General features: G+C 48.5%; 4 protein-coding genes, 4 non-coding genes and 1 pseudogene across 8 annotated transcripts; 7 read left to right on the forward strand and 2 right to left on the reverse strand.

The window, feature by feature from the left end:
* Positions 1 to 27,463: 27,463 nt before the first annotated feature.
* LOC123131374 (protein DETOXIFICATION 35-like) lies at positions 27,464 to 29,734 on the forward strand. The gene is made up of 4 exons (XM_044551064.1): positions 27,464 to 28,012; positions 28,124 to 29,164; positions 29,278 to 29,364; positions 29,445 to 29,734. The coding sequence occupies exons 1-4, from the start codon at positions 27,545 to 27,547 to the stop codon at positions 29,526 to 29,528; spliced, it is 1,680 nt and encodes a 559-aa protein (XP_044406999.1). The 5' UTR covers positions 27,464 to 27,544; the 3' UTR covers positions 29,529 to 29,734.
* Positions 29,735 to 34,397: 4,663 nt separating this feature from the next.
* On the reverse strand, positions 34,398 to 34,481 carry TRNAL-CAA (transfer RNA leucine (anticodon CAA)). The gene has a single exon. It is a non-coding gene; the product is annotated as a tRNA-Leu (tRNA).
* Positions 34,482 to 34,646: 165 nt separating this feature from the next.
* On the forward strand, positions 34,647 to 37,903 carry LOC123129055 (rRNA 2'-O-methyltransferase fibrillarin 1). The gene is made up of 6 exons (XM_044549199.1): positions 34,647 to 35,072; positions 35,547 to 35,642; positions 35,762 to 35,839; positions 35,927 to 36,103; positions 37,423 to 37,491; positions 37,571 to 37,903. Exons 1-6 carry the CDS (start codon positions 34,734 to 34,736, stop codon positions 37,736 to 37,738), a joined length of 927 nt encoding a protein of 308 aa, XP_044405134.1. The 5' UTR covers positions 34,647 to 34,733; the 3' UTR covers positions 37,739 to 37,903.
* On the forward strand, positions 36,229 to 36,303 carry LOC123132836 (small nucleolar RNA snoR60). Its single transcript, XR_006465066.1, has one exon. It is a non-coding gene; the product is annotated as a small nucleolar RNA snoR60 (small nucleolar RNA).
* On the forward strand, positions 36,455 to 36,529 carry LOC123132835 (small nucleolar RNA snoR60). Its single transcript, XR_006465065.1, has one exon. It is a non-coding gene; the product is annotated as a small nucleolar RNA snoR60 (small nucleolar RNA).
* On the forward strand, positions 36,836 to 36,931 carry LOC123132718 (uncharacterized; annotated as a pseudogene).
* LOC123132888 (small nucleolar RNA snoR136) lies at positions 37,002 to 37,147 on the forward strand. The gene has a single exon (XR_006465110.1). It is a non-coding gene; the product is annotated as a small nucleolar RNA snoR136 (small nucleolar RNA).
* Positions 37,904 to 40,369: 2,466 nt separating the features above from the next.
* Positions 40,370 to 42,598, reverse strand: LOC123131375 (uncharacterized). The gene is made up of 4 exons (XM_044551065.1): positions 42,484 to 42,598; positions 41,283 to 42,176; positions 41,049 to 41,204; positions 40,370 to 40,909 (listed from the first exon to the last, which is right to left on the reverse strand). The coding sequence occupies exons 1-4, from the start codon at positions 42,487 to 42,489 to the stop codon at positions 40,484 to 40,486; spliced, it is 1,482 nt and encodes a 493-aa protein (XP_044407000.1). The 5' UTR covers positions 42,490 to 42,598; the 3' UTR covers positions 40,370 to 40,483.
* Positions 42,599 to 48,874: 6,276 nt separating this feature from the next.
* LOC123129056 (receptor-like protein EIX1) lies at positions 48,875 to 54,142 on the forward strand. Its single transcript, XM_044549200.1, has one exon. It carries the CDS (start codon positions 48,943 to 48,945, stop codon positions 53,887 to 53,889), a length of 4,947 nt encoding a protein of 1,648 aa, XP_044405135.1. The 5' UTR covers positions 48,875 to 48,942; the 3' UTR covers positions 53,890 to 54,142.
* The last annotated feature ends 7,204 nt before the right edge of the window (positions 54,143 to 61,346 follow it).

The following is a 61,346-nucleotide window of genomic DNA, read 5'->3' on the forward strand; positions in this document are numbered from 1 at the left end:
TCTCCCGTCCCATACGTGTGTTGAACACGGAGGTGCCGTCCGTTCGGCACTCGGTCATCGGTGATTTGGATCACGTCGTGTTCGACTACATCATCCCCGTTCTTTGAACGCTTCCGCACGCGATCTACAAAGGTATGTAGATGCATCTGATGACTCGTTGCTAGATGAACTCCTAGATGGATCTTGCTGAAACGAGTAGGAAATTTTTTGTTTTCTGCAACGTTCCCCAACAGTGGCATCATGAGCTAGGTCTATGCGTAGTTCTTCTTGCGCGAGTAGAACACAATTTGTTGTGGGCGTGGATTTGTCAACTTTCTTGCCGCTACTAGTCTTTTCTTGCTTCAGCGGTATTGTGGGATGAAGCGGCCCGGACCAACCTTACACGTACGCTTACGTAAGACCGGTTCCACGGACTAACATGCACTAGTTGCATAAGGTGGCTGGCGGGTGCCTATCTCTCCTACTTTAGTTGGAGCGGATTCGATGAACAGGGTCCTTATGAAGGGTAAATAGAAGTTGACAAATCACGTTGTGGCTTTCACGTAGGTAAGAAAACGTTCTTGCTAGAACCCTAATTCAGCCACGTAAAACTTGCAACAACAATTAGAGGACGTCTAACTTGTTTTTGCAGCAAGTGGTTTGTGATATGATATGGCCAAAGTTGTGATGAATGATGAATGATCTATATGTGATGTATGAGATGTTCATGCTATTGTAATAGGAATCACGACTTGCATGTCGATGAGTATGACAACCGGCAGGAGCCATAGGAGTTGTCTTTATTTTTTGTATGACCTGCGTGTCATTGAGAAACGCCATGTAAATTACTTTACTTTATTGCTAAACGTGTTAGCCATAGTAGTAGAAGTAATAGTTGGCGAGCAACTTCATGGAGACACGATGATGGAGATCATGGTGTCAAGCCGGTGACAAGATGATCATGGAGCCCCAAGATGGAGATCAAAGGAGCTATGTGATATTGGCCATATCATGTCACGTTTATTATTTGATTGCATGTGATGTTTATCATGTTTTGCATCTTGTTTACTTAGAACGACGGTAGTAAATAAGATGATCCCTCATAACAATTTCAAGAAGTGTTCTCCCCTAACTGTGCACCGTTGCTAAAGTTCGTCGTTTCAAAGCACCACGTGATGATCGGGTGTGATAGATTCTTACGTTCACATACAACGGGTGTAAGACAGTTTTACACATGCAAAACACTTAGGGTTAACTTGACGAGCCTAGCATGTGTATAGACATGGCCTCGGAACACAGAAGACCGAAAGGTCGAGCATGAGTCGTATAGAAGATACGATCAACATGAAGATGTTCACCGACGTTGACCAGTCCGTCTCACGTGATGATCGGACACGGCCTAGTTAACTCGGATCATGTAATACTTAGATGACTAGAGGGATGTCTAATCTAAGTGGGAGTTCATTATATAATTTGATTACATGAACTTTATTATCATGAACTTAGTCTAAAATATTTTACAATATGTCTTGTAGATCAAATGGCCCACGTAGTCCTCAACTTCAACGCGTTCCTAGAGAAAACCAAGCTGAAAGACGATGGCAACAACTATACGGACTGGGTCCGGAACCTGAGGATCATCCTCATAGCTGCCAAGAAAGATTACGTCCTACAAGCACCGCTAGGTGAAGCTCCCGTCCCACAGAACCAAGACGTTATGAACGCTTGGCAGACACGTGTTGACGACTACTCCCTCGTTCAGTGCGGCATGCTTTACAGTTTAGAGCCGGGGCTCCAAAAGCGTTTTGAGAGACATGGAGCATATGAGATGTTCGAAGAGCTGAAAATGGTTTTCCAAGCTCATGCCCGGGTCGAGAGATATGAGGTCTCCGACAAGTTCTTCAGCTGTAAGATGGAGGAAAATAGTTCTGTCAGTGAGCACATACTCACTATGTCTGGGTTACATAACCGCTTGACTCAGCTGGGAGTTAATCTCCCGGATGATGCGGTCATTGACAGAATCCTCCAGTCGCTTCCACCAAGCTACAAGAGCTTTGTGATGAACTTCAACATGCAGGGGATGCAAAAGACCATTCCTGAGTTGTTTTCAATGCTGAAATCAGCGGAAGTAGAAGTCAAGAAGGAACATCAAGTGTTGATGGTCAATAAAACCACTAAGTTCAAGAAAGGCAAGGGTAAAAAGAACTTCAAGAAGGACGGCAAGGAAGTTGCCGCGCCCGGCAAGCAAGCTGCCGGGAAGAAGCCAAAGAATGGACCCAAGCCCGAGACTGAGTGCTTTTATTGCAAGGGAAGCGGTCACTGGAAGCGGAACTGCCCCAAATACTTAGCAGACAAGAAGGCCGGCAAAACAAAAGGTATATGTGATATACATGTAATTGATGTGTACCTTACCAGTGATCGTAGTAGCTCTTGGGTATTTGATACCGATGTAGTTGCTCACATTTGTAACTCACAGCAGGAACTACGGAATAAGCGGAGACTGGCAAAGGACGAGGTGACGATGCGCGTCGGGAATGGTTCCAAAGTCGATGTGATCGCCGTCGGCACGCTACCTCTTCATTTACCTACGGGATTAGTTTTAAACATCAATAATTGTTATTTAGTACCAGCTTTGAGCATGAACATTGTATCGGGATCTCGTTTAATTCGAGATGGCTACTCATTTATATCCGAGAATAATGGTTGTTCTATTTATATGAGAGATATGTTTTATGGTCATGCTCCTATGGTGAATGGTTTATTCTTTATGAATCTCAAACGTAATGCTACACATGTTCATAGTGTGAGTACCAAAAGATGTAAGGTTGATAATGATAGTCCCACATACTTGTGGCACTGCCGCCTTGGTCACATAGGTGTCAAACGCATGAAGAAGCTCCATGCAGATGGACTTTTAGAGTCTCTTGATTATGAATCATTTGACACGTGCGAACCATGCCTTATGGGTAAAATGACCAAGACTCCGTTCTCAGGAACAATGGAGCGAGCAACCAACTTATTGGAAATCATAAATATTGATGTGTGCGGTCCAATGAGTGTTGAGGCTCGTGGTGGCTATCGTTATGTTCTCACCCTCACTGATGACTTGAGTAGATATGGGTATGTCTACTTGATGAAACACAAGTCTGAAACCTTTGAAAAGTTCAAGGAATTTCAGAATGAGGTTGAGAATCAACGTGACAAGAAAATCAAGTTTCTACGATCAGATCATGGAGGAGAATACTTGACTCATGAATTTGGCACACACTTAAGAAAATGTGGAATAGTTTCACAACTCACGCCGCCTGGAACACCTCAGCGTAATGGTGTGTCCGAACGTCGTAATCGCACTCTATTAGATATGGTGCGGTCTATGATGTCTCTTACCGATCTACCGCTATCTTTTTGGGGCTATGCTTTAGAGACTGCTGCATTCACTTTAAATAGGGCTCCGTCAAAATCCGTTGAGACGACACCGTTTGAATTGTGGTTTGGGAAGAAACCTAAGTTGTCGTTTCTGAAAGTTTGGGGATGCGATGCTTATGTCAAGAAACTTCAACCTGAAAAGCTCGAACCCAAGTCGGAAAAATGCGTCTTCATAGGATACCCAAAAGAAACTATTGGGTATACCTTCTACCTCAGATCCGAAGGCAAGATCTTTGTTGCCAGGAATGGATCCTTTCTAGAGAAGGAGTTTCTCTCGAAAGAAGTAAGTGGGAGGAAAGTAGAACTTGATGAAGTGTTACCTCTTGAACCGGAAAATGGCGCAACTCAAGAAAATGTTCCTGAGGTGCCTGCACCGACTAGAGAGGAAGTTAATGATGATGATCATGAAACTTCTAATCAAGTTGCTACTGAACTTCGAAGGTCCACAAGGACACGTTCCGCACCAGAGTGGTACGGCAACCCTGTCTTGGAAATCATGTTATTAGACAACGGTGAACCTTCGAACTATGAAGAAGCGATGGCGGGCCCGGATTCCGACAAATGGCTAGAAGCCATGAAATCCGAGATAGGATCCATGTATGAAAACGAAGTATGGACTTTGACTGACTTGCCCGTTGAACGGCGAGCCATAGAGAATAAATGGATCTTTAAGAAGAAGACAGACGCGGATGGTAATGTGACCATCTATAAAGCTCGGCTTGTCGCTAAGGGTTATCGACAAGTTCAAGGGGTTGACTACGATGAGAGTTTCTCACCGGTAGCGAAGCTAAAGTCCGTCCGAATCATGTTAGCAATTGCCGCATTTTACGATTATGAAATATGGCAAATGGACGTCAAAACGGCATTCCTTAATGGTTTCCTTAAGGAAGAATTGTATATGATGCAGCCGGAAGGTTTTGTCGATCCTAAGAATGCTAACAAGGTGTGCAAGCTCCAACGCTCAATTTATGGGCTGGTGCAAGCATCTCATAGTTGGAACATTCGCTTTGATGAGATGATCAAAGCGTTTGGGTTTACGCAGACTTATGGAGAAGCCTGCGTTTACAAGAAAGTGAGTGGGAGCTCTGTAGCATTTCTCATATTATATGTAGATGACATACTTTTGATGGGAAATGATATAGAACTCTTGGACAGCATCAAGGCCTACTTGAATAAGAGTTTTTCAATGAAGGACCTTGGAGAAGCTGCTTATATATTAGGCATCAAAATCTATAGAGATAGATCGAGACGCCTCATAGGTCTTTCACAAAGCACATACCTTGATAAGATATTGAAGAAGTTCAATATGGATCAATCTAATAAGGGGTTCTTGCCTGTGTTACAAGGTATGAAATTGAGCTCAGCTCAAAGTCCGACCACGGCAGAAGAAATAGAAGAGATGAGTGTCATCCCCTATGCCTCAGCCATAGGTTCTATTATGTATGCCATGCTGTGTACCAGACCTGATGTAAACCTTGCCGTAAGTTTGGTAGGAAGGTACCAAAGTAATCCCGACAAGGAACACTGGACAGCGGTCAAGAATATCCTGAAGTACCTGAAAAGGACTAAGGAAATGTTTCTCGTTTATGGAGGTGACGAAGAGCTCGTCGTAAAGGGTTACGTCGATGCTAGCTTCGACACAGATCTGGATGACTCAAAGTCACAAACCGGATACGTGTATATTTTGAATGGTGGGGCAGTAAGCTGGTGCAGTTGCAAGCAGAGCGTCGTGGCGGGATCTACATGTGAAGCGGAGTACATCGCAGCCTCGGAGGCAGCACATGAAGCAATATGGGTGAAGGAGTTCATCACCGACCTCGGAGTCATACCCAATGCGTCGGGGCCGATCAAGCTCTTCTGTGACAACACTGGAGCTATTGCACTTGCCAAGGAGCCCAGGTTTCACAAGAAGACAAGGCACATCAAGCGTCGCTTCAACTCCATTCGTGAAAATGTTCAAGATGGAGACATAGATATTTGTAAAGTACATACGGACCTGAATGTAGCAGATCCGTTGACTAAACCTCTCCCTAGGGTAAAACATGATCAACACCAGAATTCCATGGGTGTTCGATTCATCACAATGTAACTAGATTATTGACTCTAGTGCAAGTGGGAGACTGTTGGAAATATTCCCTAGAGGCAATAATAAAAGCATTATTATTATATTTCCTTGTTCATGATAATTGTCTTTATTCATGCTATAATTGTGTTATGCGGAAATCGTAATACATGTGTGAATAACAGACACCAACATGTCCCTAGTAAGCCTCTAGTTGACTAGCTCGTTAATCAACAGATAGTCATGGTTTCCTGGCTATGGACATAGGATGTCATTGATAACGAGATCACATTATTAGGAGAATTATGTGGTGGACAAGACCCAATCCTAAACATAGCATAGAGATCGTGTAGTTCGTTTGCTAGAGTTTTGCAATGTCAAGTATCTTTTCCTTAGACCATGAGATCGTGTAACTCCCAGATACCGTAGGAGTGCTTTGGGTATACCAAACGTCACAACGTAACTGGGTGACTATAAAGGTAGACTACGGGTATCTCCGAAAGTGTCTGTTGGGTTGACACGGATCAAGACTGGGATTTGTCACTCCGTATGACGGAGAGGTATCACTGGGCCCACTCGGTAATGCATCATCATAATGAGCTCAAAGTGACCAAGTGTCTGGTCACGGGATCATGCATTACGGTACGAGTAAAGTGACTTGCCGGTAACGAGATTGAACGAGGTATTGGGATACCGACGATCGAATCTCGGGCAAGTAATATATCAATTGACAAAGGGAATTGCATACGGGGTTGATTGAATCCTCGACATCGTGGTTCATCCGATGATATCATCGTGGAGCATGTGGGAGCTGATGTAGTCATATACCTACGGTAGGGACACGGACCCGTCCTAAAGAGCCCTATCGTAGGACGTCCTTAAAGGAAGTCACCTTTCAGACAACTTGAAGATATCCCACTCGACGGGGCCAACGCACTCGACTAAGAAGCTGTCACTCGACCAACAAGCCAACCACTCGACCGCCAGGGGATCTCAAATCGCTCCCAGGCAAACGGTCAGCTATTAAGTAGTCTTTATGATCATCATGACGCTTTATTAGGGACGTTATCAGTAACGCCCACCTTAAATATACCTTAAACCCTGCATTACTGAGGGCAAGAGAGGGCTGGCGAACTCTATATAAGCCACCCCCTCCTCAGTATGAAGGGTTCGCACCCCTGTAATCTTACTCACGCATAATCCAATCGACCGCCTCCGGGCACCAAGACGTAGGGCTGTTACTTCCTCAGAGAAGGGCCCGAACTCGTAAACCTTGCGTGCTTACAACTTCCCAATAGCTAAGGCCTAGCCTCTTCATACATACCCCCCTACCTCACTGTCAGACTTAGAACCACGACAGTTGGCGCCCACCGTGGGGCAGTAGTCTTAGCGCCTAATTTGGAGAAGTTGCGATTTTCGTCGATCCACTCAATCATGTTTTCCTGCGGAGCCTTGGCGGCGGGCCGCGAGATCCGTCTCGGCCGACTTACTTTCATCGCCGACGACTCCGCTTGGCTCCAGGAGGCGCCGCTCGACGTCGACGCACTCCCCGTCCGCGGTGCGACGCACTTCCGCGCGTGCATCCGTGGCGTCCTCCTGAGGCAGCCCTCGACCCCTTATCGGTCGACTCCCGTGCCATCTCCCCCTCCTGTCTCCCGCCAGCGCAAGCGCTCGGGTCGGTCGAGGCTCCAGCGGTGGATGAAGCGCGCCCTGGCCCGCCAGTCGGCGACCCAGCAGGTCGCTACAATCGAGCCTAACGAATCCCTCTGCGGCCTGTTCGATCTGTCGACTGGCTCCATGGAGTCCGCTTCCGAGTGCGACAGCAGCGACCCTCTGGCAGAGGTCCTGGCGGTCGAAGGGACGCGCAGTCCCCCCGGATTCCCTCGTACTGACGATGGTGCCGACAGGGGCGATCCGTCGCGCCCTCACGACGAATATCTCCCCGAACCTCTGACGTCGCTGCAGCGGGAGGAGCTTCGTCGCCGGAACATGGACGCACTCTACACACCTATTGTTGGAGAAACCCCCGAGGCCCGGGCCTTGGAGGATGCGCGCTTGGCTAATCTAGCCGAGCGCACTCGACTAGAGAACCTACAGCGAGCTCTCGACGAGCAGGCGCGTCAGCGGGCTCCCGAGTCCAGTCGACGTCAGCGGGCTCCCGAGTCTAGTCGACGCCAACCGGCACTCGAACCCAGTCGACGGCAGCTCTTCCCGTCACCACAGGTGTACCGAACTCCGGTTTAGAACCTGGCTGCCGCGGCCCGCATAGCGGAGTCGATCCAGCCCTCCCAGTCGGAGGCCGGAAGAGGATTGCTGCAGATCAGAGCTTTGCTCCGAGCAGCGGGGAATCAGAATTCCGCCGTCTCTCAGTCGCGGGACAGGATCCACAGTCGATCCGTCGCAACGGAGACCGTCTAGTCGGCTCACAGCCCGAGATCGCCCCCGAGGCGTGAGGGGCGTGGAGACCGGCACGATCGGCATAGGGGGAACGAGCAATACGATCACCGACTCAACCGTGATGATGGGCGTCGGGTGCCTTCCCCTCCTCTACGGAGTGGATCGTATGCACCTCGACATCAAGACGACAGGCGCCCTCATCACACTGGGCAGAGGGTCCTAGTCGACCCCAGAGACCCAGGCTTTGACGCGAGATCCATCCTCGTTCAAGGTCTGGTGGACAGGAACAGGGCTCATCGTGAGGGCCACAACAGAGATACGCCTACCGACAGTAGGGCACATGCCTCGGGGCCTGAGTGTTTCAGTCGAGCCATCAGAGCCGCGGTGATCCCACCCAACTTCCGGATGGCGACTGGAATCAGCAAGTTCACCGGCGAGTCCAAGCCTGACACGTGGCTCGAAGATTACCGAGTGGCTGTGCAGATCGGTGGCGGCAACGACGAGGTGGCCATGAAGCATTTACCCCTCATGTTGGAAGGCTCAGCTAGGGCGTGGCTAAATCAGCTGGCGCCCAGCAGCATTTACACTTGGGAGGATCTCTCCCGAGTGTTTGTTACAACCTTCGAAGGGACATGCAAGCGCCCTGCAGGCCTTACAGAGCTGCGGTCTTGCATACAGAAGCCGAATGAAACACTGAGGGAATACATCCAAAGGTGGATCACACTGCACCACTCGGTCGAAAACGTTCCTGACCATCAAGCAGTCTGCGCTTTCAAGGAAGGGGTCAAGTACAGGGAGTTGAATCTGAAATTTGGCCGGACCGGAGAGATGTCCCTTAATCAGATGATGGAGATTGCCACCAAGTACGCTAATGGAGAAGACGAAGACCGACTCCGAAGCGGCAAACTTAAATCAGTCGCCCAAGAAACCGGAGGAAACTCCAGTCGGAAGCAAAAGCGGAAGGCCGAGCCAGCCGCTCCCGGGGAGGCCTTAGCTGTGGCTCAGGGAAACTTCAAGGGGAAACCCAAGAACACTTGGAAGCCCAAGAAAGTCAAGGATCAGGATGGGAATGATGTTTTGGATTTGCCATGTCACATCCACACCAAGAAAGACGAAGAGGGTAATTTTATTTATCCCAAACATACCACTCGACAATGCCGGCTCCTGATCCAACAGTTTCAGGGCAAGCAGCCCAAGGATAAAGAGAAAGAGCCGGACAGAGTTGAGGACAGGGATGATAGTGACGATGGATACCCCCAGGTCAATTCCACCCTGATGATTTTTGCCGATGTCGAAAGCAAAAGTCGACTGAAAGTCATTAACCGGGAAGTGAACATGGTTGCCCCTGCAACTCCCAGTTACCTAAAGTGGTCCCAGACGGCCATCACGTTCGACCAATCCGATCATCCAACCCACATTGCCACCCCTGGGAGGCAAGCTTTGGTGGTCGACCCAGTTGTCGAAGGCACTCGACTGACCAAAGTCCTAATGGACGGTGGCAGTGGCCTGAACATACTGTACGCGGAAACCTTGAAAGGAATGGGCATTCCGATGTCCAGACTCAGCGCCAGTAACATGAGTTTCCACGGAGTCATTCCTGGGAAGAAAGCCGAGTCACTCGGCCAAATTGCTCTTGACGTGGTTTTCGGTGATTCAAAGAATTACCGCAAAGAAAAGTTAACGTTTGAAGTCGTGGACTTCCAGAGTGCTTACCACGCCATCTTGGGCAGACCGGCTTATGCACGCTTCATGGCTCGACCATGCTACGTGTATCTTAAATTAAAGATGCCTTGTCCCAAAGGTGTGATCATTGTTACAGGCAACCGGAAGAAGGCGGAGGAATGTTTCCGGAAGGGATCAAAGATCGCCGACGCTCAGATGGCAGTAGTCGAGCTGAAAGAGTACCAGAAGACTATCGACCCGAGTGAATTGCTGCGGGCTAAGAAGCCTGCCTTCGAGTCAGCTTTTCAGTCGGCCGGCGAAACGAAGACGGTCCACATTCACCCGACCGACCCCGACGCAGCTCCGACTCACATCTCAACAACTCTCGACTCCAAATAGGAAGAAGCGCTCATCCAGCTCCTCCGTGAGAACTGGGACATCTTCGCATGGAAACCCTCTGACATGCCCGGAGTTCCCAGGGGGCTGGCTGAGCACCGCCTACGAGTCGACTCAAAGTTCAAACCCGTGAAGGAACATCTGCGACGGTCCGCCGTCCAGAAAAAACAAGCTATCGGCGAAGAGGTGGCTCGGCTCTTAGCAGCTGAGTTCTTTCGAGAGATCTACCACTCCGAGTGGCTCGCCAATGTTGTCATGGTCCCCAAGAAGGACAAGTCACTCCGCATGTGCATTGATTTCAAGCATATCAATCGGGCCTGCCCGAAAGATCATTTTCCTCTTCCTCGCATCGACCAAATTGTCGACTCAACTGCGGGATGTGAGAGATTGTCTTTTCTAGATGCCTATTCCGGGTACCATCAGATCCGTCTGTATGGACCCGACGAAATCAAAACAGCTTTCATCACTCCATTCGGATGCTTCTGTTACGTCACCATGCCGTTCGGCCTCAAGAACACCGGAGCCACATTCATGAGAATGATCCAGAAGTGTTTACTCACTCAAATCAGTCGGAATGTGGAGGCGTACATGGACGATATCGTAGTCAAGTCTCGGAAAGGTTCCGACCTACGGGCTGACCTTACTGAAACCTTCGCCAACCTCAGGAGGTACGATATCAAGCTCAATCCGTCAAAATGCACTTTCGGAGTTCCAGGTGGCAAGCTACTCGGTTTTCTCGTTTCCGAACGGGGAATCGACGCCAATCCTGAAAAAATTGGAACCATACTCCGGATGAAGCGTCCTGTACGTGTGCATGATGTCCAAAAACTTACAGGTTGCTTGGCCGCCTTAAGTCGATTCATCTCTCGACTCGGTGAAAAAGCGTTGCCTCTTTACCGACTGATGAAAAAGTCCGACAAGTTCGAATGGACTCCAGAAGCTGATGCAGCGTTTGTGGAGCTCAAAGCTCTGCTCTCCACCCAGCCGGTGCTAGCTGCTCCAATCAGCAAAGAGCCTCTGCTGCTTTATATTGCAGCCACGGGACAAGTTGTCAGTACAGTACTTACGGTCGAGAGAGAAGAGGAAGGGAAGGCCTTCAAAGTTCAACGCCCTGTTTATTATGTGTCTGAAGTTTTGACCCCTTCAAAACAAAGATACCCCCACTACCAGAAGCTTGTATATGGGATTTACATGACCACGAAGAAAGTTGCACACTATTTCTCTGACCACTCCATTACAGTCGTCAGCGACGCTCCATTATCGGAGATCCTGCATAACAGAGATGCAACTGGTCGAGTGGCCAAATGGGCGATTGAACTCCTTCCTTTGGACATCAAGTTTGAAGCAAAGAAAGCCATCAAGTCTCAAGCAATCGCTGATTTTATCGCCGAGTGGATTGAACAGCAACTTCCGACTCAAGTTCACTCGAAACACTGGACTATGTTCTTCGATGGATCCAAGATGCTGAATGGTTCGGGCGCGGGAGTAGTTCTGGTCTCCCCCCGAGGAGACAAGCTCAGATACGTTCTCCAGATTCACTTCGATTCCTCCAATAACGAAGCAGAATATGAAGCACTTTTGTATGGGTTGCGCATGGCCATTTCACTCGGCGTCCGTCGCCTCATGGTCTATGGCGACTCAGATCTGGTGGTTAATCAAGTGATGAAGGAATGGGATGTCAGGAGACCGGCAATGACTGGATACTACAATGCAGTACGGAAGCTAGAGAAGAAGTTCGAGGGGTTGGAACTCCACCACATCCCTCGACTGAAAAACCAGGCAGCCGACGACTTGGCAAAGATAGGCTCCAAGAGAGAAGCCGTTCCAAGCAACGTGTTCTTGGAACACATTCACTCGCCGTCAGTACAAGAAGATCCTTTCACAGAAGAAGCCCCGCAGCCAAAAAGTGCCGCGGACCCGACTGAAGTTGAAGTGCCTGCAGTGGTCGACCTGATCATGGAAGTCTTGGCAATCACCCCCGACTGGACGATACCATACATTGCATATATCCTAAGGAAAGAACTCTCGGAGGACAAGGAGGAGGCTCGACAGATCGTCCGTCGATCTAAGGCCTTCACAGTCATAAGGGGACAGCTGTACAGAGAAAGTGCGTCCGGAGTCGGCCAGAAATGCATAACGCCAGAAGAAGGTCAAATAATCCTCAACGATATCCACTCGGGAACTTGCGGTCACCATGCGTCCTCTCGGACCATTGTGGCTAAAGCATACCGAGCTGGATTTTATTGGCCAAGGGCAAATGAGATGGCAAAAGAGATAGTCGACAGGTGCGAGGGCTACCAGTTCTACTCCAACATCTCACACAAGCCCGCGTCAGCCCTGAAAACCATTCCGCTCGTCTGGCCCTTTGCCGTCTGGGGATTGGACATGGTTGGCCCCTTGAGAACGGGCAGGAGTGGGTTCACTCACGTGCTTGTGGCAGTCAACAAGTTTACCAAATGGATCGAAGCTAAGCCCATAAAGAGCCTTGACGCTAGCACCGCTATCAGTTTCGTCAGAGGGTTGACATTCAGATATGGAGTCCCACACAGCATCATCACTGATAACGGGTCAAACTTTGATTCGGACGATTTCAGGGCATTTTGCGCTTCTCAAGGCACACGAGTCGACTACGCCTCAGTCGCTCATCCCCAGTCGAATGGACAGGCTGAGAGAGCAAATGGTCTGATTCTCAAAGGGCTAAAACCTCGGCTGATGCGCGATCTCAAGCACGCGGCAGGCGCTTGGGTCGACGAGCTTCCGTCAGTACTGTGGGGATTAAGGACTACCCCTAACCGGTCGACTGGAAGGACCCCGTTCTTTCTGGTTTATGGAGCCGAAGCTGTCCTGCCAAGCGATCTCCTTCACAATGCGCCTCGAGTTGAACTTTACACCGAAGATGAAGCAGAGCAGGCCCGGCAAGACGCAGTCGACCTCTTGGAGGAAGAAAGGGAGATGGCAATGATCAGATCGACCATTTACCAGCAGGACTTGCGTCGGTTCCACGCCCGGAATGTGAAGAGTCGAGCCTTTCAAGAAGGAGATTTGGTCCTCCGAGTGGATCAACAGAAACCTCACAAGCTCGCTCCCACTTGGGAAGGCCCCTTCATCATCACCAGAGTCCTCCACAATGGAGCATACCATCTTTACAATGTTGATCGACAAACCGACGAACCTCGAGCTTGGAACGCGGAGCTTCTCCGCCCCTTTTACACTTGAGTCCGCTCTTATACCAGATGTAATAAGAAAAACTCCTAAGGTTCATTTTTATCAGAAATAAGAGTGTTCCAATAATTGTTGTCACTGTTGTATGTGTCCGAAATCCCCCAGTGGGTGACTTAGTTGCAAATCCGGTTCGCCTAAGTTTGAAAATTCCTACCGAGTGGAGAGCAACCCTCCCACTCGGGGGGCTTAGCTGCAGTTCAGCACTCGCCTAAGTTCTCCACGAGGAGACTTAGCTGCAGTCAGACACTCGCCTAAGTTTGAAAAATCCTACCGAGTGGAGAGTAACCCTCCCACTCGGGGGCTTAGCTGCAGTTCAGCACTCGCCTAAGTTCCCCACGAGGAGACTTAGCTGCAGTCAGACACTCGCCTAAGTTTGAAAAATCCTACCGAGTGGAGAGCAACCCTCCCACTCGGGGGCTTAGCTGCAGTTCAGCACTCGCCTAAGTTCTCCACGAGGAGACTTAGCTGCAGTCAGACACTCGCCTAAGTTTGAAAAATCCTACCGAGTGGAGAGCAACCCTCCCACTCGGGGGCTTAGCTGCAGTTCAGCACTCGCCTAAGTTCTCCACGAGGAGACTTAGCTGCAGTCAGACACTCGCCTAAGTTTGAAAAATCCTACCGAGTGGAGAGCAACCCTCCCACTCGGAGGCTTAGCTGTAGTTCAGCACTCGCCTAAGTTCTCCACGGGGAGACTTAGCTGCAGTCAGACACTCGCCTAAGTTTGAAAAATCCTACCGAGTGGAGAGCAACCCTCCCACTCGGGGGCTTAGCTGCAGTTCAGCACTCGCCTAAGATCTCCACGAGGAGACTTAGCTGCAGTCAGACACTCGCCTAAGTTTGAAAAATCCTACCGAGTGGAGAGCAACCCTCCCACTCGGGGGCTTAGCTGCAGTTCAGCACTCGCCTAAGTTCTCCACGAAGAGACTTAGCTGCAGTCAGACACTCGCCTAAATTTGTAAAATCCTACCGAGTGGAGAGCAACCCTCCCACTCGGGGGCTTAGCTGCAGTTCAGCACTCGCCTAAGTTCTCCACGAGGAGACTTAGCTGCAGTCAGACACTCGCCTAAGTTTGAAAAATCCTACCGAGTGGAGAGCAACCCTCCCACTCGGGGGCTTAGCTGCAGTTCAGCACTCGCCTAAGTTCTCCATGAAGAGACTTAGCCGCAGTCAGACACTCGCCTAAGTTTGAAAAATCCTACCGAGTGGAGAGCAACCCTCCCACTCGGGGGCTTAGCTGCAGTTCAGCGCTCGCCTACGTTCTCCACGAAGAGACTTAGCTGCAGTCAGACACTCGCCTAAGTTTGAAAAATCCTACCGAGTGGAGAGCAACCCTCCCATTCGGGGGCTTAGCTGCAGTTCAGCACTCGCCTAAGTTCTCCACGAAGAGGCTTAGCTGCAGTCAGACACTCGCCTAAGTTTGAAAATTCCTACCGAGTGGAGAGCTCCGCCACAAATACAATGTATAACAACGGAGTATGGGTCGACTACCACCTTCTCCCAAGAGCTCCACCACAAATACAATGTACAACAACGGAGTGTGGGCCGACTGCCACCTTCTCCCGAGAGCTCCGCCACAAATACAATGTATGACAACGGAGCATGGGTCGACCGCCACCTTCTCCCGAGGGCTCCGCCACAAATGCAATATACAACGACAGGGTGGGGGCCGGCCATCAAGCCTCTCACGACAGTTCCAGATCACAGAGACATTCAGCAAAAATAAAGTTCGGATAAAGCTTAAAAGGCCCCGGGCCCCGAATCAAAGTACTCGAGCCCTCGGCTCAGCAGAGTTTAAACAACTACAAATCCACTCGGCATCCCGAGGCTAATTTAAGGAAAGGCATGAAAAGTTTTCTCACTCCTCAAGGGGAGGGCTGGCAGGAGCGACGAACTCATCCAAGTCGATCCCGTCCGCAATGCGAGTAGCTGCAGCGATGAAGGTCTCCATGAAGTCCTGGAAGCTATGCCTCTTGGTATTGGCGACTTGGATGGCGGCCAGCTTTTCTTCTCGCGCCTCCTTGCAATGAACACGGACTAAGGATAGAGCCACGTCAGCACCGCACCGGGCAGAGGACTTCTTCCACTCCTGCACTCGATCGGGGATTTTGTCAAGTCGAGCCATAAGAGACTCGAGATCGTTCTGGAGCGCAGATTCTGGCCAAAGTGTCGAGTCGATCCGCGACACGGCAACCTTCAGTCGAGCCAGGTAATCCATGGCGCCGTCGATTCGAGATTCCAGTCAGAGCAAGTTCATGGCAGTGTCGTCTTTCACCGGGGAATTGATTGGGTCAAGACCCGTTTCGATCCGCCCGGTCTCCTCTTCGAAGTTCTGACAGAATTCTGCACACAAGACCTAAGGATAAGCCAACGAACACAGGATTGAGTCGACACAAAAAGTACAAAATAGTCAAAATTAGAGGAGCACCTTCAAGTTTGGTGTACAGCCTCTTGGCGAGGCTCCTCAGGAAGCTCTCCAGGTCGTCCCTCCTACGGGCGACGCCTTCCATCTCCTCACCCAAGAGGAGGTTCTTCTTCTTCCAACTGGCAGCCAGCTTGTTGGCATCAGTCAGAGCGGCCTGCAACCTAACGTTCTCTTGCTCCAATTGGCCGACCGAAGCCAGCTTCTGTTCGGCCAGAACCATCTTGTCGTCAGCCGCCTTACGGGCGACAGCCAGGTCCTGATCCTTCCTCGCCAACGCTCTGTCCAATTCACCTACAAAGAAACGGCGACGGAATCAGAAACAGCAAAGGAATGCCCGAGCCTGAAAACAGAACCAGTCGACAAAGTTGCTTTACCTGCGGCGCCCTCCCTGACCTTCTGCAACTCCGTCCTGGCCAGCTCTAAATCAAGGTCCAGCTGAATCTTCTGCTTCTCCAATTCAGCATAACGAGCGACAAGTTCACAGGATCTCTGCAAAAGAAAAAACCAGCCGACAGACATTTGAGATAAGTTGCTCCCGAGTAACTAAGGAACAATGGTGACGTTCCTAAGACCACAGCCGAATAAAAAAATATTCGACCGTAGTCTCGGGGACTACACCCAGTGGGTGCACTCAGCGTGCCCCCACTGGTTTGACCAAAAAAACGACTGCATACAGTCGACAGGCCACGGACCGCTCGACCTGGCAGGGCAGACCGAGTGAAGAAGTTCAGATTCACAACCACAATATACAGACTACAGTCGACTGCCAGCAGTCCACCGTAGTCTCGGGGACTACACCCAGTGGGTGCACTCAGCGTGCCCCCACTGGTTCGACCAAAGAGCAAACACACCCAGTGGGTGTATAGATACAGAAACAAAGATCTTCAAAAAAAAGGAAGAGAAAGAGAGAGAAAGACTCTTCAAACAAACAAACATCAAATCAACTGACCTGGACGTTACTCTGAAGCGCCGAACTTGCGTCGTAAGCCGCCTGGCTGGCCTCCCGAGCCCTCTTCACCTGCTCCATCATGACCCCTGCCTGGCGTATGGCCTCCTTCGCAGCGGCCACTTCATCTTCAGGGGCAGAGTACGCGACAAAGAGTGAAGTCGGATCGGCAGTCGACGCCGAGGGCGGCGCACTCGATGGAGGATTGGCAGTCGGATCGGCAGCCGACGCCGAAGGCTGCGCACTCGACGGAGGATTGGCAGTCGGATCGGCAGCCGACGCTGAAGGCTGCGCACTCGACAGGGGATTGGCGAAGGACACAGAGGCCCGAGGGGCATCGCCGCCGTCTCGTGCCACGGCCTCAGGCGCCAGAGCAGGCTGGGGAGCCTTGTCAGTCGGCGGCCTCCTGGTCCTCCCTATCCTCAGCGGCTCATTGTCATCATCATCCGGGAGGTCGATAACTTGAGGAGGAGCTGCAGGAAGAACTTTCAATCGACAAGAATCGCAAGAAACAACCAAGTCAACTCAAAAGCAAAACGTCGATGATCGTACCAGGGTTGGAGGTTGCAGCGTCCCCCATCTCTTGGTCGTCGTCCTTGGCTGAGACCTCAGAGGTAGCAGCACTGCAAATTTCGAAGAATCAACCAGTTCAGCATAATGAGTCGACTCAGGATCTGTCCTCCAATCGACGAAAGAAGTCAAAGCTTGTTACCCAAAGATGACAGGGACAGTTATCTTCATCTTCGGCAGAGTTTTGGGCGGCTTAGACTGCGTCGTGTGCGGTTGCTTAAGAACCTTCCCAGTCGGTGTCGGAGAGGAGGTCCGAGGGCGTTTCGACGATGGCCCGACAAAGGCAGTCGCCTGACCACATCCCTGCGCCGGGTCGTGCATGAGCTTGGATCGTCTCTCTAGGCGGGGAGGTTCGGCTTCTCCCTCCTCCTCCTCGCTGGAGAAGATGTCGTCGCCTTCCTCTTCTTCGCCGTCTGACTCCCACTCGCCCTGGTCGTCGCCGCTCTCGCCTCCGCTTCCCTCACCTTCCTCAGTCGACCCCTGCGCCCCGTTGGGCGTCGAATACATCTCAGTGGTCGCCTAAAAGACAGCAGGCAGACTGGAAAGTCAGTCGACTCGCTCAAAAGAAGACCAGTGCAGAAAGCAAGATTTCAGTCGAAAATGCAAATACACACCTGGTCGACCTCATAAGAGTTGTCGAGCGGAACGACCCTCCTGGCTCCTCGGGGGTTGTCTTTGTTCCCTGTAATGCTTGACAGCCACCCCTCCAGCATCTCGTCGGTGACCTCCTCTGGGTGGACCCGAGTGGAGTCCTCAAGGCCGGAGTACAACCACATCGGGTGATCCCGAGCCTGGAGGGGTTGGATTCTCCTCCTGAGGAAGACTTCGAGCAGGTCCATCCCCGTCACGCCCTCACGGACAAGTTCGACCACTCGACGCGCCAGTATCTTGACATGGGCCTTTTCTTCGGGCGTCACCTTCAGAGAAGCCGGCTTTTCAGCTCGGTCGAGGGTGAAGGGTGGGAGTCCGGTCGACTGCCCCGGGGTCACTTGATCCTGGCAGTAGAACCAAGTCGCCTGCCACCCTCGGACTGACTCCGGGAAAGTGATGGAGGGAAAACAACTTTTCCCCCTTGTCTGGATCGCCAAGCCTCCGCACAACTGGATCACCCGTGTCTTCTCGTCACTCGACTTAGCCTTCTTCACCGACTGAGAGCGAACGGTGAAGATATGCTTGAAAAGTCCCCAGTGCGGGCGGCACCCCAGAAACGCCTCGCACATAGAAATGAAAGCGGCGAGATAGACTATGGAGTTCGGAGTGAAGTGGTGGAGCTGCGCCCCGAAGAAATTCAAGAAATTGCGAAAAAAGGGTGGGGCGGCAAGGAGAAACCACGATCAATGTGAGTCGCCAGGAGGACGCGCTCACCGTCACGTGGCTGGGGCTCGATTTCTCTCCCCGGAAGACGCGCCGCCTTGTGGAGGATGACTCCTCCCTCGACCATATCATCGAGGTCCTCCTGACGAAGCACCGTGGGCATCCAGTCGCCCTGGATCCACCCCTTGGGCAGGGTCGTCCGAGAAGAAGAGCCCCCGCGCGCAGACTTCTTCCCCTTCCCGGCCGCCGCCGCCTTCTTCGCACGCTCCAGGGCAGTCGTCTTGCTCTTCACCATCGCCGCCGGCAAGGTCTCGGGCTGGTTTTCTATGGTGACAGGGCGAGAGCGAAGGAAGCGGAGGGGGCGACGGAGAGACAGAGAGAGGGGCAGAAGAGATGAGCACGCGTACTGAAGAAGGACCCCGGGCCAGCTATTTATAAGGGGCCACTCCCGAGTGGCTGACAGGTAGGCCCGAGCTATCCAGTCAAATCCCTTGGCAGGCGCGCGCGCTGTACGTGGCGAAAAAGGTGGCGCGGGGATCGAGGAGCCCTCGCACTGTCGCTCCCGATTACTGCGGCCGCCCCCGCTCCGCGCGCTTCCCAAAAAATCCGAACCCCGCGATCCCCGCCAGCTGCAGAACAACTTGGCGAAACGGCAATCCCGCGCACGCCAACGCTCGATGCCTCGCAAGTGAAGAAATCCATTCGACGAAAGACTTGGAACGGATCAAGTCGACTGAAAAAGGTTAATGGCGTCATCCGTGACAGTCGACCCAGAACGAAGCACCCATAATAACCCGAGGGGTCGGATGAAAAGGTCCCTAACCTCTTTTTCCACTCCAGCCTCGATCCGTTCGGGGGCTAATGATGTAGTCATATACCTACGGTAGGGACACGGACCCGTCCTAAAGAGCCCTATCGTAGGACGTCCTTAAAGGAAGTCACCTTTCAGACAACTTGAAGATATCCCACTCGACGGGGCCAAGGCACTCGACTAAGAAGCTGTCACTCGACCAACAAGCCAACCACTCGACCGCCAGGGGATCTCAAATCGCTCCTAGGCAAACGGTCAGCTATTAAGTAGTCTTTATGATCATCATGACGCTTTATTAGGGACGTTATCAGTAACGCCCACCTTAAATATACCTTAAACCCTGCATTACTGAGGGCAAGAGAGGGCTGGCGAACTCTATATAAGCCACCCCCTCCTCAGTATGAAGGGTTCGCACCCCTGTAATCTTACTCACGCATAATCCAATCGACCGCCTCCGGGCACCGAGACGTAGGGCTGTTACTTCCTCAGAGAAGGGCCCGAACTCGTAAACCTTGCGTGCTTACAACTTCCCAATAGCTAAGGCCTAGCCTCTTCATACATACCCCCCTACCTCACTGTCAGACTTAGAACCACGATAGGAGCCAACATGGGTATCCAGATCCTGCTGTTGGTTATTGACCGGAGAGTCGTCTCGGTCATGTCTACATGTCTCCCGAACCCGTAGGGTCTACACACTTAAGGTTCGGTGACGCTAGGGTTGTGAAGATATGTATATGCAGTAACCTGAATGTTGTTCGGAGTCCCGGATGAGATCCCGGACGTCACGAGGAGTTCCGGAATGGTCCGGAGGCAAAGAATTATATATAGGAAGTGCTGTTTCGGCCATCGGGACAAGTTTCGGGGTTACCGGTATTGTACCGGGACCACCGGAAGGGTCCCGGGGGTCCACCGGGTGGGGCCACCTATCCCGGAGGGCCCCATGGGCTGAAGTGGGAAGGGACCCAGCCCATAGTGGGCTGGGGCGCCACCCCCTAAGGGCCCATGCGCCTAGGGTTTAGGGGAAATCCTAAAGGGGGGCGCCCCCTTGCTTGGGGGGCAAGCCCCCCACCCCTTGGCCGCCCCCCCCCCTAGGAGATCCATCTCCTAGGGCCAGCGCCCCCCCTAGGCACCCCTATATATAGTGGGGGAGAGGAGGGACTTGAGGCTACGGCTTTTGGTGCATCCCTCTCTCCCTGTTGCGTCTCTCTCTCTCTCTCTTGTAGTATAGGCGAAGCCCTGCTACTGTGACGCCCTGCATACACCACCACGCCGTCGTGCCACTGGATCATCATCAACCTCTCCTCCCCCCTTGCTGGATCAAGAAGGAGGAGACGTCTCCCGTCCCGTACGTGTGTTGAACGCGGAGGTGCCGTCCGTTCGGCACTCGGTCATCGGTGATTTGGATCACGTCGTGTTCGACTACATCATCCCCGTTCTTTGAACGCTTCCTCACGCGATCTACAAAGGTATGTAGATGCATCTGATGACTCGTTGCTAGATGAACTCCTAGATGGATCTTGGTGAAACGAGTAGGAAATTTTTTGTTTTCTGCAACGTTCCCCAACAGGGTCCGCACGCTTAACGTTACGATGACAGTTATTATGAGTTTATGCATTTTGATGTACCGAAGGTTGTTCGGAGTCCCGGATGTGATCACGGACATGACGAGGAGTCTCGAAATGGTCGAGACATAAAGATTGATATATTGGAAGCCTATATTTGGATATCGGAAGTGTTCCGGGTGAAATCGGGATTTTACCGGATTACCGGGAGGTTACCGGAACCCCCCGGGAGCCATATGGGCCTTCATGGGCCTTAGTGGAAAGGAGAAAAGGGGCAGCCCATAGGTGGCCGCGCCCCCCTTCCCTTAGTCCTATTAGGACTAGGAGAAGGGGCCGGCCCCCCTCTCTCTCTTTCCCCCTTGGGAATCCTAGTTGGAATAGGATTGAGGGGGGGGGGGGTCCTACTCCCGGTAGGAGTAGGACTCCTCCTGCGCCCTCTCCCTGGCCGGCGCACCCCTCCCCCTTGGATCCTTTATATACGGGGGCAGGGGGCACCTCTAGACACACAAGTTGATCATTGAGATCGTTCCTTAGCCATGTGCGGTGCCCCCTGCCACCATATTCCACCTCGATCATATCGTTGTAGTGCTTAGGCGAAGCCCTGCGTCGGTAGTACATCAAGATCGTCACCACGCCGTCGTGCTGACGGAACTCTTCCTCGATGCTTTGCTGGATCGGAGCCCGAGGATCATCATCGAGCTGAATGTGTGCTAAGAACTCGGAGGTGCCGGAGTAACGGTGCTTCGATCGGTCGGATCGGGAAGACGTACGACTACTTCCTCTATGTTGTGTGATCGCTTCCGCAGTCGGTCTGCGTTGGTATGTAGACAACACTCTCCCCTCTTGTTGCTATGCATCACCATGATCTTGCGTGTGCGTAGGAATTTTTTTGAAATTGCTACGTTCCCCAACACGGGTTTGGGTTCAACCTTGGGTTTCTTCACTAGAGCAGCATCTGAATTGCCGTTTCATGAAGTATCCCTTCTTGCCCTTGCCCTTCTTGAAACTAGTGGTTTCACCAACCATCAACAATTGATGCTCCTTCTTGATTTCTACTTTTGTGGTGTCAAACATCGCGAATATCTCAAGGATCATCATATATGTCCCTGATATATTATAGTTCATCACGACGCTCTAGCAGCTTGGTGGCAATGACTTCGGAGAAACATCACTATCTCATCTGGAAGATTAACTCCCACTCGATTCAAATGATTGTTGTACTCAGACAATCTGAGCACAAGCTCAACAATTGAACTTTTCTCCCTAGTTTGTAGGCTAAGAAAATCGTCAGAGGTCTTATACCTCTTGACGTGGGCACGAGCCTGAAATCCCAATTTCAGCCCTCGAAACATCTCATATGTTTCGCGATGTTTCAAAACGTCTTTGGTGCCTCAACTCTAAACCGTTTAACTGAACTATCACGTAGTTATCAAAATGTGTATGTCAGATGTTCGCAACATCCATAGACGACGTTTGAGGTTCAGCACACTGAGCGGTGCATTAAGGACATAAGCCTTCTATGAAGCAATGAGGACAATCCTCAATTTACGGACCTAGTCCGCATAATTGCTACTATCAACTTTCAACTAAATTTTCTCTAGGAACATAACTAAACAGTAGAACTAAAGCGCGAGCTACGACATAATTTGCAAAGACCTTTTGACTATGTTCAGGATAATTAAGTTCATCTTATGAACTCCCACTCAGATAGACATCCCTCTAGTCATCTAAGTGATTACATGATCCGAGTCAACTAGGCCGTGTCCGATCATCACGTGAGACGGACTAGTCAACGTCGGTGAACATCTTCATGTTGATCGTATCTTCTATACGACTCATGCTCGAGCTTTCGGTCTTCTGTGTTCCGAGGCCATGTCTGTACATGCTAGGCTCGTCAAGTCAACCTAAGTGTTCGCATGTGTAAATCTGTCTTACACCCGTTGTATGTGAACGTTGGAATCTATCACACCCGATCATCACGTGGTGCTTAGAAACGAACGAACTGTCGCAACGGTGCACAGTTAGGGGGAACACTTTCTTGAAATTTTAATGAGGGATCATCTTATTTACTACCGTCGTTCTAAGCAAATAAGATGTATAAACATGATAAACATCACATGCAATCAAATAGTGACATGATATGGCCAATATCATATTGCTCCTTTTGATCTCCATCTTCGGGGCTCTATGATCATCTTGTCACCGGCATGACACCATGATCTCCATCATCGTGTCTTCATGAAGTTGTCTCGCCAACGATTACTTCTACTACTACAGCTAACGGTTAGCAATAAAGTAAAGTAATTACATGGCGTTGTTCAATGACACGCAGGTCATAAATAAATTAAGACAACTCCTATGGCTCCTGCCGGTTGTCATACTCATCGACATGCAAGTCGTGATTCCTATTACAAGAACATGATCAATCTCATACATCACATATATCATTCATCACATCCTTTTGGCCATATCACATCACATGGCATACCCTGCAAAAACAAGTTAGACGTCCTCTAATTGTTGTTTGCATGTTTTACATGGCTGCTATGGGTTTCTAGCAAGAACGTTTCTTACCTACGCAAAACCACAACGTGATATGTCAATTGCTATTTACCCTTCATAAGGACCCTTTTCATCGAATCCATTCCGACCAAAGTGGGAGAGACAGACACCCACCAGCCACCTTATGCAACTAGTGCATGTCAGTCGGTGGAACCAGTCTCACGTAAGCGTACGTGTAAGGTTGGTCCGGGCCGCTTCATCCCACGATGCCGCCGAATCAAGATAAGACTAGTAACGGCAAGCATATTGAACAAAATCAACGCCCACAACTACTTTGTGTTCTACTCGTGCATAGAATCTATGCAATAGACCTAGCTCATGATGCCACTGTTGGGGAACGTAGCAGAAATTCAAAATTTTCCTACGTGTCACCAAGATCTATCTATGGAGAGACCAGCAACGAGGGGAAGAAGAGTGCATCTACATACCCTTGTAGATCGCTAAGCGGAAGCGTTCAAGAGAACGGGGTTGATGGAGTCGTACTCGTCGTGATCCAAATCACCGATGATCCTAGTGCCGAACGGACGGCACCTCCGCGTTCAACACACGTACAGCCCGGTGACGTCTCCCACGCCTTGATCCAGCAAGGAGAGAGGGAGAGGTTGAGGAAGACTCCATCCAGCAGCAGCACAACGGCGTGGTGGTGGTGGAGGAGCGTGGCAATCCTGCAGGGCTTCGCCAAGCACCACGGGATATGAGGAGGAAGAGAGGGAGGGCTGCACCAACAGGGAGAGATCAAATCGCGTGTATTGGGAAGCCCCTAGGCCAAGTATATATAGGGGAAGGGGAGGGGCTGCGCCCCCTTTAGGGTTTCCACCCCTAGGGGTGGCGGCCAGCCTAGATCCCATCTAAGGGAGGCGGCCAAGGGGGAGGGGGAGAGGGAGGCGCACCAGGATGGGCCTTAGGGCCCATCTGCCCTAGGGTTTGCCCCCTTCTCCTCTCCCTTGCGCCTTGGGCCCTTGTGGGGGGGGGCGCACCAGCCCACTTGGGGCTGGTCCCCTTAGTGTGGCCCATGAAGCCCTCCAGGGCTGGTGGCCCCACTTGGTGGACCCCCGGGACCCTCCCGGTGGTCCCGGTACGTTACCGATAAACCCCGAAACTTTTTCGGTGACCAAAACAGGACTTCCCATATATAAATCTTTACCTCCGGACCATTCTGGGACTCCTCATGACGTCTGGGATCTCATCTGGGACTCTGAACAACATTCGGTAACCACATACAAACTTCCTTTATAACCCTAGCGTCATCGAACCTTAAGTGTGTAGACCCTACGGGTTCGGGAACCATGCAGACATGACCGAGACGTTCTCCGGTCAATAACCAACAGCGGGATCTGGATACCCATGTTGGCTCCCACATGTTCCACGATGATCTCATCGGATGAACCACGATGTCAAGGACTTAATCAATCCCGTATACAATTCCCTTTGTCTAGCGGTACGATACTTGCCCGAGATTCGATCGTCGGTATCCCGATACCTTGTTCAATCTCGTTACCGGCAAGTCTCTTTACTCGTTCCGTAACACATCATCCCGTGATCAACTCCTTGATCACATTGTGCACATTATGATGATGTCCTACCGAGTGGGCCCACAGACACATCTCCGTCACACGGAGTGACAAATCCCAGTCTCGATTCGTGCCAACCCAACAGACACTTTCGGAGATACCCGTAGTGTACCTTTATAGCCACCCAGTTACGTTGTGACGTTTGGCACACCCAAAGCACTCCTACGGTATCCGGGAGTTGCACAATCTCATGGTCTAAGGAAATGATACTTGACATTAGAAAAGCTTTAGCATACGAACTACACGATCTAGTGCTATGCTTAGGATTGGGTCTTGTCCATCACATCATTCTCCTAATGATGTGATCCCGTTATCAACGACATCCAATGTCCATGGTCAGGAAACCGTAACCATCTATTGATCAACGAGCTAGTCAACTAGAGGCTTACTAGGGACATGGTGTTGTCTATGTATCCACACATGTATTTGAGTTTCCTATCAATACAATTATAGCATGGATAATAAACGATTATCATGAACAAGGAAATATAATAATAACTTATTTATTATTGCCTCTAGGGCATATTTCCAACAGTGGGAGCCAACATGGGTATCCAGATCCCGCTGTTGGTTATTGACCAGAGAGTCGTCTCGATCATGTCTGCTTGTCTCCCGAACCCGTAGGGTCTACACACTTAAGGTTCGGTGACGCTAGGGTTGTATAGATATGAGTATGCAGTAATCCGAAAGTTGTTCGGAGTCCCGGATGAGATCCTGGATGTCACGAGGAGTTCCGGAATGGTCCGGATGTGAAGAATTATATATAGGAAGTGTAGTTTCAGCTATCGAGAAAGTTTCGGGGTCACCGGTATTGTACCGGGACCACCGGATGAGTCCCGGGGGTCCACCGGGTGGGGCCACCCATCTCGGAGGGCCCCATGGGCTTAAGTGGGGAGGGGAACCAACCCATAGTGGGCTGGTGCGCCCCCCCTTGGGCCCCCCACGCGCCTAGGGTTGGGAACCCTAGGGAAGGGGGCGCCTCCACTTGCCTTGGGGGCTACTCCACCCCTTGCCCCACCCTAGGAGATCCCATCTCCTAGGGCCGGCGCACCCCCTAGGGGGCCTATATAAAGAGGGTGAGGGAGGGCAGCCGCACCCCAAGCCTTGGCGCCTCCCTCTTCGCTACTACACCTCTCCCTCTCGCAGAAACTCGGCGAAGCCCTGCTGCGTTCACTGCTGCATCCACCATCACGCCGTCGTGCTGCTGGATCTTCTTCAACCTCTCCTTCCCCCTTGCTGGATCAAGAAGGAGGAGACGTCATCCGCTCCGTATGTGTGTTGAACGCGGAGGTGCCGTCCGTTCGGCACTTGGTCATCGGTGATTTGAATCACGGCGAGTACGACTCCATCATCCCCGTTCTCTTGAATGCTTCCGCTCGCGATCTACAAGGGTATGTAGATGCACTCTCCTCTCGTTGCTAGATGACTCCATAGATTGATCTTGGTGAAACGCAGGAATTTTTTTTGTTTTCTACAACGTTCCCCAACAGTTTTTTTGCTGGAACCAGAGCTGCAGCCGAAGACGCAGTCGTCATCGTTTGTTACAACTGTATCCAGCAGAAGTTACATCCACTATACATAGAGCTGCAACCCTTTCATACGGGAGTTGCAACCGCCGACGACATAGGTTGACGAATGCTACAACCGTACACTACAAAAGCTTCATCCATGTTTCCGAGAGGTGCAACCGGCGACACCATCGTCGGGTGAATGCTACAACAGTGTACTTAAGAAGCTTCATCCATGGCCGCCATGAATTTTTTGCTGGAACCGCTTCTCTTTTCTTTTTGCTGGAACCTTCTTTAGATTTTGCTGCAATTGAGAGGACCGTGGTGCCGTTGCCGCCGTGATTTTTTGCTGCATCAATTTTTTTCCTACAACCACTCCCGATTTTTGCTACTACCAGCTTTGTGTTTTTGCTGGAACCAGCGGCCATTTTTGTTACTACCTTTTTTTGGGGTTTTGCTGGGACAACGAATTTTTGTTACTACCATCTGCTTTTTTGTTGGAATTAGTGTCTTTTTTTCTACCACCGGCTTGGTTGGCGAGCGACGCCATGGTTGCATGAATGTTGCAACTGGAAGGACGGCAACACTGGCGAGGACCGCTGTTTTGCCGCCGACACCGAGAAGGAGCACACATGGATGCACCTGGGAGAGGGAGGGGGGCAGAAAAGCTGTTACGGGTCAACGACCTATTTTTCTTTTGTGTTTTTGACGATGGTGAGCGGCGGCGAGTTTCAACGGCGAGCATCGAGGGGCGAGGCAAACATGGTTACGCCCGCCATGAATTTCCCCCGTGTTGACCAGATCGAAGACTGAGGGGGAGAAAAAAGAAGATGCACAGTTGCTAGTGGCCGACCGGCTCAAATTTGGGTCGGCACACCGGCGCCTAGCGCTGTCTCGTTTTAAAGATGGTAATCTTGTTTTCATTTTTGAATCTTACTGTAGATTGCAGCAACAAAACATATATTTATTATAATAAATATAAAAAATTAAAAGACGAAGAGATATTATAAAGCAACGGAATCGCAACAAATTAGAGACGAGGCTGCTCAACCATCCGCCCCAAATAGGGTAGAGGAGCTCACCACCGGCCGCCACCACCGTCTACACCACCACCACCACCGGCCGCTGCCTACCATGGCATACACAGAGCCTCTCCTTTTCACCACGCCACACAACACCCACAGCCCCCGCGCCCTACACCGGGTCGGCGCCTTCGGTCCCCCCACCCCCGCCTCCACGCCGAGGAAGCCTGGCCAAGACTACGACGACGAGGACCCCCTTGCCGGCAGCAGCAGCATGGTAGTGTCGATGCGCGACGACGAGACCGGCGCGCTCGTGGCCACCGTCGGCGGCGAAGGCGACGAGCCGGATGACGACCCGCTGGACGCGCCGCCGGTGCGGACGGCGAAGGCCGGGCTGGCGGTTTTCGCGGACGAGTCGCGCCGGCTGTGGGCCATCGGCGCGCCGATCGCGTTCAACATCCTCTGCCTCTACGGCACCAGCTCCACCACGCAGATCTTCGCCGGCCACATTGGTAACCGCGAGCTCTCCGCCGTCGCCATCGGCCTCTCCGTCGTCTCCAACTTCTCCTTCGGCTTCCTCGTGAGTCCCCATCCTCCTTTAATCATTGTTCTTCCTCCTCCGATCCATCGATCCACCGATCATGGAGATCGAGATCGAACTGACAATGTGACGCATGGAACGTGCATGCAGCTGGGCATGGGGAGCGCGCTGGAGACGCTGTGCGGGCAGGCGTTCGGGGCGGGGCAGGTGGCCATGCTGGGCGTGTACATGCAGCGGTCGTGGATCATCCTCACGGCCTCGGCCCTCCTCCTCTCGCCGCTCTACATCTTCGCCGGGTCCATCCTGCGGCTGCTCGGCCAGGAGGAAGCCATCGCGGCCGCCGCCGGCGAGTTCACGCTGCGCATCATCCCGCAGATGTTCGCGCTGGCCATCAACTTCCCCACGCAGAAGTTCCTCCAGGCACAGAGCAAGGTGGTGGCGCTGGCGTGGATCGGCTTCGCCGCCCTGATCGCCCACGTCGGCCTGCTGGCCCTCTTCGTGTCCCTGCTCGGCTGGGGCATCGCCGGCGCCGCGGCGGCCTACGACATCTCCTCCTGGCTGACCGCGGTCGCGCAGGTGGCGTACGTGGTCGGGTGGTGCCGGGACGGGTGGACGGGCCTGTCCCGCGCGGCCTTCAACGAGCTGTGGGCCTTCGTCAAGCTCTCCCTCGCCTCCGCCGTGATGCTCTGCCTCGAGATATGGTACATGATGGTGCTCGTGGTGCTCACGGGCCACCTCGACGACGCTGAGATCGCCGTGGACTCCATCTCCATCTGCATGAACATCAACGGGTGGGAGGGGATGCTGTTCATCGGCCTCAGCGCGGCCATCAGCGTGCGCGTGTCCAACGAGCTGGGCTCCGGCCGGCCGCGCGCCACGGTCCACGCCGTGGCGGTGGTGCTGGCGCAGTCGCTGGCGCTCGGGCTGGTGGCCATGGTGCTGATCCTGGCGACGCGGAACGAGTTCGCCGTCATCTTCACGGGCGACCGGCACCTGCAGAAGGCCGTGGCCAACATCGCCGGCCTGCTAGCGGTCACCATGGTGCTCAACAGCATCCAGCCCGTCATCTCGGGCATCGCCGTCGGCGGCGGCTGGCAGGCCGCCGTCGCCTACATCAACCTCGGCTGCTACTACGCCTTCGGCCTCCCCCTCGGATTCATCTTCGGCTACCTCTTCCGATGGGGCGTCAGTGTAATTAAGCTAACCATACCATACACACCACCACCTCCGACCAGTTCCAGCATCCACCATGATCGATCACATTGCTGCAATGCTGATTGATCTTGATCTGATTGTTGCTGCAGGGGATTTGGGCGGGCATGCTGTGCGGGACGGCGTTGCAGACGGGGATCCTCATGTACATGGTCTTCAAGACCGACTGGAAAGCCGAGGTAATTTGATGATGCTTAATCTGAATTTGTACAAATGGAAGTTTTGTATTGATAATATTAATTTGTGTTGATTTGAGCAGGCATCGAGGGCGCTGGAGAGGGTGAGATTGTGGGGAGGGCAGCACGCGAAGCTTCCCACCACAGACAGCGAAGAGACTAGCTAGCTAGCTGATTAAATTCCGAAACTGTGTACTAGAGCTTAGTTTCAGTTCTCTTTTACAGATAGTGTGTGACATCGGTTAATTAATCAGACAGGCAATTATCTCAATGAGTTAGATACTTAGGCTCCTTTTGTAGAAACACCTACGGGTATACGTAGAACTACATGCTGGATATACGACACACTCAACTGAAATTTTTGAGAACTTCACTGGAATTTTGGGTAATTCTGATGAAGTTTTTTGTCAAGCAACACTAGATTAAATTCAGAAACTGTGTACTAGAGCTTAGTTTCGACACCGGGAGGCGGGGAACACCATGGATCTTCACGCTTGTTGGCATTTTGGTGTCCTTGTGTCGTTCATATCAAACAATTTGAACTCATGTTTGACATGAAAAAAGTCAAGCTTTTAAAATTTCACACATACATTCAACATTGTTATTAATCTATTTTTTGTGAAATTCCAAATTTCGGGCATAACATGCAAAGCAAAGTGAAGATCATCAAACATACAACAAAGTGATCTAAAATGCTCAAACACGGAGCATCAAACACCACCATTGCCACACTCAAACTTGCCCATCTTTGAATTGGATGCGACTAATAAGACTTCGAGCCATAGTGGAGAGGTTCTGAGTTAAATTGCGTTCGAGACATTGCCTTACCGTGTATGCTAATGGGATTTAATACTCTCATATTTTGTTTAATCTGTTAGTGAGATGGAACGATCATTGGATATAAATCATGATTAATCTTATCTCAAAAAAACTCGACGAGGTGATCATCAAGGTAGACTTCGAGAAAGCCTATGGGGTAGGGTGATTCTTTGCCACCTATCCTATTCAACATAGTTGCCGATATGTTTGTTGCCCTTATTGCAAATCGAGAAAGAAAATGGTCATGTTGGTGGACTCATTCCTTGCTTGATCGATGTCGTTGTGTTAGTATTGCATTATGTTGATGACACCATCTTTTTCTTGGAACATTATCTGGAAAAGGAAATCGATAAGAAGTTGATGGTTTGCATATTTGCACAACCTTCTGGCCTTAAGATTAATTTTGGTACGAGTGAAATATTTTGCTTTGTAAGGCCAAATAAGCAAACAACTAGTACAACAACTTTTTGGTATTGAGACAGGCTCACTCTGGTTCAGTATCTAAGGACCATTTCAAGAGAAAGCTTGGTGGTTGAAAAGGCAAGTTGTTATCATTTGGGGGGGGGGGGGGGGGGGGTCGTCTTCCTTATGAACATTGATCTCATTGGCCTGTCCATGTTTATGATATCCTTCTTTGAGATACCCAGGGGGCAAGGATAAATGTAGACTTTTGCATATCTAGATTTTGTGTCACTGTGATGAGCATAAACAAAATACATGTTAACTAATGAGACATTGTTTGTAGGGCATAGGATCAAGGGGGCTTAGAGGATGAGGATTTTGAATAAAGAAAGTGTCTACTCAACATTGGTTGTTCAAGTTTTTTACTGGGGAAGAAGGGTGATAAGATTTTTGCTACACAATAAACACCTTAACTCTAAGTCCTTGCCCCATGTAACGAAAAGCAGACAAATTCAGATTCTCAAAAATTTGATGAGAGTTAAAGGTGGTTTTTGTAGCAGAGGCTCCTTCTTAGTTGGTGATGGGCCGACAACGAGATTTCGGGGAAGACGCCTGGTTAGGGGACACCATTAAGTCTCTGGTATCCGACCTTGTATAATATTGTGCAGTGGAAATAAGTTTTGACACATCGGTGATATGTGATGTATCGTTGAATATTGCATGTCGGCGGGCTCCCACCTGATAAATGGATGACATCCTCCTGTAAATAGGTTGATGGGATCAAGTTATCGCAGGCTCCTCGATGTTTTTTGTTGTAACTTGCATTCATCAGGTGTATTCTTGGTTAAATCCATGTAGGTTAACCTCATCAATGTTGGCCTTGTCTTAGTATGTTTGGAAGGTAAAATTCATGTTGAAAGAAAGTGGTACTTGAGCAGGAGAGTTGTCTAGATGGAATATAACTTTAAAAAACTAATGATGAAGGTTGTATAAAGTGTCTCTCTAATATTGTTTGTCACTCTCCATATATCCAGTAAAATACTAGCATTATAGTAATAAGATAAGACAATAGCAGTCTTATTTGTAACTTCTAAACAGTCCCAGATTACATGACCACTATTGTAACATGTTATTAATTTTACATGTTGTCGTTGATATTTCTTATTTCTCGTACATATACCGCCTCCAAGTGCTTCAACGACATTTGCTCTCTTGCTAAAAAACAAAAGACACATGTCTATTACTTATGATAGGCTTATTATCAGTTTGATTTGTGTAATTTTATGCTACTATCTTTCCCTAATGTCTAATATATCCACTGACAAATGACGAACAACTCGTTGCTCATGAAAAGATGTAGTTGTTTTCTATTTTTAAGATGCATGAATTGAGAATTGTATTTTATCATTGCCAATGAGAGGCATGTCCATGTTTATGGGTTTGTCATGCACAAAGGCAGTACGATAATTCCTTAAGTATGATATGCACACGTGAAAGATCGTGGATGTCGCCTACAGAAAGGGGGGGGGGATATGCCCTTTAAAATAATTATAGTTTAGCCTTGAACAAATGCGGAATAAAAACCAGCGTTTAATTTGTCAAGCATAAAACCTAAATCGACTAGGCTCACCTATGTGCATCAACAACTTATGCTAAGCAAGATAAACAAGTAAGTGATAGCAAGATATATAGCATGAAACACTATGGCTATCACAAAGTGAAGTGCATAAATAAAGGGTTCGGATAAGAGATAACCGAGGCACGCAGAGACAACGATGTATCTCGAAGTTCACACCCTTCTGGATGCTAATCTTCGTTTGGAGCGATGTGGAGGCACCATGCTCTCCAAGAATCCACTAGGACCGCCGTATTCTCCTCACGTCCTCGCACGATGCAAGAAGCCGTGATTCCACTAAGGGACTCTTGAGGGTGGTCACCGAACCCGTACAAATGGCAAACCATGGGGCGGTCACCGAACCCGTACACTTTAGCAACCCTTGGGGCGGTCACCGAAACCCGTACAAATTGCTCCGGGCGATCTCCACAACCTAATTGAAGATCTCGATGCTTGTCCCGGAGCTTTACACCATAATGATTGAGCTTCACGACACCACCAACCGTCTAGGGTGCCAAGGCACCCAAGAGAAACAAGCTCTAGGGTACCAAGCACCCAAGAGTAACTAGCTACTCAACTTCACTTCCATGTATCACCGTGGAGAACTCAAATCGATGCACCAAATGCAAAATGGCAAGGGCACACGGAGTGCCCAAGTCCTTCACTCCCAAATCCCACCACAACAACTAATGTTATGGAGGAAAATGATAGGAAGAACGAAGAGGAGAACACAAAGAACTCCAAGACTTAGATCCAAGTGGTTCCCCTCACATAGAGGAGAAAGTGATTAGTGGAAATGTCGATCTAGATCTCCTCTCTCTTTCTCCTTAAGAACTAGCAATAATCATTGAAGGGATTGAGAGAAAGCAAGCTTGAAGAAGGTCAACACTGGGGGAAGAACACGAGCTCAAAGGATAGAAACCATTGGGGAAGAAGATCCCCTTTTATAGGAAGGGAAAAATCCAACCGTTATGCCTTCAACTCGCACACAAGCGGTAGTACCGCTCGGACGAGCGGTACTTCCGCTGGCACGGTAAATCCAACCATAACGTGCAACGGAGAAACTCAAGGAGGCGGTAGTGCCGCTGAAACGGTACTATCGCCCACTACCGCCGCTCTACATCAGCAGAGGAAACCCGAATCTAGAAGCTAAAATATAAGCAGAGGTTCCTGCGATAGTAGAGGGTCGGAAGTACCGCGCAAGCGATACTACCGCGCTCTACCACTACTCGACTACCGCTGAGAGGAAAACGAATCTAGAAGCCCAAGAGTAAGCGGAAGTGCCCGTGGCACCAGAACTGCGAAAGTACCACACAAGCGGTACTACCCGCTGACCAGGGCCATACTACCGCTATAGAGCAACAAAAAGGCCTAAGCAAAACAGATGGACGCTGAACTGCCATAACTTCTGCAAATGAGCTTCGAATTGAGCAAACTCAAGCTTGTTGGATAGACGACGACAAATACTATCCTTCAGCGAGAAAAGGGACCAGTGGGGATCCACAATTAATGTATATTAGCTAGATATCAACCTTATAGTAAAGTTAGTTGAGTTTGTATAGAAGTGAACCTAAGTGCAAATAGTAATTTTGAAAAGGTTAGTAGGTGAACCCAAACAGAAATGCTAAATAAAAAAGAGCTACCAGAGGCCCCTTCTTTTTCCTAACCACCTCCCTCTTCAAAACTCTAGCCACCACCGCTTCACCGCTCTTGCCGCATGAGGCCAGTGGCCCTCTTCTTCCCCCCTGCGTCGCTTCAGCGACGGAGGAGGTGGGGACCTAGGATTTGTGTTGCGCCACTATTGTTTGGTCTCTTTTAGTTTGGTTCCTTAGCGGCGACTTTGTGGTGACAACGCTTGTGTCATCGTGCAAATCAAGAATAAGGTTTTCCATCTCCCAATACACCTCATTGGTGATAGTCTTGTTAACAATGTAGAGGAGGGGAGAGGGTTGGGGCTCTCGTTGACGGTTTGATCTGGGCATAAGATGATGTCTGGTCGCTACTCTTAATGGATTTGTGGATCTAGTCGTGTTTTCGGCATTATATTGATGGCCTTGGAATGGACGATGTTGTTTCGTGTGTTGGTCCTCTGACTCCTACAACCGCGAGGTTAAACCAACAAAAAGGGCTGTAAAAGTAATAACATAAAAATAAATAAATAATATAAATATAAAAAATAGGAAAAGAACAAAAATAAAAATGTCAGGAGTGGGGTTCGAACCCACGCCCTCAAACGAGGACCTGAACTTGAATCAGGCGCCTTAGACCACTCGGCCATCCTGACTAATTTATATATAATTCCCACAATAGATAATATACTCATACAGTATTTACCAACTCTTTAATAAAACCGTGAGATCCAGCCGTCCATCCACCATTCACCCCACCAACGGCCCAGATCAAGCCCCAACCCTAATTCCCCCTCTATAAGTCCTCCCCCAAGCCCCTCCCCAAACCCTCACTCCCTCCCTCCCCAAAACCCTAAACCCTCCCTCCCGGCGGCGGCGGCTACCAGCACCACCACACGACCAGCACCATGAGGGCACCCATGAGAGGAGGAGGAGGCCGCGGCGGCGGCAGGGGCTTCGGCGACAGCGGCGGCCGCGGCGGGCGCGGGCGCGGCTTCGGCGGCAGGAGCGACGGCGGCGGCCGCAGCGGCGGTAGGGGGTTCGGCGGCCGGAGCGCCGGCAGGGGCCGCGGCGGCGGCAGGGGAGGGGGCAGGGGTGGTCCCGGCATGAAGGGCGGGGCCAAGGTGGTCGTGGTGCCGCACAAGCACGACGGCGTCTTCATCGCCAAGGCCAAGGAGGACGCGCTCTGCACCAAGAACATGGTCGCCGGCGAGTCCGTCTACGGCGAGAAGAGGGTCTCCGTCCAGGTCCGTGCTCGCTCGCTGCTCCCCCTCGGCTGCCTCTCATGCTTATGCGCGGTTCCACACAAAGTCGTAGACTTTTCACTGCTGCTGTGCGTATGGCGTCGATTGGCACATGGTAAACCAGCTTCGATTCAGCGGGGTCGTCAGCTTAGATTGGGCTATTTTTAGTTCCTAGAGGAGCAAATGATACGCCTATGTCAGTAGTTTTTAAATATATTCACTGCTTTCAAATTCTGTTGATGGATTTTTATGCTCTGTTCTGCTTCTAGAGCATGTGAATGATGTTCACTCTGTTATGCTTCTTGAGCATGTGAGTGATGTTCATTGCTGTTTGAAAGATGCACTTTTTTTATGCCTATATGCAAATGATGCAATTACTGGTTGAGATGCACTTATTAGCGCTGATGTGAAATGAAGTTCATTACTGTTCTACAGATGCAGTAGACTGATGTTCATTACTGTTTTGTTATTGTGTAGAACGAGGACGGATCCAAGGTTGAGTACAGGGTGTGGAACCCCTTCAGGTCCAAGCTGGCTGCTGCTGTGCTCGGTGGTGTGGACAACATCTGGATTGTAAGTCATTTTTGTGCCCTGGCTTGCTTTTTGGATTGTTTAAATACCCTGTTTTGTCAAGGATGTAGTTCAGACTGGAACCATTGTTGTAGAAGCTGACTTCGTGGTTGTTGTTTCAGGCTCCTGGAACACGTGTGTTGTACCTCGGAGCTGCCTCTGGAACAACTGTGTCTCATGTGTCTGACATTGTTGGACCGGTGAGATCTTGTCGCTATTTCCTTTGAGCATTTCAAGTGAATGCTGCTTAATGTGAGTTGTCTTAACAAAGTCTTGTCACTTTGCAGACTGGGTTGGTGTATGCCGTTGAGTTCTCTCACCGGAGTGGTAGGGATCTTGTCAACATGGCCAAGAAGAGGACCAATGTCATCCCCATCATTGAGGATGCTAGGCACCCGGCTAAGTACAGGATGCTGGTCGGCATGGTTGATGTTATCTTTTCAGATGTTGCACAGCCTGACCAGGTATGCCTCTATTAAAATTTTTTGGAGCTCTGTTTCTACATTCTTGCTTACTACAAACATCAGTTATTATAGTTTACGCTTACTGGTATTGTTTGTCTGTGCAACTCCTTGAGTTGTTGGTGGCTTAGCAAAAGATGAGCTTTACTCGGATTCCCCTTCAGGACATCTAATGGATGATGCAAAATCGAGTCTCTGATGTGTTCATGCCCTTTACTTATTTGGTTTGCTGCATTTTGATTATAGCTACAATAAAATCCATTAGCATTACCAGTGGTTAACAATAACTGGTATGACAATCTACTGTTGTTAGTGTGCAATGTTTACTTGGCTTTCTGTGGCCATATTTGGGCTTAGTAGATGATGAGCTAACTCGGATTCCCCTTCAGGACATCACAATGTATGATGCAAAATCGAGTTTCTGATGCACATATGCCCATTGCCATATCTTTCCTTTTGTGTGTTGCTATGTGTTTGGATTTTGATCATCACATACTGTATTTCATTGACTTGGTGTTAATTTGACTTTTATCTGCCTTGTTTTGTGTAACAAGTTTGGATGCTGTTCCCACTGTGACACAGTAGTGTATATGATTAGCTAGTCCTGTATTTATTTTGGTTGGAAGTTCCCTTCTGCATTGAGGCCTGTTCTTTCTTGATGAGTCTTATTTGATAACATGACGGCTCTTGCATACATCGGATCTTTTGTTGTACCTTTCCCTCTTTTGATATTTTGACAACCGTGATGAGCCAATATTACAGTTACAGACCTGTAATGACTCCTGCGGAAATGATCGCATGGTCAAAGAACATCTAAGGGACTGAGTTGTCTTGGAACTAGTTTTGTATCTTCGATCTTTCCTGTCTCTAGTTGTCTTGAACATGTTAGATCATGTTTTAATCTGCTTCTCTTAACAGTATTCATGCCTGTGAATTAATTTATATGGTTCCTGGGTAATGAGGAGATGGGAAGCAGAAATTAATGTTCCTCTCGCTATCCAGTGCAGAATTTCTTGTGTTGCGATTGGACGTCGAGGAACTACACTTATCTTTCTGCTTTTAAATTTGCTGGTCCAGTTACTATTTCCAGTTTGATCTTTGATAACATTGTGTTGTCTTATCTGTGCTTCACATTCTTTCTTTGCACACAATATTGAACCCACATTGAGGCTTGATTTTGAATTCGTTCTTGAACGAATATGTTGAACCCACAACATTGAGGTTTAGATCATGATTTTGAATATTGCAGCATGATGTGGGTGACTTGTTAATGTTGTGGTTGTGCATTTCTAAACCTTGTCATTGCATCTTCTTTCCCACAGGCTAGAATCTTAGCCCTTAACGCATCATACTTCTTGAAGAATGGCGGCCACTTTGTCATTTCCATCAAGGTACCATTCAGTTTTGTTGTAGTGCCTTAGAAAATCTGAAATTTCCATTTGAGCTGACATTGCTCTTTCCATTGGCCAGGCAAACTGTATCGACTCCACCCAGGCGGCCGAGGCCGTGTTCGCCAGTGAAGTGGAGAAGCTCAAGGCCGACCAGTTCAAGCCCTCAGAGCAGGTGACCCTGGAGCCCTTCGAGCGCGACCACGCTTGCGTCGTTGGTGGTTACAGGATGCCCAAGAAGCAAAAGTGAAGTTAAAGAGGAAGAAAAGAAGTGGCTGTGTTGTTTCTGCTATCTGTTTTGCTCTGATGTACTAGTAGCGGTAGTTATGTTACGAAGTGTAAGACAATTCCTGCTGTTTCACAGCAGTTATGTTAAACTTGATTTGAGCAGGAAATGGTTATCATTTACACTGAAGATTGTTAGCAAGCCATAACCATTTACACTGAAGATTGTTAGCAAGTCTGTAGATGGCTTTGTTAATCTTTTTGAAGCTATAAGTATATCTTAGCTTAAGTATATTATAAAACAAATTTATGAAAAGAAGCTCAAAATGTCAAAAGTAAAACTGAAGTTGGGGTGCAAACACACAAAATGTCAACGCACAGCTAGAACAACAAGATCACAATTCTTTTGCCAGGCAATGAAATACGCCTCGGTAAATACATCATTTCATTTCAAATCTGTCTTGGCTCAACTTGAATATGCATGTTTGATGCTTCTGACTCTGCTTTGATCTACAACGTGCAGTATGCCTCAAGTTCATAGGTTTGAAGCGCTGCCAAGGCTACCTGGAAATGGCAGTACTGATTACAGATGGAAAAGACTAGCAAGTGTTGTGTTTGTCAACAAGAATGCCTTTTACCATGTTATTTGGACTATAAGCCAATACTGTTTGTGTTTATGGACTATATGTCATAAAAATTATACCGTGTGACACCTCTTTCAAATAGAAAACCAATTGTATGTCTTTTATAGTATCTACCACATATTTTGTCGATCATCATATTATAAGTTTTTTTTGAGGGAATCATCATATTATAAGTTCATTCCATACCGAACTATACCATGCACATTCTTATTATGAGAAGGGCCTATGGAAATAGGTTACTCTGTTTACACATAAATCGCTACGTCCTTACATTCTATTTAGGGTTAGGAATAGGTGTAATCAGACGAGTGTGGCGTTTCGGTGCCCAGGTTCATCTGCACCCAATCAGATTTTTTTAAAAACAAATACTAGAAAAATTCAAAAAATTCATTTTTTGTGTGGTAGACAAATTAATGTGTGAGGTCGGCTCCAATTTTCAACTCATTTGTATATCTGAGTAGCTCTTAGCAAAAAAAAAACCAGGTCAGAACAGTGCGTGAATAGTAAACTTTTTTACAGACCCTGAATTTGTCTTTTTTGCCGAGAGCTGCTTAAATGTCCAAATAAGTTGAAATTAGAGCGGACCACATGCATCAATTAATCTATCACACAAAAAATTGGATTTTTTGAATTTTTCTAGTATTTGTTTTGATTTTTCCGTCAGCGCGGGTGCAGCTGAGCCTGGGCTCACAAGTGGATTATCGTAATTAGACCTGCTTTTGACATATATCTACCCGGGCTTCTATTGAATCGAGAAATTAGATTGTACATCTTTCGTCTTTATTGATTTTGATACATTCCAACGGATAATGCAAATAGGAGCTATTTTATGTCTGAAAGAAAAGAAAGAAGAGAACAAAACATTGTATTTGGCAACTCTCCTGTAGTTATGTTTAACCTTGAATGCAATTTATAGATTCGACATCATTAGTGCCCCGGACTCGAAAAGTAATAACAAAAATGCCTAATCCAATAGCAGATTCCGCAACTGCCACTATGGAACTAATGAAGCAAATGATTGACCCATCATATCATCCAAAGAAACGGAAAATACCAAATAGTTCAAATTGACAGCTAATAAGATTGATTCAATTGGCATTGACATAATAAGAATATTTCGTCTATTAAGGAGGATTCCCCGAATACCTAAAACATACATTGAAAAAGTGAAATATTCTATAGGATCCGTTTCAGAAACATGGAATGTCATAGAAATTCAAATCATGTGAGGCTTAGAAAGAAGTCCCGCGTAGAGTCCATTGAGAGCCTATTTTGATTTTTTTCTCTAGTTACCCTTTTTCCTTCTCAAACAACACATAAAAGTTTGTAAAGTTTGACATTTCAAAAAAAATCTATAGGTACTACATTGTGGAATAGAAGGAGTATCATGGTGGCAGGGTAGTACATTTGGTGGTAGCGTTGCCCATGAGGAGAAAATTGGGTCCGTAGCACGTTCTGCACGGATGCGTTGCTTGTGGAGCTCTGACCAAACAAGCTTCTGGTGATTGAAGACATCTTGAGTTCCAGGTGACAATCGCCCCCAAGTTGATTCGTAATAAAGCAATAATATGCTTTTACCGACGAAGAAAAATGTTTTTAATTCTAAACTTATTACGAGAACAATCGCCACTACAGCATAATAATACACTAAACCTTAAAAAGACATAATAATAGTAGTAATACAGTTTGCGGTCAATCTCTACTACTTAAAAAGAACGTAAGCTTCTCATTTCACCTCTTTTTCGTCCAACCTTCTTTATATACGTTCCACTCTTTCCTTCTCCTCTTTGATTCTCATCTTTGATTTATCTTCCATCCATTCTCCCTAAATAGAATCAATTCTCTCCTGTTTTATTAACTTACCAAAATAAAAACATATTTTGTTTGGTAAGTCATTAAATTCTTACCAAATATGTGCTAAACAATAAAATGGCAGGTGGCGAGCAAATGCATCAATATAATAATGGACGTGCAGTCACTGGCTAATCTACTAAAATGTTTATACTCTCGTTGCAACGCACGGGCAATTGTCTAGTATATATAAAAAGACTGAAATAACTCTCAACCAAAGTAACAACACTTCTAACACAGCAGTGAGCACTCTGAAATCAACCACCTCTTTTCCCTCACGTAAAAAACCTTTTTGCCTCAAGCAGCGAGCACTGTGGGTGCTCCATTTTTGCTACATGGCCAGGCCTCTTGGCACCAAAGTGAAATATGGCAAACGACTCAATCCCAGCCGCAAGCCTCCTCTTCAGCGAGACCCTCTGCCTTTTAGTCCAGGGGTACCTGTTAGGCTTCTCCTCGCAGTTGCCGCACTCTGACCTACTATACAGGAACACGTCTGCTAGGTTCACCGCCGCCACCATAACGCGTCTGACATAACTCACAAAGCAGTCTTCAGATTCAAAGCCAACGATGACGAGTGTGGCCAAGCTGTGGTGTTGGAAACCAGCTGCAAGAGAGTCCCACTCTACACCCTTGTTCTCACTATATGATAGTTCTTTCCTCTTCTCCTCATCCGTTTCTGTTAAACACGCATGATCCCATACCTGCATGCCAGAAATTAGGACGAAGATAAAAAAAATGAGATATCGATAGAGCAGACGTATTTTGTATATGGTGAGAAAATCTTGCAAAACCTAACATTAAGCCCATGTGGGAAAAAGAGATCTTCAGGTAAGCACGTACCGTCATGTATAGCTCCTTCAGTAAGGGCGCAGCTTCAAGAATAAACATTGTCCAGGTGAGATCATACCCTTCAGGAAGACTAGCTAGATTCACAAACCTTAGCTGGCAGAAGACAAATGCCAGGGATTGCGTCGGACATTCTGGCTGCACCCAAATCTGCAATGAATAAGCATATGGTGAGATGGGCAGAGAAGAAGCGAAGCCACAGCTCGCAAAGCGACAATCTTGACTTACCTTTTCGGAATTAAATTCCAACTTCAGATCTCGTATAGAGGTACCACTAAGAAACTCACTTAACTCAACCATCCTGCTGTAACTAAGGGCGAGATTTGTGAGGCTTACAGCCTCCAGCAACGGGACATGACCAATAAACAGTGGATCTTGGAACTGCAGCCAACCTTCAAAGACCATCTTTGTGAGTTGAGGAAGCCAGTTCAGCTGAACTTGTGCGAGCCTACAGTGGACAACACTAAGCTCACTGAGATGAGCATGTTCAAGTTGCAGCGTGCTGCAATCACCAGAGTCACAATGGTACAAACGCAAATGCTTCAACCGCTTGCAAGTGATGAGGACGTTGGATATGTCCGATTCACCAAATCTCAAATTCTCTAGATCGAGGGTAGTGAGACCACCAAATGCACTTGGGCAGGCATCAAAGAACAACATGAATTTTCTCCCGGCTGTGACCAGATCATCCTCGTCCAAGTCAATGATGTCATACTTCCCTGTCATAACACTGAATTTCGCATTCTCGACAAGGTGTGCCGCCATGGCACGACCAACAGCACGCCCCATGGATATGGGGACATCATCTCTCAAGTAGAACGTCGTGGACAGAAGGCGGATGGTGTGCTCTCCAGGATTTCTGCGGGTCAATATGCTCTCCATTGCTTGGACCACAGCGGCATTGATGCGAACCAATTCATCATCAGAGATGCCGGTGCATAACACGCCCTTGGGCAGGAAGTGCTGAGCACTTATTATAAGTCGAGACAGCTTGGCGCAGAGCTGAGTCCACCGTCTGGAGAGGACGCTGGTTCTTGCAGCCTCGCGGACATTGAGCCGGTCAAGAATGTTGACCAGAATGTCATCAGGCAATGCGCTGAGCCTATCAGCCCTCTTGCCTTTCTGCATTCGGCATGAAGACAAATAAGAGTTGATTTCACACTAATTGCGAAATAAAAATCATATTCTCAGATAAGCAAATTGTATGCAATAGCAAACATGTAATTTCCATGTCACAGAAAAAATTGCAGTTATCACAGATGCAATTTTGATTCAGTCACAAATTAGGATGCAGTTTTTAGAGTCACAAAGAAGCAATTTTGATGTAGCTAGGTGTGCAAATTTTTCAGCGTTGATTAGATGTAGGGAAAAGGGCTCTCTCTGAAAAAACAAAAGATCCGCCAAGGACAAAAGAGGATGATGAACTCACCCCCATGGCCCCCGCGTAGATCTGCCCGGGAAGAATTTGAAGGCTCACGAGTTGCCGTGAATCAGCACCGCGGTTGCCGCCAGGCCAGATATGTATAGCTGCAAGGTTCCTGCCACCAATGGAAACCCCCGTTTTTTGAGAATTCTATCTCCATACGATGGAAAATATCCAAAAGGGTAGAACGAATTCTGAAGAGGACTTGCGTCCGACTGTAGCCCGGGAAGGACTGCTCTGGTCACGCACGGATTGCGCTTTAAAAAGGGAGGCGCTTCGATTGCCGACTGCGCCTGAGAGCGGGATAACTGACCTCCGATCCCTTTCCTGGTGTGTAGTTGATGAACTTCATCTCCAAGAGCCCACGAACGCGGTTGTGGTTTCCCATCTTGAAGGTAGCGAGTGCATGCATATTGTAATTAAGAAAATAACAACATACATCGAATGCTACCTCGCAGCAACTTGTAAAAATCCTGGTTATTAGTCTGAATGATTACGACTGGATGCACAAGATTACCATTTATCCTTTTCTTTCGAGGCATGGTTATGGGCTTATGGCTCACGTCTTCTGTAAATGCTCCAGTGTTGAACTAACTTCTTAGCAATGTAAAATAATCATTCTAATGCAGAAGAGCAAATTAGTTTGCATTTTATATAAATAATGTTATACTATTTTTTTAATGTTGTTTTAAAGATCCTGACTGTTGAGTATATGTGTTGTGCATATTGTGTATTGGGCCCACCTCATAGTTTCCTTGTATAGTTGAGGTCGTGGTCCCCGTTGTATATCATATATACGTGCGATTGCACCTGAGTAATACATTGTGCAATTCCATCATACATGATATCTGTTTTTAGGTTTCAACACTAGCTTCCGCTACACCGTCGCGCCGCCGCCGCCCCAGCCGCCGCCGCCGCTTCCCTCTCTCGCCACCGCGGCACCCCCTGTCGCCGCTGCCCTTCCCCTATTGCCGCAGCCGCCTCATCCGCCGTTGCCCCGACCCCCTGCAGCCGCCGCCACCACCTCCCCTCGTCGTTGCCGCTCCTCCTAGCCGCCGCGAACCCTTCCCCTCCACCCAAAGCCACCGCCGCGACCCCTTCCCCTCCACCCGAAGCCGCCGCCGCACCTCTCCCTGCCGCCGCCGCCTCATCCAACCCTAACCTAGTCGCACCACCACCCCGCCGCCATGTCGTCCGTCATCTCGTCCGGCTCCTCCAACCCCTTCAACCCGTTCGCCGACGCCAACCCTCCCGATGCTGTCGACATCCGCAACCTCAACATCTACGAGCAGGTTCCGGTTCGTCTCTCTCAGACGGACTCCTCCTACTACGCGTGGAAGACGTACTTCTTTCTCGTGTTCCTGGAGTACAACCTCCTCGACCATGTGGACAGCTCCGTCGACTCCAGCCTCGTGCCCGCATTCCATGAGTGGTCCAACATCGACGCCACGCTCATCCGGTTGTTCTTCCTCACCATCTCGCCGGACCTGTTTCAGACGGTCGTGCAAGACGATGATGAAGCCCACGCCATGTGGACCAAACTGGACGGGCTCTTCACCAACAATCGTCTTCAACGTCGCGTTCTTTTGCAGCAAGAGTTTTTTGGATGCCACCAGGAAAACTCCTCTGTCGACGACTATTGTCGCCGTCTCAAGACTCTCGCTGACGAGCTCCGCGACATTGGCGCGAAGATTGACGATGATCTCCTCATCAACACGCTCATCGCCGGCCTCAACAAGGACTTTGGCAACGCCGCGGGAACCTCACCGTCATCCCCGAGCTGTCCTTTGTCAAGTTCATGGCTTACCTCCATTTGGAGGAGCGTCGGATGAAGCAGGTCAAGGCGCGGGCCATCCACACTGCCCTCGCCGCCGGCACCACCTGTGGTGGGCCACCACCACCACCCGCCGCCCCTCCACCGTCGCGCCCCCCGGCGCTACCAGCCGCAGCAGCAGCCGCCGCTGCTGCCCTTGCCGCAGCAGTCGTACGGGGCGCCCGCGCCTCCCGCGCTTCCCATTGATCGGCGTCGCCTTTTACCGCGGCCTTGTCTCCCGCGGCCCCGTCTCCCGTGGCGCCCCCTTCGACCGCGGCCTTGTCGGTCAGTGGGTCGGCCCCGCCCGCGGACCGGGCTCGCGGCCCTGCCTTCGGCCGTGGCCTCGCCGCCCCCTAGCGCCTCTTCACCGGTGGCCGCGGACTCACCACCCGCGGTCGGCCCGGTCACTCGCGCCCGTACGGGCGTTTTTCGTCCGAGCTCGCGCTATGCTTTGGACGAGTACATCCACACGGCATCCACCTCCACGCCGTCGCCTTTGCCGTCCTCCGTTCGAGCCGCTCTTCGTGACCCGCTCTGGATGGCTGCGATGCAAGAGGAGTTTGATGCCTTGTTGTGTAACCGGGCATGGCAGCTTATTCCTTGTCCCCGGCACGCTAACATGATTACCGGGAAGTGGGTCTTCAAACACAAGCTTCGTCCCGATGGTACCCTCGACCGCTATAAAGCGCGTGGGGTTGTCCGTGGTTTCCGGCAACGTGTTGGCGTCGACTTTACCGACACCTTCGCTCCGGTTGTTAAGCCCGGGACGATCCGCACGGTTCTCCACCTTGCGGTCTCCCGTGCCTGGCCGGTGCACCAGATGGACATCACCAACGCCTTCCTCCATGGTCACCTCGAGGAGCAGGTCTTCTACCAGCAGCCCACAGGGTTTGTTGATCCGGCGCATCCCGACCACGTGTGTCTGCTCTTGCGGTCCTTGTACGGACTCAAGAAGGCTCCTCACGCTTGATACTAGCGCATCGCGGCGTTTCTGCACCAACTCGGCTTTCGCTCTACCCGCTCGGACGCATCGATGTTCGTCTATCATTAGGGCTCCGACACTGCATATTTGCTCCTTTACGTCGATGGCATTATCCTGACGACATGTACGGCAGGCCTTCTCAGTCAGCTCACTGACCGTCTTCGCACTGAATTTGCCATCAAGGACTTGGGTCCTTTGCACTACTTCCTCAGTGTTGAGGTGGTGCGTCGTCCGGATGGCTTCTTCCTTCACCAGCGGAAGTACGCTCATGAGCTCTTGGATCGTGCTGGCATGCTTAATTGCAAGCCCGCCGCCACGCCTGTTGATACGAAGGCCAAGCTCTATGCCACATATGGTTCTCCTGCTTCGGATGCCGCCTTTTCCTGGTCTATTGTTGGGGCTCTTCAGTACCTCTCTCTTACTCGATCGGAGATCCAGTATTGTTGGGGAACGTAGTAATTTCAAAAATTTTCCTACGCACACGCAAGATCATGGTGATGCATAGCAACGAGAGGGGAGAGTGTTGTCTACGTACCAATGCAGACCGACTGCGGAAGCTATCACACAACGTAGAGGAAGTAGTCGTACGTCTTCCCGATCCGACCGATCCAAGCACCGTTACTCCGGCACCTCCGAGTTCTTAGCACACGTTCAGCTCGATGACGATCCTCGGGCTCCGATCCAGCAAAGCGCCGAGGAAGAGTTCCGTCAGCACGACGACGTGGTGACGATCTTGATGTACTACCGACGCAGGGCTTCGCCTAAGCACTACAACGGTATGATCGAGGTGGAATTTGGTGGCAGGGGGCACCGCACATGGCTAAGGAACGATCTCAAGGATCAACTTGTGTGTCTAGAGGTGCCCCCTGCCCCCGTATATAAAGGATGAGAGGGGGAGGGCTGGCCGGCCAGGCAAGGGAGGCGCAGGAGGAGTCCTACTCCTACCGGGAGTAGGACTCCCCCCTCCAATCCTAGTCCAACTAGGTTTTCTCAAGTGGGAAAGAGAGAGGGGTTGGCCGGCCACCTTCCCTAGTCCTAATAGGACTAGGGGAAGGGGGGGGGGGGAGGGGGAGGCGCGCAACCCATGGGGCAGCCCTTTCACCTTTCTCCCAAGGCCCATGTTGGCCCATTTGGCTCCCGGGGGGTTCCGGTAACCCTCCCGGTAATCCGGTAAAATCCCGATTTCACCCGGAACACTTCCGATGTCCAAACATAGGCTTCCAATATATCAATCTTTATGTCTCGACCATTTCGAGACTCCTCGTCATGTCCGTGATCACATCCGGGACTCCGAACAACCTTCGGTACATCAAAATGCATAAACTCATAATAACTGTCATCGTAACGTTAAGCGTGCGGACCCTACGGTTCGAGAACAATGTAGACATGACTGAGACACGTCTCCGGTCAATAACCAATAGCGGGACCTGGATGCCCATATTGGCTCCTACATATTCTACGAAGATCTTTATCGGTCAGACCGCATAACAACATACGTTGTTCCCTTTGTCATCGGTATGTTACTTGCCCGAGATTCGATCGTCGATATCCAATACCTAGTTCAATCTCGTTACTGGCAAGTCTCTTTACTCGTTCCGTAATACATCATCTCACAACTAACATCTTAGTTATAATGCTTGCAAGGCTTATGTGATGTGTATTACCGAGAGGGCCCAGAGATACCTCTCCGACAATCGGAGTGACAAACCCTAATCTCGAAATACGCCAACCCAACATCTACCTTTGGAGACACTTGTAGTACTCCTTTATAATCACCCAGTTACGTTGTGACGTTTGGTAGTACCTAAAGTGTTCCTCCGGTAAACGGGAGTTGCATAATCTCATAGTTATAGGAACATGTATAAGTCATGAAGAAAGCAATAGCAACATACTAAACGATCGGGTGCTAAGCTAATGGAATGGGTCATGTCAATCAGATCATTCAACTAATGATGTGACCTCGTTAATCAAATAACAACTCTTTGTTCATGGTTAGGAAACATAACCATCTTTGATTAACGAGCTAGTCAAGTAGAGGCATACTAGTGACACTCTGTTTGTCTATGTATTCACACATGTATTATGTTTCCAGTTAATACAATTCTAGCATGAATAATAAACATTTATCATGATATAAGGAAATAAATAATAACTTTATTATTGCCTCTAGGGCATATTTCCTTCAAGTATGCAGTTCAGCAGGTGTGTCTTCACATGCATGCTCCTCGGGACGTTCATTGGGCCCCTGTCTCAAGCGGATTCTCCGCTATGTTTGTGGCACTATGGACCTTGATGTCACGCTTCACGCCTCCACCAACACCGTCCTTACCGTCTACTCCGATGCCGACTGGGCTGGCTGCCCCGACACTCTCGCTCCACCTCGGGCTACTGTGTGTTCCTTGGACCCTCGCTCAACTCGTGGCCGTCCAAGCGGCAGCCTACGGTCTCTCGTTCCAGTGCTGAGGCTGAGTATCGCATTGTGGCCAATGCCGTCGCCGAGTGTTCGTGGAACGAGAGACTGTAGCCTGCCAAGTTACTCCCTCTATAAAGAAATATAAGAGCGTTTAGTGATCTAAACGCTCTTATTTTTCTTTACGGAGGGAGTACAACACATGCTTTGGAATGATGTAAAATTCCGGTAAGAAATATTCGCAAAAAAAGAAGATGCAAAGTTCTTAATCCATTATTTGAAGCGATGCACACCGCCACAACCTCTCTCGTTTTGCAGACGAGCTGCCACAGCGGCGTCGTGCGCGCCGGGTTGGATTGGGAGTGATGCACACCTCTATGACAACGACGCCGACGATCTCAGGCCTCATCGCCCACTTTCCCCACAGGTTGGCTTTCTATTTCACGCAGAGGGAGCAGAGAATTCATACTTGCCGCTAGATTACCGAGGAGAAAATTGCTATGACGGGCGGGCCTCGCCGGTAGACGCACTTACGCACAAGTCACAGTATGCAAGAGCCACCCTATTTCTAACCTTTAAAGGAGAAAATGAAACCTTGTCCTTCAAAATCCTAATTACTGAACGTGCTTGTCTGCCGTGCCGTGCTCGGCGCGGTCGACTGTCCAAATCATTCAGCTATAACTCTTGACTGACTAGAACAAATGTACGCATGCAGTGCAAGACCAGGACGTGGGCTGGGAATGCGCTGCTTCTCTCTGCTGTTATACATAATTAGCTCTTAATTAACACATGGTTAGGTAGGTAACTGGCCAGCATGACAAATCCTGGTGATTTTTTTTTGAAACAACCCTTCTGATTCGTTTTGCTGATTGCTGCTGAGTACGGAGAGCCATGAGTCATTGTATTTACATGCATCTAGAATTGTGTATTTCAGGTCTAGGAGAGGTTGCGAACACCAAAAAATCTCAGGACCTTAATTCTAGATGTGCGACCTGACACACAATGTGTAGATATTGTTGGTGTTATTAGTGAGCGAGTATTGGACACAGATTACAGCTCCAACTTCTGCCGTGCTGTGCATGGCGGGCTGTCCAAATCAACAAATTCTAGCCACAACTTGAGAATTGGAAAAGTATGCATGACAAGACCCCAAGACGTGGGTTGTAGACCATACTCGTATACTGCGGTTGTGGTGGAACCGGCATAGAGATAAGCTGCTCTGTCATCCATTCTCCTTTCCATCCGCCATTTCCAATCAATATGACTAAGCTTGCGCTCCTCGTCCGAGGAACTGCAGTACTACTTTGTCTATTGATCTTCCAAGTAGCATCCACTTCCCATGGCCAAGCGAGTGGGTCGGGAGCCTGCATCGGCAGCGAGCGAGATGCGCTTCTGTCCTTCAAGGCAAGCCTCCTAGACCCTGCTGGCCGTCTCTCGTCATGGCAGGGTGAGGATTGTTGCCAGTGGAAGGGAGTCCGGTGCAGCAACAGAACGGGCCATCTCATCAAGCTCAACCTCCGCAACATCGACATGGAAGACTACATGCGCTACTACATGTACGACTACAGCGACTACAACTACCCAAACAGGAGCAGATCATTGAGCTTGTCGGCGGGCGAGATGAGCTCTTCTTTGGCTACTTTACAACACCTGAGGTATCTTGACCTGAGCTGGAATGACTTCAATGGCACAAGCATCCCTGTCTTCTTGTCTTCTCTCAAGAACCTAAGGTATCTCAACCTCTCGACGGCAGGATTCAGTGGGAGAATACCTTCTCAACTTGGCAATCTCTCAAAATTGCAATATCTTGATATCAGTTGGAATTATTATTATTATGGAAATAAGTCTTACATATTGGATCTTGCATGGTTGCCACGTCTCTCTTTGTTGAGCCATCTTGACATGAGTTATGTGGATCTTGGTTCTGCGAGGGATTGGTTTCAGAGAGTTAATATGCTTCCTTCTCTTAAAGTGCTTCGCATGTCCGACTGTGGACTCAATGGTACCGTGTCTGCTACTATATCAATTTCCAACCTCACACATCTCGAGGTCCTTGATGTGTCCTGTAACACCTTCAGAATACCTTCCCAATTTGGAAATCTCTCAAAGCTGCAATATCTTGATGTCAGTTGGAATTATTATTCTGATGTGGCTCTTGCATGGTTGCCACGTCTCTCTTTGTTGAGCCATCTTGACATGAGTTATGTGGATCTTGGTTCTGCGAGGGATTGGTTTCAGAGAGTTAATATGCTTCCTTCTCTTAAAGTGCTTCGCATGTCCGACTGTGGACTCAATGGTACCGTGTCTGCTACTATATCAATTTCCAACCTCACACATCTCGAGGTCCTTGATGTGTCCTGTAACACCTTCAGAATACCTTCCCAATTTGGAAATCTCTCAAAGCTGCAATATCTTGATGTCAGTTGGAATTATTATTCTGATGTGGCTCTTGCATGGTTGCCACGTCTCTCTTTGTTGAGCCATCTTGACATGAGTTATGTGGATCTTGGTTCTGCGAGGGATTGGTTTCAGAGAGTTAATATGCTTCCTTCTCTTAAAGTGCTTCGCATGTCCGACTGTGGACTCAATGGTACCGTGTCTGCTACTATATCAATTTCCAACCTCACACATCTCGAGGTCCTTGATGTGTCCTGTAACACCTTCAGAATACCTTCCCAATTTGGAAATCTCTCAAAGCTGCAATATCTTGATGTCAGTTGGAATTATTATTCTGATGTGGCTCTTGCATGGTTGCCACGTCTCTCTTTGTTGAGCCATCTTGACATGAGTTATGTGGATCTTGGTTCTGCGAGGGATTGGTTTCAGAGAGTTAATATGCTTCCTTCTCTTAAAGTGCTTCGCATGTCCGACTGTGGACTCAATGGTACCGTGTCTGCTACTATATCAATTTCCAACCTCACACATCTCGAGGTCCTTGATGTGTCCTGTAACACCTTCAGAATACCTTCCCAATTTGGAAATCTCTCAAAGCTGCAATATCTTGATGTCAGTTGGAATTATTATTCTGATGTGGCTCTTGCATGGTTGCCACGTCTCTCTTTGTTGAGCCATCTTGACATGAGTTATGTGGATCTTGGTTCTGCGAGGGATTGGTTTCGGAGTGTTAATATGCTTCCTTCTCTTAAAGTGCTTGGCTTGTCTCATTGTGGACTCAACAGTACCATGTCTGCTAGTATATCACTTTCCAACCTCACACATCTCGAAGTCCTTGATATGTCTGGTAACAACTTCTATACTTCACTCAAGCATGCATGGTTTTGGAATCTCAAAAGCCTTAAGGAGCTTCAACTCTCAGGGTCAGGCTGGGTAGGGTCCATTCCTAGTGATTTGGCAAACATGACGTCCCTTGAAGTCATAGACCTGAGTTTCAATCAGCTCGTGGGTTTGCTACCAAACAAATTAGAAAATTTGTGCAATTTGACAAGGATGAGGTTCAATTATAACAACATAGGTTCAAGCATAGGGGAGTTCATGGGGCGATTGCCAAAGTGCTCATGGAATAAACTGCAAGAATTGTCAGTGTGCGGTGGAAATATGATGGGGAATCTGCCCACTTGGATAGGGAACATGACTAATCTTAGTGTTCTTGAAGCATCTGAAAACATGTTGACTGGCCCTCTGCCTGTAGGACTTGGAGCACTGGGTAATTTGGAAATGTTGGGCCTCAGCTACAATAAGTTCAGCGGTGTGCTATTGAAAGAACATTTTGCAAGTTTAGGCAACTTAAAGGTTTTGGAGCTCAGCTACAATAACTTCAGCAGTGTGAAAGAACAATTTGCAAGCTTAGGCAAATTAGAGCAATTGGACCTTAGCCACAATAACTTGAGCGGTGTGCTATTGAAAGAACATTTTGCTGGTTTAGGCAACTTGAAGGTTTTGGATCTCAGCTACAATAACTTCAACAGTGTGAAAGAACAATTTGCAAGCTTAGGCAAATTAGAGAATTTGGACCTTAGCCACAATAACTTGAGTGGTGTGCTAGTGAAAGAACATTTTGCTGGTTTAGGCAACTTAAAGGTCTTGGATCTCAGCTACAATAACTTCAACAGTGTGAAAGAACAAGTTGCAAGCTTAGGCAAATTAGAGCATTTGGACCTTAGTCACAATAACTTGAGCGGTGTGCTATTGAAAGAACATTTTGCTGGTTTAGGCAACTTAAAGGTCTTGGATCTCAGCTACAATAACTTCAACAGTGTGAAAGAACAAGTTGCAAGCTTAGGCAAATTAGAGCATTTGGACCTTAGTCACAATAACTTGAGCGGTGTGCTATTGAAAGAACATTTTGCTGGTTTAGGCAACTTAAAGGTTTTGGAGCTCAGCTACAATAACTTCAACAGTGTGAAAGAACAATTTGCAAGCTTAGGAAAATTAGAGAATTTGAACCTCAGCCACAATAACTTCAGAGGTGTGCTCTTGAAAGAAAAATTTGCAAGTCTGGGCAACTTAAAGCTTTTGGACCTCAGCTACAACAAATTCAGTGGCGTGCTCTTCAAGGAAGATTTTGCAAGTTTAGGTAATTTGGAGCATTTGGACCTCAGCTATAATAACTTCAGTGATTTTCTTTTGAAAGAACGCTCAACAAGTTTAGTTAATTTAAAGCATATGGATCTTAGCCATAATAAATTAGATAGTGTGCTCGTGGAGGAGCATTTTGCAGGCCTATTGAATCTAGAGTATCTGGACTCATTGTACAACTCTTTGAGATTTGCTATCGACAAAAAATGGATCCCTCCCTTTAGATTGAAAGTTGCTAGATTCCGGTCATGCCTACTGGGCCCCAATTTTCCAGAATGGCTTAAATCGCAGTCAAACATTGAGGTTCTTGTTCTCAGTAATGCGAATCTGGATGACATTATTCCTGATTGGTTTTGGGTGACATTTTCCCAAGCTTCATTCTTGCAAGCATCAGGAAATAAATTGCATGGCTCATTACCGGCACAGTTGCCTATAAAAATAGTAAGACTGAACCTATCTTCAAACTCTTTATCTGGTTCATTGCCATCAGAGTTAAATGCTCCACTACTCGAAGAGTTTTTGCTTGCAAACAATCAATTCATAGGCACCATTCCGTCGTCTATATGCCAATTGACTAAACTGAAAAGGTTGGACCTATCAGGAAACCAGTTAACAGGAGATATTATGCAGTGCCAAAAGGAACTTGTTCCAAACTCTACAGATCAATTTGGCTCTGACATGCTGAGCTTAGCCTTGAATAACAACGATCTCACTGGTGAATTCCCTAAATTTCTTCAAAGGTCATCAGGATTAATGTTCCTTGATCTTTCTTACAACAGGTTATTTGGAGGACTGCCAGAATGGTTACCCCAAAAAATGCCACACATGAAAATATTAAGAGTGAGATCAAATATGTTCAGTGGTCATATTCCTAAGAGTCTCACTTCCCTTCATGGTCTTCATTATTTGGATATAGCACACAACAACATGACAGGAAGCATACCATGGTCTTTGTCAAACCTGAAGGCAATGATGACAATGGTGTCACAGGACACGGGTGATTATATTTATGAGGAGAGCATCCCAGTAATCACAAAGGATCAAAAGCGTGACTACACCTTTGCAATCTACCAGCTATTGGTTGTTCTTGATTTGTCAAGTAATAGTTTGGCAGGACAGGTTCCAGAGGAGATAACTTTACTCATTGGGCTTACCAATCTGAACTTGTCAAATAATCAACTCACCGGAGCAATCCCAAACCAAATTGGTGATTTAAGGCAGCTGGACTCACTTGACCTGTCCTTCAATGAATTTTCTGGTGCAATACCATCAAGTTTGTCAGCTTTAACTTATTTGAGCCACTTGAACTTGTCATACAACAATTTGTCCGGTGCAATACCATCCGGACAACAGCTACAAGCTCTTGACAACCAGATGTATATCTACATCGGTAACCCTGGTCTTTGTGGAGATCCTGTTGGCAGGAACTGCTCAACACATGATGTAGAGAAAAGTGGCCTCGAAGATATAGATCATATGCCATCTGTTTTTCTTGGCATGAGCATTGGATTTGTGGTGGGTCTGTGGACAGTTTTCTGCACTTTGTTGATGAAGAGAACATGGAGGGCTGCCTTCTTCCGGTTTGTTGATATGATGTACGACATGGTTTATGTGCAAGTGGCTGTAAGGTGGGCTCACATGATGGAGAAAAATCAAGATGGTGCACCATGAAGTATCTACTATAGTATTTGTATATTTGCACCATATCTCTATTTGTAGCTCTAAATGAGCCCCGGCCCCTGGCTGGATGTCTGTACTCTATTGTATTGTTATTTGTATGTTTGCACCATTGCTCTATGTGTAGCTCTAAATGAGCGTTGGCTGGGCGTTTGTACTGCATCGTATTGGTATTGGTATTGGACAAATCAAGAGTATGTATACGTTTGCTGGATTGTTTAAGCTGAAGAAAAAATATACTGCCCTATAACTGCACTGTGCCTTTTTCATGTTGTTCAGTTTTCTTTGAATCATCTATTCCCAGAGAGTGATAATTCATCTGCAGCCAAAGAAAAAGGCTGTGTTTGCTAATCCCACTGTTGCTTAATATGAGAACATATTTATATTTATAAGATATCTCTGAAGGCAAGAGGTAGAAAGCTCTATCACCATCACATCAGTGCTTGTAGACTTATTCATGTAAATCTGAAGCTTCCATTTCAGCTGACATTTCTGTATTTTGGTGAGGCAAACTGTATCGACTTGACCTTGCCCGCCGAGGCTGTGTTTGCAAGCGAAGTGAGAAGCTGGAGGCCGACCAGTCCAAGCCCTTTGAGTGCGACCACGCCTGCATCTTTGGTGGTTACAGGATGCCCCGAAGGTAAAAGTGAAAGTACGAAGAAAATAAGTGTATGTTTTATGTCTACAGACTATTTCATTTCAGAAAAATCGTTTCTTTTAGCCCAGGAACTGAAGCCAGTACAGAATAACAAGTGTATTTAGTATAAAATTGACTGGTGTGCACGATGGATATTCGGAACAAAGACACAAATTGTGAGAAGTCACAAACCTATCCCATAGTCAACACTAAACTCTGTGATCTTCAGCTATTAAACTTGTTTCCAGGGGAAACCTTCAGTTGTTAATATCAAAACCACCATTTAAACTTTGCTTCCAGGGTAAAATCGGATGAACTGCAGCAGACATTTTGGGCTCTGGTTTCATGCGAACTTACACACTTAAAACATCAAAGAATGCACGAGTCTGCAAATGAAAACGGACTAAAAAAAGTGAGGGCAGCTTCATATCATATGGAAGTAAAACACAATGCTGAAGTAGGCGCTCCCGTTTCTCAAACTGACAAGCACAAGCAGATACTACATGGTAAGCTCTCTGTTTCAGCAAAGCACCCTCCATGACCAACAGACTGCTCGAGATTCGGTCATTCTGCTGACATTGACATGGCACATGGACATAAATTTGGAACCACGACGCACTCCCAAAGTTTATACTCCCTCCGTTCGGAATTACTTGTCACAGAAGTATATGTAATGAACGCCAACGCCTCAAATCAGCTCGTCGGGCCTCTGTCCCGAATCAGCTCGACAGAGAGATGCTCTGCTTTCAATAGTCATGCAGAAAGCGGATTATGCGTCGCCACACTCACATAGTACTATTAATAAGCCTGATAACAGTAGAACTCACTAACTTCCCAAGATCGAAGGTTGGAGGAACATAGCTTCTGGTATCACTATCACACATCCAAAATACCTATTGCTGGTACAAAAAAACCTTTGGTGTATACATGACTTCCCAAATTGATTCTCTCAAACACTACAGTACATTCAGTACAGTCGCAAACTCGAACGGAACATCTGAAGAATACATGCTTTAAAATGCTACCCATGTTTGGAGGTTTTCGTCCTCGGCTGTTTCCGCGACAACCATCTTCTCATAAAGAACCAAACCTCAGTTCCGGCAACACTTCCTTTATTACGCACATGGCTCCAACTGTTCGTTCATCCTCTTCAGCGTAGGGGCTGATTTGTTTTGGGTACTGTGTGCCGTCACTTTTTTCTCCCTCCAGCTTGTGCTAGCTTCCAAATCTCCTGTTTCCTTCTACAACCCGTTACCTTGCTCTTCCTTCTCCGGTTACCGAAAAAGGGTTTTCCCCCGCTTTATATTCCAAAGCAATCAACACCGATACAAAGATCACTGGGGCGAACAGCACATCAAGTCCAAAAAAAAAGAAAAAGAAAAAGAAACAAATGCCAACAACGGCAGCTCGACAAAGCGCGTATGACCCGCCACCGCTATGCCCTCCAGAAACAAACCACCACAACCCGAGGCTCCGAACCGCCGCGTACCAAGCATCACCTCCAAGAAGGAATGCGACGCCGACGACGCTGCTACTCGGACATGTCCTAGGGTTTCCCCCGGCACGCGGAGGGAGGTGGGGGATGTATATCACCGACACCCTCCAGGAAGGAATGGTGGCACCCGCAGGTGTCACCGCATCGGAGCCGAAGAACCGACAAGGATTTCTCCCGCACTCCAACCCCACCGCCCAACGGACTGGAGCCGACCAGCCAGACCGCCGCCCATCATCATGCGCCATCGCGGTTGCGCCGCCACCCACGCCGCCTCACTGTGAACACCAACACGAGGCCAAGAGGACCGGAGAGAAGCGCCCCACGGAGGGAGAAGCAGCACCGAAGCCAAACGGGAGGGAACCACCTCCACCGCCGTCGTGCGGGAAGTCAGAACCTCCGGCACCATCACGCTAGCCGTTCGGACGCGGCAGCAGGGCATGTCAGGCCACCCCTGGCCCGGCCAGACCCGAAACGGGCCCGCTAAGCCCCGCCGTCACGCTGCAGCAAGCCAGCGATGGCGCCGCCAGCACCCTGCCGCTCATCGCCTCTCCCCCGCTTCCTGGAAGCCACGAAGCAGACCCACCACGCCGCCGGCCCGCCCAGGCCCAGATGGGGCCCAAAGGGCCCAGATTTGGACCGAGCGGGCGCCGCCGCGTCGCCCCGCCGCCAACGGCGATGCCGCCTTCTAGAAGCCCTCCCCCGCTCGCGCCAGGAACCCCCGCCGCCGCGCTGGACCGCCGCCGCCTAGAGACACCGCCCGGGGTCTCCCCGTCCCACGCCAGCGGACACCCGAGAGGGGAAAGGCTAGGGGGCTGCCGCCACCAGCGTCGCCCGGGCCAGGCCCGCAGCGGGCGCCGGCGACGACGGCAGGGAGGGAGGGGGAGGGGGAGGCGTGCGTGCGCGCGTGGGGGGGGGGGGGGGTTGAGGTTTGGCGCGGTTGGCCACCCGCGTGGGCGATGCGGTCGCGGGAGGATTCCGTCCTTGTTGTTCTCGGCTTTTGATACTACAATTATGACCTCCTTCTCCTGACATGATATACGAAATGTTGGATAAAACTCAACACAGTGCACCGTCTGCCCGGGGGAAATGGATTGATGTATCTAAATGCTATTTGTATGTTTGCACCATATTTCTATTTCTAGCATTAAAATGGACCTTAGCTGGGACGTGGAGTTTCTACACCCAGGAGCAAATGCTCCTGGAGTGAACAGTAAAAAAAATCATACATAATTCAACAAAATCTGAAATTTTTTAGCATAGTTTCACAAATGTTTGTTGTGCATGCAAAATTTCATCGCCAAAATCACATTGGTGGAAGGCATGGTAGAAAAACCAAAATTGATGCTCTGAAAATGTTACTAACAAAAGCACTTTGGAGCTCTGATTTTTTTTGGCACTACTTTCACCAATCTGATTTCGTGATGAAAATTTTCACGCACAACAAACATTTGTGAAAGTATGTCATTAAAAAATTCAGAATTTTTTGATTTTTTTCTATTTCTTTATTTTACTGTTCACATGCTCCTGGGTGTAGGAAGGTACCTTCGCCTTGGCTGTGCGTCTTCACTGTACTGTATTGTGTATGTTTTCACATTAGCAAATGAAGTGTATGCATAGGTTTTTGCTGATTGTTCATTTGCTTTGTACCATCTATTCCCGTGATGTTCTGTTTGCTTTGTTCCATATGTTCCCATTCCCAGAGAGTAATAATTCACTAGCATAACAGAAAAAATGCCACCTGTTGGAATAACATGTGAACAGACACACTCTGTTTCTAAGATATCTGAGGAGGCAAGAGGTAGAAAGCTTTGTTCACCATCACTGCTGGTAGCCTTATTCACGTTAATCTGAAGTTGCCATTTGTGCTGACGGACATTTCTTTACTTTGATCAGGCAAACTGTATGGACTCGACCATGCATGCATCTCTCTGCTGTAGCGAGCGAAGCACAAGTTCAGCGTACAGTCGGGTAGTTCTATTTGTGATTGACGTTAAGATCGATGGTAATTTAGCATGCCTCTTGACAGACAACATTTCTTCTCTGTTTCAATGACTCACTCTGCTTTAGCTCTGACACAATCTTAAGCCAAAGTGTGTGATGACCCATTCATTTCAGGTTAAAAATATAAATCCTTACAACCTGTGTGTCCTTTTACGGAAAAGCATGATGAGGAGCGTAAATCTTCAGCCAAGGAAGGCGGTTGGATCTCAAGACTCAGAAAACTGAACAGAAGAAAGGGAGATAAAAGCAGAGAAGCTTCTCTCTTGTGAACCAGCCGGGGGACACTGGATCCAAGAGACAGAGTAGAGAGGCTATGGAGCTGCAGTATCTCCATCGTTGAGGCCGATCATGCACACCGTCAGCAAGTTATTTCAAGGCTCTGTGGCTTCCGAGCCTTCCTCCTCTGCTTCGCCAGCTCCGTGCAACCCAACGGCAGGGATCGCTGAATTCTTGGGTGACGAAAAAGCCCACCGCTTCCTCCCCTTCTCCCAGTACTTTGCTGGTCAAGCTTTGCCTATGAACATGCGATAATCTGTGCTGATCCCACTATGCGTTTGCGCCAATTCCCGTAAGAAACTGATGCATATGTTTTGCGAACTCAGTTGGTTATTTTCTTTTCCTGATGACAGTAAGTGTGTCGTGGTCAGCAGTTTATCGATCTGCTTTTGTCTTGTGTTGTTGCCGATGTGAAGAGAACTACAGAAGCTTAGCAGTTTAGTAGCTCCTGGTTTGAATTTTTGTTCTTGTGATTGGTTTCTGTCTGCATTCAGAAACTATGTAACGGTTCTGTTTTCTATCAAGCTGTTATTAGTCCATAGTAAGTACTCCCTCCGTTCCGAATTACTTGTCGCATGTATGGATGTATCTAGAAATACATCTAGATACATCCATACATGCGACAAGTAATTCGGAACGGAGGGAGTACATATTTGCTAGTAGTACATATATTTTCCCTCATTTACCCCACTTGATATTTTTTTCCTTGTTTTGTTACAAATTTAAACCCCAGGCTAGAATTAGGAAAATTTAAACCCTGGGAATTTTAACCAGGTTGGTGGCAGAGGACAGTGGTGGCATAGGATTAGTATTAGGATGAAATGGGTTCTCATTAGTCATTAACTGTCTGTATTGGAGGAATTAACTTCAATTGCATGAGCGAATTCGAAGTTATGAAATCTAAATAAACAAAGCTTTTCTGCGTCAACTCAAAGTAAATTCGGATAACATTTCAGAGCTTCTGCTTCTTTTGAGAGATATATAGCAGCAATGCATGCATGAAGGAATCTCCATGGACCTGCTCTCTATGGATAGAGCTTTGATTGTGCAGGCATGCAGCATTTTCGTCTCCTGACCGTTAAGGAATATTTCTTGACCGATATAGCCTCACTGAATTATTACACAAGCTAGTACATTGGATCGAATAATCGAAGAAAAATGAACTAGTACAAAGTTCCGTGTCTCTAGCTTCACTTCCATGTCTTGGTTGATGCTTTATCCATAAAGTGAGGCGACGGAAGCTATTTCAAGAGTAAATCACACTATATACATGCACGCCTTAATTGGTCACTGTTACCCAGTAAAAATACAATATACTCTCAGGTATACTGAAAATATTAAACAAAGCTACGTCTACATAAATCATTGATGATCATCCCTTTAAGTAAATATTGTACCTTGGCCACATCATGTGCGGGAAATGATCCAAGTAAAGTCATTTGCCTCCATATTTTGTCGAAACGGCAGCCCAACCGAAGATTATTACCAAAGGCCAATATGCTGCCAGTGTGTGCACGGAGATAACAACAGCACGTGAGAAGACGAGAAATGTTTTTCTGGCCACTCGAGCAAGTTGCTTTGTTGCAGCAGAAATGCCTCGTCTAGTTTCTGCCATGTTTCTCCACAAGAAACATAGAAGGAACACCACTGGACAGATTACAGTTGCTGTAATGAGCGCAGTCAGAGGGAAAGCCAAATACAAGTCTAGCGCGCAGACAGCATACGCACTTGTCAACGAACTGGATAACCAACAGATCGATAGGCCAAAGCGCGGAAACTTAACCAAAGCCACTCTAGACAACATTAAACTGATGATTTCTGAAGCGGAGTAAATAAATGCTGTTTTCATGGCCAGACTGGATGCGTTGTTGAAATACGTTCCAGCGAGTGTTGGTGTGCCAGCAGTTTTGTAACCACCAGGTGGGGTGCAAATTCCAGCATACAAGATACTTGCAGTTAACACAGAAGCAATAACTGCCCTATCCACTGGCCTCTGAATTACTACTGATTCCTGGTATTTATGGTGGAAGGGAAGAAAGTTAGTGCATAACCAAAAAGTCCAGGAACTAAGTTCATAGCAGTGGTAATCAAAGTTTTAGTTGCTAACTATACTATCACGGGTGACTCAAAAACGACGATCAAGCGACAAGGCTGGAAAGGGCCAAGGAGCAACTATATGAAGTTAAACGTGGGTGGCAGGGTGGGGCTTTTGACCTAGACTTACTCAAGGGCTTATATGGAGCTGTCATTAGAGACTCGAATGGTAGATTCGTCGCGGCCGGAAACGGGAAAATCAATTAGTGCGGAGATGCGCTTATAGACGAGGCATTGACCTTACGGTTCGGTCTCAATTTGGCAACTACAGTCGGGTGTAACTGCATAGAGGTGAATTCTGACAATATCAAAGTGGTAGAGACAATGAAGAATGGAGGTCGCTCTTTTTTGGTCTATCAACAACAGTTTTTGATAATATACATCACCTTGCGGGTGATTTTTCGCATATTATTTTTGAGCATGCTCCTGGAGAAACTAATTGTGTAGCCCATGATTTAGCCAAACTAGTTAGAAGTAAGATGTGTGCGAGGTGGATGGAAGATCCACCCATAAAAATTGTTGATACTCCTGTGAATGATAATATGGCGATCATCTTGGAATGAAGAGACTTTGATGTCAGAAAACAAATGCCTCTGTATTTGTTTCTGTTTTTCCGTGAAGAGGAGACCCCTTCGTTTGCATATCTATTCATGCATACCGAAAAAGGCTTGCGCACCGTTTTATATACAAAAGTAACGATTACCATACAAACCAACACATACAATTCACCTCCAAAACGCACACTCAAGGCAAGATACAAGGGTGTATAAGAACAGCTAGATCACCCCATCCACTCCAAGCAATTACATGTTGGCAGAGAGAGCACCACTTGAAATCTCAGGAGACCTCAACTATGAGCGAGTCACCGCGAAGAGAGAAAGTTGTGCACGACAAGCCGAACACTCCAAGGCGGTGCCTTCAAGAAGGGCACGACACAGGAGTATCGCC

Source organism: Triticum aestivum, chromosome 6A, assembly GCF_018294505.1.
Source record: "Triticum aestivum cultivar Chinese Spring chromosome 6A, IWGSC CS RefSeq v2.1, whole genome shotgun sequence".
NCBI lineage: Eukaryota > Viridiplantae > Streptophyta > Magnoliopsida > Poales > Poaceae > Triticum > Triticum aestivum.

Bases quoted from the DNA above. Each gene is read 5' to 3' on its own strand.
- LOC123129056 (XM_044549200.1), top strand. From the start codon at position 48,943: ATGACTAAGCTTGCGCTCCTCGTCCGAGGAACTGCAGTACTACTTTGT.
- LOC123131374 (XM_044551064.1), top strand. From the start codon at position 27,545: ATGGCATACACAGAGCCTCTCCTTTTCACCACGCCACACAACACCCAC. The intron at 28,013-28,123 runs GTGAGTCCCCAT...ACGTGCATGCAG, and splicing joins ACTTCTCCTTCGGCTTCCTC to CTGGGCATGGGGAGCGCGCT. The intron at 29,165-29,277 runs GTAATTAAGCTA...TTGTTGCTGCAG, and splicing joins TCTTCCGATGGGGCGTCAGT to GGGATTTGGGCGGGCATGCT.
- LOC123129055 (XM_044549199.1), top strand. From the start codon at position 34,734: ATGAGGGCACCCATGAGAGGAGGAGGAGGCCGCGGCGGCGGCAGGGGC. The intron at 35,643-35,761 runs GTAAGTCATTTT...TTGTTGTTTCAG, and splicing joins GTGTGGACAACATCTGGATT to GCTCCTGGAACACGTGTGTT. The intron at 35,840-35,926 runs GTGAGATCTTGT...GTCACTTTGCAG, and splicing joins TGTCTGACATTGTTGGACCG to ACTGGGTTGGTGTATGCCGT.
- LOC123131375 (XM_044551065.1), bottom strand. The intron at 41,205-41,282 runs GTAAGTCAAGAT...TATTCATTGCAG, and splicing joins TGGAATTTAATTCCGAAAAG to ATTTGGGTGCAGCCAGAATG. The intron at 40,910-41,048 runs GTACGTGCTTAC...TCTGGCATGCAG, and splicing joins TGAAGGAGCTATACATGACG to GTATGGGATCATGCGTGTTT.